The 72,089-nt window shown below is 39.0% G+C and overlaps 1 protein-coding gene across 2 annotated transcripts; it reads left to right on the top strand.

Moving 5' to 3' along the window:
* Window positions 1–53,328: 53,328 nt before the first annotated feature.
* Window positions 53,329–69,508, top strand: MBIP (MAP3K12 binding inhibitory protein 1). Of its 2 annotated transcripts, none has more exons than XM_082485429.1 (9): window positions 53,329–53,496; window positions 57,805–57,924; window positions 59,637–59,858; window positions 59,956–60,052; window positions 61,542–61,607; window positions 63,352–63,504; window positions 65,870–65,967; window positions 67,325–67,363; window positions 68,531–69,508. In XM_082485429.1, the coding sequence occupies exons 1-9, from the start codon at window positions 53,377–53,379 to the stop codon at window positions 68,636–68,638; spliced, it is 1,023 nt and encodes a 340-aa protein (XP_082341555.1). In that variant the 5' UTR covers window positions 53,329–53,376; the 3' UTR covers window positions 68,639–69,508. The 2 variants fall into 2 exon arrangements, with proteins under 2 accessions (XP_082341555.1, XP_082341554.1); XM_082485428.1 differs by having other exon boundaries at window positions 68,528–69,508.
* Window positions 69,509–72,089: the final 2,581 nt, after the last annotated feature.

The following is a 72,089-nucleotide window of genomic DNA, read 5'->3' as shown; positions in this document are numbered from 1 at the left end:
GATTAAGGGAGGAAATGTAATCTGTGTTTTGTCTTCTCGTAATTAAGCATTTTACAAAGATGTGGCTGTGGCTAATCTGAAGAATGACTATGCATATACATATGTATGCCATGATGAGGCATCTCTCTACGCAAGAAAGAACCAGTCCTAATAGAGCTGCACATGTTTCAGTCAATGCATACCTAGCAGTTATATTGATAATGTATGAGTCAAAAGGGGATGGGATTCATCCTCTCATAGTGGCACTGGTTCAATAGTGAAAAAAAACTTTAGTGTCTCAATGAACATATGTAAAGAAGAATCCAGAGGGACAGAATAAAGAGCATTCAGAAAGAGACTCTCTTTAACACTTTCCATATAATTCCACTCTTCATAAAAGGCTGTTTCCAGGCTATTGAAAGGGCTTCTTCCAGGCTATTGACGGGGTGATGACAATCACCCAAATTGTCCTGTTGAACTAATTCCCTACACTGAAACTATTTATTATTTCCTAGTATGCAATTGTGGCTTGAATAGCAAAAAGTTCATATTTTTTCCAGGCTTTTAGGGTGTTATTCCTCTTATCTATGTTGGAATCTGTATTATAGCCAGTATCACAGTGAGGCCGCTCTCTGTCATCTTTGAAAGGTCATGGAGATCAGGGGGAGGTCCACGATGACTAGAGAAGGGCAAATGCTGCACCCATCTTCAAAACAGGCCAAAGGGGCAATCTGGGAAAGTACAGTCCTTATTTCAGTTTCCAGGACAATCACAGAATGAGTCCTCCTTGAATGCATTTACGGGCATATGAAGAAGGTGGTGATTGCAAAGTCAGCAGATAAAATCATGCTTTTCCCGATTGCTTTCTATGATGAAATGACTAGATCTGTGGATGAGGGGAGTGCAGTGGATGTCATTTACCTTGCCTTTAGCAAGGCTTTGGACAGTCTCCAAAATATTCTTGTATCCATGGTGGGATGTCATGGTCTAGATTGTTGGACAAAAGGCTGAGTAAATAACTGGTTGGATGATCAGGCTCCAAAGGTAGTGATTAATGAGTCATGCTCTACCTGGAGGCTGGTAACAAATGGAGCACTACAGGGATGTACCATGGGACCTGTCCTGTTAACCACCTCTATCGATGATCTGAGGCAGATGGCAGAGTGCACTCTCATCAGGTGTGAGGTGACACCAAACTGGTGGGACCAGTTGATGCACTTGAAGGCAGGGCTGCCACTGGAAGGGACCCAAGATGGGCTGGAGGAACAGGCAAACGGGAACCTTGCGAACAAGGACAAATGTGAAGTCCAGCCCCGGGGAAGGAAGAGCTCCTTGCAGCAGTACAGGCTGGGGGCTGCCAGGCTGGGTAGTAGCTCTGCTCCCCAGGGTAGCTGGTGGTCTTGGTGGGCAGTGAGCTGAACATGAGCCTGCAGTGTGCCCCTGCACAAGAACATCCAGGGCAAGAGTCATAGGACCACAGTCAGTAGACCAAGGAGAATGATTATCCCCTTCTACTCAACCCCAGGAGACCACATCTAGATACTTTGTCTAGATTTGGGTGCATTAGTACAGGAAAGGTAATGATCAGCCAGAGGGACTTCAGCAAAATACCACTAAGATGGTCAGGGGTTGGAGCACTTGCCCTGTAAAGAGAGACTGTGGGCCTGGGTCTTGTTCAACCTGGAAAAGAGGCAGCTTTGGAGGGTTCTAACAGCAGGGCCCGGTACCTGCAGGGTGGGCATTGCTTCTCTGGACTGACCTACCAGCCTTACCTCAACAGCCTCTGGTTTCAGCTTCAGAAAGGACAGCTGTCAGTCATGACAGTGGCACTGGGGAATCATTCAGCTCTGTGTAGAGGAGGTGGAATTTTGATAGTGCTGCCACACAACCAAAATAATATCCTGTAGCAAAATCAATCAATTAAACATTAGAGTAAATCAGCATTTTAGAATAAAAAAAATGTATTTTGAATTAACAAGCAACGGAGAAAATTGTGAACAGGGAGAGAGATACTTCCAGAAACATCCAGGTAAATTAACCCATAACAAATCTGGAGTAGTCACCAATTTAGGACATTGCAAACCCTCACTTGGAAAGGCTTCAAATGTGTTTTGAAGTCTCCAGTTTTATTCATTTTTCGTTTTCCCCTGTTTACTGCAATCAATAGAAATTAAGGGTACTTAGTAATCCACAGACGCTCCCCAACAATTTGAAGGATTGGCACAACTGCAAAGTCTCTCAGACACTTTGGGCACCTGGGTACAGATTCTTATTTGAACATCTCCCAAAGGTATGGTCTCTTGCCTAGGGCAGGAATAAATTGAAAGCTCTGGAAATTTATAATCCATATTCCAAACATATTCCAATATGACCGTACACAATAATAAAGTACTACACCATAAAAAAAAGAGAAATTGCTGAGATAAAAGCAAGATCATATTTTGTTCTGTTTGTGATGTTTGCATAATATGTGGGCCCTAAATTCCTACTTGGCATCTTCATTGTTATTGCAATAAAAATTATAACAATATAAGGCAATTAACTCCAGATACTTGAATAAGGAGTGAACAATACTTTCAAACTAATTAATACAATTCAAACTAATACAGATCACGTCTGAGAATGACAGATAAAAATACTTGGCAAGAATCTACTCACATAAATAGAAATCAGTTTAGAACATTCATTAAATTTTATATGCTTATTAGTAAATAATTTTACCATTCTCACAAAAATGTGTGTGTCTACACATAGGTGTATGAATAAATGCTGTGTACTAATGAGGGACGTCAATGCAGCTGAAAAGATTTCAACAACTTTCCATTCCTAGATTGTGCAATTGCATTTCCAAAATCTATGCATGTTTGTTCTTAAAAAAATATTCAATTTTTTACAAAATTCATTTTTATATATATGTTCAAGCTTTTGAATGCACCTAACATTTTTGAAAAATGGTTCATAGAGAAACTCAGGCAAGCAACTTCTCTGCCACTATTTTTAAAAATGCTGTTCTATCATTGGTTGTTGATAAGCAAGTTTATTAAAAATGTTTTAACTTGGTTTTGTGAATTTTCCTCTACCAGTAATATTACATGAAAAATCTAAAATCACTGTGAAAAATTCAGGGTGATTTAAGACAGCTGTCTTGTAGCATACCCTGACTTTTGAGGATTACTCTATGCATTAAAAGGAAGGAAAAGTTCAGCTTGACCATTATAGTGAAAATTAAGAAGTAGGGGGGCTGTACCATTTTGATGAAGATGAAAGCAATGAAGTTTTATGTATATGAATCATTATTTATTTCTCTCTTAAGGGAATTATTCAAATTGTCCACTAGCTTTCCCACAAAAATAAATAAAATTAGCCATAACGCTATTATAATAGCAAACTTAAAGAGATCCTCTCTCATTATAATTCCTCGCATATTGCTAAGACCAGTCAGTCAATATTTATGACTGACAGCATTTATGGCACCTATCAAAATGCTTTAAATGGCTCTTTCTAGTAAGACGCTTGCCAAAAATTATTAAGGCTATTTTCTATATGTGATATATTTCCCTTTCCTAGAGCACATGCTTCAGAGACCTGATTACTGGTAAAGCACAGATAAAAGCTATAACAGAATGGTGGTCAAACAAGTGGAGCCTATAAAGTATGCACTCCTCTTTTGTTTGCAGCTACACAAAAAGTGAATAGACGAGCCCTTTTGCAAACTTGCAGAGGACCAACTTTTTCCCTACCCCCCACTCCTGGGAATAAGCCATTTTAATTATTGAAGTTTTTTTGTTTAATCTTCCACCAACAAGTAATATGAATATTTTATACAACACTGATGAATGCTTAACTAATACGGTTCTTCATACAAATGCAAACTTCCTTTTTACTGGCCTCTGGTGACTATGCATCTAGTGCCAGAGTGGCATCATTCAGCTCCAGTTGCTATAGCATTTTCAAGAACCTCTCTGTTCTTGTCATAAATTATCTTTAAGTGAAAAAAGCTCCAAGGAGGTCTGCAGCAAACTGTATCAAATAATGAATTTCTAAGCTGTGGTAGAAAACACTCATCTTACTTATATTCTTCTACCATCGATTGTTTAGTGACCCTTCTTTGGGATACAGATGAGCATAACCCTGAAAAATGTTTGTGTTGTCTTTCTCTTGCTGGCAGCCTGCAGCCTGCATGATCTAATAAATATTGGCAGGACCAAATGAAATAATATAGAAGAGCTTCTCTTCTTTAAAGTCCATAGACCAAGAGACTCTTGTCACTTGTTAATATCTCCATCAAACAGTGAAGTGTTAACATATGTGATACGACCACGCAATCAAGTAAGGACCGATTTGTTGACTAATTAAACCAACACAACAAGCTCTTTAGCACCTACAAGTGACAAGTTTAGAGCAGGCAAGTGGAAACTCTCAATTGAGTCCCCTTTTATGAGACTATCATGCCAAATTCAATTCTGACTGAGTAGTATTTGAATGTACTTGACTTCCACTATGTGCTGACATGCTTACAATAATTCATCATGTGTGACAATAGCCCAATATTAGAGATTTATGATATATACAAAACAGTTACAAATGAAATGTAGCCCTAACATGTGTCTGCTTTACTTATCCACAGCCTATTGATATTATAATTAATGGTCAATTACTTAGGGATAGAGAATAGAAAATAGTCATTACCAGTTTCAGTCATCATCTGTTTTTGGCAAATTCTGGAAGTAAATGAAACCATTTTCATAGTGTTTGGCGGTTGCTGGAAAGTACACTGTTGCTCACTGCAAGAAGAATGGGTTTGCTATCTGTTCTGCAGTCGAAGAGTTATTTTAGGAACATAACATTTATTTTATTATTATCATAATGTAGGTAAGTTTTAAAAAGTATATCTGGGAAGAAGAAAATTTAGTGAACGTTCCATATGAGTATTTTACAAAGATTGCAAGCACTGGCCAATTTTACACACAGACACACAAAACCAACACCCAAGGCAATTTAAAAAATGTAAATTCAAATTCCTTTAATAGGAAAAAAAAGCATGAAAGTGAGTAGTTTCTGTTAATCTTTCACACTTTTAGATCCCATCTTAATATTGACAAGATGACTTGTGAGTCTAATAGTCCAGTTTAAGGAGGCGTTCAAACTACCGGGAAAAAGACATGTGAAGCACTTTTAGGTCAGTGAATGTGCAAACGATTATGAATACTTTGCTTTTAAATTTGAATAGTTCCACTGAAATCAATGGGGCTATTCATACACTGAAAATTATGAATATATATATATGTGTGTGTTGCAGTATTTGGACCCTTGTCTTTAACAAGCAGCAACACAAACTCCAGTCCCTTCAAGGTTCTTGGAGAGCTCATTCCAAGGTTCAACCGGCTCGTTGCTAAAATTTCAGCCCTGGGGGGACATAAGATTTTCCATGGTCAGGAGAGAATCAGATACTGAGGAAAGTATTTACAGGGATCAACCAGCCGATGGGCACCTTCCTAAGCTCCCAAGGAGGAGAATGTGAAGAAGAGGCACTTTCCTGGCTCACCTGTTGAATCCTGTTGGTGGGCCAGAGAGAACACCTTGTTTAGCTCAGGATCCTCAACTATAAGCTTTCTCTGGAGTTAGGTCACAAAGATGAGGTGCACTTAGGGATCTGGTCTAGAGGAAACCACATCTTCTCCGACACAAATGTTTTGATAATCGCTCAAGCATAGAAATAAGGTCAGGAAGGAAAAAAAGGACCTCAGAACGAGCAGAAGTAACCTGATGAGTGTCTCCATTTTAAAGATGTTTTTAACCACTGACTTGGCATGGAGGGCACCTTTGAAACAGATGCTAGCAGTAACACAAGAATGATACAGGCAGTCTGTTGATTTGGGTGTTGGCGTGCCTTTGCTTAAAAGAAAAGGGGAAGAATGAGGAATAACCTTGGATTTATATTGAGCAAATTGCTCTAATTGTTAATTTCAGCACTAATCTTTGCACAGTGCTTTGACATCATCAGTTGGAAGAACCACAGAATAATTTTTTCTGCCTCAGAAGCCAGCAGTGACAACAAAAGGAGTTCTTTCCAACAGCAGGGGATTATAATTGTAGTGATCCCTTTTACATGTTACTGCTAAGCTTCCATTACCAACCAAACTTTTAATATGCATTTTTTAATGTCTGTAAGAGCATAATGTTTTATCCCCACATGGAAATGTACTATTTTTTTTAGTATTCCCAATTTACTTTGAAATTATATCCAATAAGTAAATATCCGTAATTTATCAAACATATCAAAATAAATTGTCAGAATTTTGCATAAGAATGATCTAGAATCTTGATAAGTACATTTTATTTCAGAAGTACAATCATTCATAGTTGGAAAAGAAAAGATTTGATTCAGTTCTCAGTGATACTGGTGCAAACAGAGAGCAATAGTATAACACTGAACTCATGCAATTTAACTCCAGGTTTAACATACAAATTCATTTAGATATTTTATTACCTAAAAGCATAAAAGCATTAAATAAAAATGCAATTATTTTAGTAACCTTAAAGGAGACAAGATCTTATAGACTTGTGTTGATATCTGCATCTCCAGAGGAATCAATGCAATTTCAACAAAAGAATTGTATCACATTGAGTTGTTTCATGTAATGCCATTGAAATGAAAGAGGTTCACAAAGGGTTGATTAAATTTAAGTGGAAGAAACACAATGAGCAAAATTCATCGCTGGTGTAATTCTGTTGTCTCCTGCAGTTCCACCATGAATGGATAGGGCCCATGACAGTCTGAGCATTTTTTTGCACTTTGGCAATTGAATTAGCTGAATTAAAATCCTTTAAATTGTAAAAAAATCCAGTCCCCATCTCCATGTTATACAAACCAAATTGAAGTAAAGAAAAATACATAAAGAATGTTAAGAATTTGATTTGCTAAGACATGAGCATATAAAGAGGAAGCTCCATCATTAACGTGCTCTTTGGTCAATATCGATCTTGTAGATCACATCACAAGTGTTTCAAATCAGTCTAAATATACCATGTGCACGATAAAGCTATGGATATTCTTGAGACAAATCTACCTTCTCTTTTGCTTTCTTTTTCTTCTATTTAGGGAAGAAGAAAGCAGGGCTCCATGATAGACATTTAACAAAATTCTTAAAACTGTCCTTAAAGACTGATTCTAAAGGGTATTGAAGTCAACAAGAACTACAGATAGTGATTATCTCACAGGGATAGACATTTAATTTCTTTTCACAATTTATCATGTGTAAGACCCATCAATTGCAGTAGCAATTGAACAGTAAAGAATATCTAACTACACTCTATAGGATTTGCGTTTATAGATGCATTTATATGTTTAATAAATGAAGCTATTTTGAAATGCAGCTAACACCAGAACTTCTTGCACCCAGCCTGTATTTATTATTAACAGGAATATATACCTTTTTCCATCCCAGATACCTAAGAATTGTTCAAAATTATATTTCTAAAGGAACTTACCCACTACTGAAATTAATATAAACTACATCTTTCTATCTCTTATGAAAGGAGTAACCTCCTCTTATTGGAATGGAGTTTGCATACTAACTCCATCAGGAGGGTTTCAGTAATCATACAAATAGCTGCATTCAGACGTTTATTCATTTAGACGCTATAACTGGGAGGCCAGAAAAGCTTCCAAAAGGAGAGGTAAGATACTAGGGAAAAATCCCTTGGGTTTATCTAAAAAAAAAAGTCAGCAGCTTTCTTCATTTGTAGATATATAATTAGATTTGAAACTAAAAGCCTCAGAGAAAGCAATAATTCTGTGAATATCAAAATTAGGAAACCTGGTTCTGTGGTCTCTCTCCTGTGCTAGACTTGGTGTCTTGTGGCTTGATGGCTGATGTCGTACCACAGTCTTACTGGCAATGAGAACACTGCAATTTTACACCTCTGCCCAGCTGCCTACTTTTATGTATTTCCTAATCAGCTTGGATCTGAAATATCTCTTTTTAAGAATTCCAAACTTTCTGTTTAATTTCATTGAATTTAGATTACATATTGAGGAATTACTAAGGGGAGTGAGGAGTAGCATGAGGATAGACAGAGCAATTACACAAACCTTTTTCACCTTTAGAAAAAAAGCTAACAGAAAGTATTATTTGGGCTTCCATGACCTCAAAAAGTCCATTTCTTTCCCTGTCAAGCAGTACAGTTGAATCAATATTGGCATATTTTAGGATTATTTTCATTCCAAGATTTGAAGAGGACTAAACTTGAGAGAAATTATTTAACCCGTTTTCAGTATGCCACAGAGAGTTGTCCGCATTCGGGACAAGGAAAGAAGTAAGAGGTAGGGTAACTCAGGATGACACAGTTCAATGGCTCCAGCAAATTCACTTTTGCCTAATACAGGTTGAATAGTGTTGATATGAACTGACTGAAATCTGTCTGTACATACATGGGCAGGTCCATCCGTACAGCATACCTGGGCCGTTCAGATCACATACTTGCTGTGCCCTTGGGTAGTCTTATGCACCATGGTGTATATCCATTAATGCTACTGACATTCCATGGGAATGCTGTAGGGAGAAGCCTTGCTTGCCTTCAAGTCAAAAGCAGAAACATGATTGACTTAATTGGTGGCCACAATCTCTCCCATAGGCTTAGCTCCAACTCATGGAGATCATAATCCATTGCCACTCATAGGAGTTTTGTTGATTTGGATGGAGATTGCGTAAGTTGTGGATCTGGTCTAGTCATGTCAGTGGTCTTACCTGCAATGCATTAAGCTAACTGTGCGCAGAAGCTTTGAAGGAGTAGCACCTGGGAGGAAATGTTCTGCAGAGAATACAATTGATCTTGATCTGCTTTAGTCCTTATTAAAACAACTGTGATTTCATTTAAATAAATAAAGTGATGACAGTAACTGCGGGTTCCAAACACCATTTCTGGGACAATCTCACCTCCTGAGATTTTATCTCCATTGCTCTGTTTGGGTTTATCACCTCCACAAGAAAGGATGAAGATAGCATTTCAGACAGTGAACTTAAGATGTAGGCATGTGATCTTTTCTGCTGCTCTCATTATTACAGCAGCAGTAACCTTTGTCAGGAAGGCATGGGAACATCTGTGTGTGGTTACACCTTAAGACAGATCAGTAAGATTTGCCAGTGACATCCTCCAGCACCTGCAGAGATGCTTCTGTCACTAAGCTTCAGCTCACTCCTGCCACTGAAAAATAAATAATGCTCATATAAATAGCAACCAGAATGCTATTTTATGGGCTGTGGTTTTGTGCTTATTTTATGTTGTGATCAATAGGACCTTGAAATTGAATAGCAGAATTCCAGTAGCCAAGTATTTTTTTTTAAGTAGAGCTAAGCTCAAGTTTAAAACCCTTCACCTCTGGAATCTTGATCTGAAATATTATTTATGTCACAAATGAAAATGAGTACAGTGATATGAACCTACTAGCATGTAGGCTGAGATTACAAAGCCTTCCCTCTCTTCAGTAGGATTGTTGGTTTCTGTTTAAATGAAGGCCAAGGACTCAAACACTAGGGATTTTTGAGCCCAGGACTCAGGTGCATTAGAATAACTGGAGAAGACTCAACAGCTTCCATCTCTAAAAAATGATATTAGAGTTCATGAGACAAAGAAACCAATGTAGGACTGCAATCTACAAAACAATTAACATTCAGGCTTCAATATTGCAAAACACTTAAATATATGCTGCTACCGAGAGAAGAAATCTAAGATATTAATGTGGACTTAATTGCTCCTACCCTTTTTAATGTACCTAGTTCTTACAGCACTATCCCCCATTGTGTAAACGGAAAGTAAGACAGAGGCTGAGGGACCCACTTCTGTACACAACAGTAAGCAACTGTGGCAGTTTAAGACATTGCTTTTCCCATCTGTTCTCCTTTCTCCTTTGCCAGAGGTTGCTGCCACCATTGCAGGAAGAGAAGAAGGTTTGGATCAAATGTGTGCTCTTTCCCCAGCTGCTGCACTTCATATTCCAGTGCAAACTTCAACAGCCCTGAAGTTAACAGGCAGAGATGTGAACTAGAATTGCTGAGGTACAGCCACATACTCTTTTTGCGGTTTCTGCTACAGGGTTAGTTACCTGCAGGAGCGGGGTGAGGCAGGGAGCTCACAGTGGTGATGTGCAAAACTGCCCCAGCAATATTCACCAACACTTAGTCTTGGAGCTTGAAGATCTAGCTCTACAAAGGGACACCTATGACTCCCTCAAAGCCCACGATTAAAATCCTCAAAATCCTTGGTTGTCCATGAAAGTGCCAAAAATCCACCTAATTTTCTGTTTTTCTGGGTTTATAAGTGCTGGGATGCCCAGTATATCCATCTTGATAGAGGTAAACTACTTCGTGATAACTAAGATCTGCAAAGTGTTTCCCTGTCTGTCACGCCTGGTTCTTGTTCATACAGATCTCATAGAGCACACTTATTAGAGTAAGGTCTGCACAGACCCGGGCAGGAAAGAATACAGTGCCTTTCATAACACAGAGGAGTAGGTAGAGGATTTTGATACACTATAGGAGATTTTTATTCATGTTCTTTCCCAGCTAAAGTCCATCTCAAAGTACCAGAATACCATAGCTTGTTCTGGGCTTGGAGATCTCTCTCCATCCTGCAGAGCTGTGATGGATGGCCACTGGATGAAAGCAGCACATAAAAAGACAGGATGCAATTCTTCAGCTTAGTTGACAGGGCAACACGAATTGGGGAGAGAGGCAAGGAATTGGGGTTTAATATCTCCTCCTCTGTTGGTTGTTTATGTATTTTATACTAGGAAATTAGTGAACAAAACAAGTGCATTTTGTGAATTGAGTTCCAGTGAATTTCCCAAAGTCACAAGGGAAAACTATGGTGGATCTCAACAGGAAGCGTCCCAGCTCAGCGAATGCCCCAACCCCTGGGTTGTGTTTTCTTTCTCAGCAAGTTTTTTTGCATATAGACTATTCAGTAACTTCAGTACTTCCCCAAAGCATGGCCAGCATCTTCCAAGATAATAATCCCTAAAGTGTAGCTAGAGAAGAAGAAAAAACCCAGCAGGTTGTTTGTCTTTATCGAATCAGTGTCAGGGCTGGCAGAAGACACAAACTGTTGTCTCAGTCCTGCAAAGTTATTTGTCCATCTGCAGGATTAGTGATTAAATTCTCAGTCGTTGAGAATCAGTCTGTCGTAAGTGAAGATAAAGAAAAGTAGGATTTCTTACTTTTAGGCAGAAAATTATAGAGCAAACCGAAATGAAGGGGTGCAATTCTGAGTGAGGCACGGGGAATAAACCAACACAGTTTGTTTCATTCTAGAAAGTAATACCAAGACTATTTTTGGTATTTTGAGACCCTGCCTAAACTCATGTGGGAAGACTGCTGTATGCCTATGCATATGCATATTCCATTTGGCAATACACTCACTACGGCACGCAGCCACCTACTAAATAATAGAACTTAAAAATGGAAAATCAAATGACAGAAAAAGCTATTTCCAGGTATTTAATCAAAGGGAGGATCAGAGTACAAAGCTCAAGACAGGCCCAGCACACAACTCTGGCTGAACTGTCACTCTACAGCGGGTTTCAAACATCTGCATTACTTTGACTGAAACACCATGAATAATTTATAATAGAATAAAGAATTTAAGAAAAATAGATTAAAAAAAATATATTAATATCCCACAGTAATCACCTGGCTTCATGTTTATTAGTGAGGTGCCCTGGGGTAGAAAACATCATTGATTTTATGAACCTTTGGGGAGGTTTCTTTTTAAAAATTAACATTTCAGCTTGATATTATTTTAGTATTTACCACTCGGTATTGTCTTAGATGTCATCTTGGCAAAGGGCTCCTAAACAACTGCCACTTTTAGCACTGCTGCCAAAAGGCCCCCTTTCACAATAAAGCATGCTGTGCTTTGGCAGGAAATCAATAAAGTGAAAATCTGTTCTCATCATCCATACATTTACCATCACAATCAACAATCAAAGGCAAGACCTGGGTTCTTTATCCACAGGCTCCAGCCTCCCAATTTTCTGCTATGAAAGGCAGCATAAATTAGAACCCTTGGTTCCTGTTAGCTGGGCTTAATGGGTATGATTTATGAACCATTAAATGAGGTTATGTAAATTGATCCTTAGCAGAATGCTAGCACACAGGTGACAGGTGCAGTACATTTGAATGATGAGTCCACAAGGGTTCTGTACAAATCAGATTTCAGTGACATTCAGTTTTAGGAAGGAGAAATATGTTGTCAACAAGGAAGTGATTTAAATAGTGCCCTGGGTTTGTCAGCAATTATGCTTTTCTTCTTAATTGCTGCAAACTATATAAATTCTAATAGGAAATAAATTACTGATTTACCAGTTAATGACAAGGGGGTATAGACAAGAATGGTTTAAACATTAAAAAAAAATATTTCCCTTTTGAGGCCATATTCAGTGATGATTTCTTTTAAGCTGTTAAAGTTAACAGATGCTTTAAAGTCACACGATAAACTTTGACATGAGATAAGTAAAATTGTTTTTATTGCTAAGCTAAAGGAAACTGGTTTTGTGTGACAGCAATGGATGTTCTTAAAAGGATGAAATAATGTATTTACATAGAAATATGGACAAATTTTGCTTGTTATTTTTTGCTTGTTTGTTGTCTTAAGAACCTTTTCATAAGTCAGATCAAATTACATTAACTAGATTTAAAGTATTCTAGCTTACCCTGGCAGGATTTTTATACTACTAGTGAAAATGATCACACCTAGTGATCTGATGTTTGACTCATTTCCTTCTCACTGTTACCCAACGTGACCATAAGGATTGACTGACTGCCTTATAATAAGGTTTTGATGGGAATAAATGGGCTTGCTGTTGTAATACATTTAAAGCAGTGCCATCAGTGTTCAGGCTGCTTTGGTCTGGGTAGGAGGGCTCCTGGAGAACTAGATGCGTTTGTGTCATATTTAAGTTCTGCTTTTCCCTAGTCTGGCAAATAGCACATTCCAACTAGTGGCCTGGCACACCTCTGCTTAATGAATCTTTGCATCTTTCTTTGGAATGAAATGAAATAGCGATAGGAATGAAATAGCATGGATAAGTCTGTGTGTAACTCAAGGCTTCGAGGGCAGCATTACTGGAGGAAAGATTGTACAGGAGGGTACTTGAAAGACATAGGATGGTAGGATGGTGTGAAAATACTTTCAGAGGCTTAGCCATGTTAGATCATTTTCATCTGTGGGAGAAAATATAGAAGATGAGAGGGAACCAGAAAAAAACCCCACCAGTAAGATGGGAAACCTACTAAGATCTAAGGCAAACTGAACAAACTCAAGATATTAACATGTGTCTGTCTATTTTTGCCAACACGTTCATTGGCTGTGTATTTCCGCTTTTTTTTTTTTTTCAAAATTCAGTGAAGTTTGTTCAAGCAACAAGCATCAGTTGCTAATTGAATTAGCCTCTCCTATTGTGTTTTACTTCAATGGAGATTCCCTTCAAGGTTCAGCTGCTTACTCATTGCATTGTTCTGCTCAATGCTCATATGTCGTTCGCTGCAATACTTCCCCTTTCACAGATGCTGTCACTTTTATTTCTATGAAGAGGATCAACAGGAGTGAGTCCAGAGTGTGTAGTGCTTTTGGGGGTGTGGAATGCCAATTAAAAGGATCGCAAGGTTGCAATGTGGGTAATGCAGAAAAAGCATGATGCAGTTTCATCCGTGAGGAGATGAGGTACTGGTTTTTACTCCAGGTATTAAGAAAGAGTTCCATAGCCTTCCAGTCAATATTATAGGACAAAGCTGCATCAAAAGAATGCAAAAGACAAGCCCTGAAAAGCTAAGGAAAACTTCACTGTGCTTGTCTATGCAAACCTAATTCAGTATCTTCTGTGAGTGCATTACAAAACAGTCTTCATCATAAAGGATCCGCTAGTGCCTTGGAAGGTCCTTCTTCTGTTTCACGCCTACAGAAGAGACTGTGTACCCAAAGACAAGTCAGTTGTTTTTAAAGGTATTAACTTGATCTAATCAAAGCTATCCTGTCCCACCACACAGCTTGCCTTAGGTTGCTATCTTTAAATCACCATTGCAACCACAACCCTATAACTCCAGTCACAAATAAAACTCTCAGATTTTCTCTCATGTGGCTGTGCCTCATTCATTGTATGAGATGGTTGATCTTCATGGAATGGGTTACTGCTGAATGTTTCCTTGTGTCCACTCTGCCTGCTGCATATCCCGTCTTAGTCCCTTGCTCTCTGACAATGCCAAAAAGCAGATGCTGCAGAAAGAGTACCAGAAGAGGGAAAAAGATGTATAGTACTTCTGAGCCCTCTTTCAGCCTCCAGTCATTGTCCACTTAGAGAATTCCTAAGTTGGATGTGATTTCTCTCTGTTTACTAACTTCCACTGGGTTTCTCTTCCATACAATTGTCCCATCTTCTCTTGAACCCACATAAACTTTGGCAAGACATTCCATATGTCAGCTCCTCTCCTTTTGTTAGCTTTGAACCTGAACCTGTGTGCAGAAAAGCAAGTCTTAGGAAGGAGCATGACTAATGGTTAAGCACTGGACTAGAATGAGGATTTTAGTTTCTGGCACCTCATATTTTCATATTTTACATTTTAATACAAAATAGTTTCCCTATAAGGTACAGAGACAGTCCCAACTATATGCTGGATATATCTATCAAGACATGAGGGACTGACTGAAATCATGAACATGTGCCTCTATAAAATGCCCTATGGGCATTCCATTTATATTCACTCTGGTCTTCACTGACTGAAGGAGCATAGCTATAATTGGCTATTGTAAGAAAGGTGGCAGCATCTCCTCCTCTCTCTGCTGAAAACAGAAAGAAAATGGTGCCCACAACTGCATTTTGTAGAGATCTCTAGGGAGCTGTGCTCTGGGAATGTCTATTGGTATCCCATGGAAACTGAGGCTGGGACTTGGGGTGAATCTGCTCAGGTCTGTCAGAACTGGGCAGTTCTGGCCACGTAGAAGTGCCTGTGCTTGCAGCTGGGAATGCTCCAGTTAGAGAGGAAAGTGCTTATGGATATTAGTTGTCTCCAGGGTTTGGTCACCTCCAGGAGTTGTCACAATTTTAACTTTGGGCAGAATGGAGCTCGTGACATTTACTGGAGGTGCCTAAAGGCATGTCTTATACTGCAGTGGATCTCAGTGCCAAGATCCCTGAGCTGACCTAGCCAGTATTGGCCTGACCTAGTACATCCACACAATGCGGAGCAGCTTTATGTAGACTCAGCAGCTCAGGTTTGAAAGTAGTCTGGTTGTGCCACTGCAATGCAGCGATGCAGGGAAGCCAGAACCCGTGAATTAACGCTAGTGTAGCCACAGAAGCCAAATCCTGCAGACTTTGCCCAGTGGTCTGTGCATTATGATGGTGGGAGAAGCCTCTGATTTAAGTCCCTTTTAGACCTAGTTCTGAGTTCTTCAGAAATACTAACACCTGTGCTGGTCCTTCCCGGAGGGGTGACAGGTCCTTCCCCTTTCTGTGTTCCAGGTGGGCAAGCAAAAGACAGGGAAAACGCATCCCATGGATACAGCCTGATTGTCCAGGTAAGGGAATGTGGTGATGACTCTGATTACTGAAGTTCTCTTTTAGACCAGATTTATGGATTTATTTTGAATAAAACAAGGCTAGGAAAAGGTATTGATGTACAGCTCTTCCTCATCCCCCTCTGCAAAGAGTTGTCCAGTATAAAAGCACTTTGAAATTCCATAATGCAGATATAGGTTCTGACATTAAACCCCAAATTGACAGTGACAAGTAAATGTGGGTGGCTGGTTTGAAGGACCAAGGCACTTCATTTTCACAGTAGGGCTTCCAAGAACCCTAAGACGCAGAGGTCACAGCTTCGTATGACAGTGAAACAAACACGACGTTTGAAAAGTGGCAAAATAAAAATTGTGGTCTTTTGTGAAAATGGTGGCTTGTGACTTCTCAGCATCACACAGGAACTCCATGGCAGAGTTTGGGATAAGAAGCAGTTTGTCAGGACAGCGTTTCATTGCCTTAGTCGTCAGGGCAGTCTGTGTCCCTTCCTGCAATTCCCTTTCTTACCAAGTACATGTTTTCTCGGGTTTCAGCAATTAGTGAGATAGATTTACTGAGGTGGTAACATCCTGAAGCACATGTATGTGGATTCTTAAATTTATTTATTTATGATTATTTCCCAGATTATAAAATCTCAGACTCTGGAAAAACAAACTTTTCATCATGTGTCATTGCATGACCTCACAGAGAATAGGTTCTTTAGTAGGACTGAAATATTTAGGGCCACAGAACCTTTTGGAGCTGATTGAAAGGTGGATGAGAAGGCCATCTGAAGTTCTAGTCTCCTGGGGTCCCATCTCACACAGACAGCTTCTGTACCTATTGCTCTTTCTCATGCCCCTAGAGTATTCCCCTTTTGCCATCCTTACTGTCTCATCCTCACTGTTTGACAATCACCACTACTCCCATCCTCCCATCTCCAGTTTCTGCCCTGCTTCTAACTTCTTCCTGTTCTCCAGTTCCTCTCCCTTTATCCATCCTGCTTCATTCTTCATGTTGCCATGTCATACCTGCTCTGCAACACCCTGGAAATCCCTGGGGTTTCCTGCCCTGAGCTGAAGTGCCAACCATTGCAACAGACACCACTCAGCCTCCACCAGCTCTGCCCCGGGTTTACTGCAGAGAACATCTAGATCAGTACAGCTTAGAGAGGTCCCCAAAGTCACAGAGTGCTTTCACTATGAGACAGAAGGTACAGAAGTCCTAAGGCCCCATCTTCAACTCAATCTTTCAAAGTATAGAGGATTATTGTCATAGAGTTGGTATCCTAGATCCTGGGCATTTCTGCTGGAGTCAGGACTCCTAGATCTCCTCACCAGGCAAGCACCGTTTCATTGGTTAGATACACTGCAGAAGGGTTCCTTCTCCAGCAGAGAGCCAGGAAGACTGACACAGTCTGTCAAAATTGCTGTATGAATACAACAAAGAAAAAAATCTCAACAAATTTAATTGCCTAAAATGCCTTCAGCTTTGTCTTCTGAATTATTTAATTTCCATTTACTCTGCCCTGGACACAACATTGTCTCCCATGGTGAGGCCCACAGATTATGTCTCCACAAAGGATGAAGGATGGGCTGAGGCAGAAACCGGTCTGCAATGAAACTGTTACAGTGGGAGAATTTCAGTTTGGCTATGGGAGAGCAGGAGATCAGGCCCATTGTCTCAAGTATCATTAACTGGCTTTTCTCGAGGACTGATTGTAGTCTGGAGTGAGTATCCATTTAGCTTCTCTCTGACTTTTGTCTCCCTGTATCGGTTTCTCTTCTTATTCCAAATGATTCATGGAAGAATCTATTTGGAGAGAAGAGGTTCAGGTAGGAAGGGAAAAAACCCTTCAAAAATCACTTTCTAAACTGCTTGCCCCCATCTTGGCTTTTTCAATAGATTTTTCTCTCTTCTGCTCTATGAAGTAGTAGAGGAAGAGGAAGTATATTCATATTGGTTATTAGCATGTATTTAACCACTGATAGCATTCATTGGAAGGATTTCAGGCCCCATGATTCTGTGACTTGTACAATTACATTATCTAGACACATTACTGTTACAAATTTTATTTACCATCCTGGTTCATACAGGATAAATCCTTATATGAGAAAATGGTGGTAGACCTTAGAGTGATTTGCTGAACTTTCATTTTTCATCCTGCTAAAAATCATTATAAGGTCATAAGAATTTCCTTTAGGTATATGTTTTTTTTTATTTATACTATCAAGTTTTTTTAGTTTCCTGATTTCTTTATCTAATGCTTAACTATTACATAAAGCAACATGATGACGTTGCTACTTTTCCTTATAAATAGAAGGGCTAAAAAGGAAAAGTTGTTTTTTTCTCATTTGCTAAGTGTTCCTGGTAATTAATTCTTTGCTGTGAGCTTACTAAATTTAGGAGAACAAACAACACCACAACAAAATTTTACCATGAAGAGTCATGATTTTCAGGTATCTTAGGGAGTCTATCGGCACTAATCACGTGGTATTCCCAGCAGTGTGCATTATATCCAAGGTATGAATTCTATATTTGCATGCTTAACAATCAGTTGTTTCCCTGCTTTTTTTGAGACCACATAAAGTGAGTGATGTGCTCTGCTTTGGTTCTTTGCACTCCTCATCACATGCCTCGGCAAAAAATATTTCGGAGTTGCTCCAATTTTTCTTTTGGCATGAAACACAAGTTGTGCCAGTTAGTAGTGCTGTGCATCCCACCCTCCTCTTCAGTAAAGGCTACACTGGGAGAAGAAAGCGATAGTTGCAATGGAGACTGCAAGCACGACCTTCTGCTCTTCGTGTCCTCTTCGGCACAGGACCAAATAACAATCCTTCATCACCAGTGAAATTAGGACTACTACAAAGCAAATGACAAATCCAGGAAAGATCAGTTTCCATCTTCTGCAGGGTGAGGAAGTCTCTGTTCCTTAGAAGAGGTTCAGTAACTGATTCGAAGTCACAATGCTTTCAACTTCTCTGAAATACAGTCGAAGAGTTCAAGCTGAAATGCAAATTTAACTGCTATTTGGGTTTTGTACTGACAAGTTCAGAAAAGACTGGAAAGTCGAACTTAGAATAATTTATCAGAAAGCCTTTGTTGTAAAATTAATTTTATAAAATAAAAATAGTGATCTCAAAAAGCTAGAAGCATTTTTGATGAAAGAGCTTTTTCCTTCTGCAGTTTTAACCAGACTTTTTTTTTTTTAATTTCTGCTCAGATTTAATACTTTATTGTGCTTAATTTCTTTCTCCATCTGTCATTAGTTTTACAGCCTTTTTTTTTTTTTCACCTGTATTTGGTTTGATCCTTTCTACTTTGGCAATTTTTTTACCAATTTAATTGCACTAATATTAGTAGACTAACTCCTGCCTGGCACTTGCCCTGGTAAAGACAGGTTCTGGCTTTATATTCCAGGACTTTTGTAAATGACAACTTTTTGTGCTAAGTGTTTGCGTGAAACTCTAGCATGGATAATATTGATGGAAGACGACTCCTTTACGGCCTTATATGAGAAAGCAATGGCCTCTGTGAGCGGAATAAAGTTGCTCAGTAGGAAAATAACTTCCACCTAGTGGCTTTCCAGAAAACTGCCATAATAGTGAATTTCTTGTGAAACTCAAATTTCTGTTTTTACATAATTTGAGGGTAATCCTGCCACCACAACCCATATTCAGTTTTCAGTGAACTCAAATGCACTACCTACACATCTATAGTATTTAGCATGTGGTTCACGGTAATTTCAGGATCACCATGCTTGTCAATTCATCATAACATCAACATCATTCTAAAAAACTGTAGACTAAAACTTGTTATGATTTCTAATGGCAAACTGATTTTATTCCAGCTTTTCTATTTCACATTGAAAACATATTTAAACACCAACTATACTAATATCCCCATACCCACTTCAGGGAAAGCTTTCTGTATTATCTCTGTACTTAAACTACCAGCTCATCAAAATTGTATACATAACCATTTGGGTAGTGGAATATAAATGGCTCATAAATCTGGTAGGATATGAATCCACCGTTTAATTTAAAAAGGAATTATTCAATAGTTTAGTATTATACATCTGACAGAGCTGAATAAAGAAAAACTCCTGGAAATGAAAACTCAATAAATTATTTCTCATGCCATTGAAACAATAACTATTCTGGATCAGTGGTTTTAATATCAATTTACACGAGCTTAGAATCTGGCCACTAGGCTACTCTAAATATTTTCTTTTTTTCTGGAACATAAGTATTAAGAAATTATTTTTAAATTCAGGCAGACAGAGATGAGTTTCTGTACTATGCAATTAGTGTTACATAGCATTCATGTTGAGTATCAAGGATAAGGTATTGGTTGAAAAAGGACTCTGATGAATGGCATTGCCTGATAAATAATTTTGATGGGACTCATTAAATTGCTAGCTATGGGCTAAATTCTGAAACATAATCCAAACTTCTGCTTTTGTAGCAGCAAATTTTTCCAAACAAAATAATCAGTAGAAATATTTAATATAGCAAAGGTATTTGTTAGAATCTAAGAAGTAAATAGAGAAGCTCATAATAAGCTGCAGTGAAATACATTTTATAGTTTTTAAATGTCTAAGCTAAGATAAATGCAGAAAGTAAACAAGCAGGAAAAATTGCAATTACAGTGAATTTCAGATTTTTTTCCCTTTCCAATCATCTAAAGTATTTAGCAATATAAACAAGGGAATTAACCCTTTTCCTGCTGCTGTTTTGTCCTTTACATAGCCACATATCTTTTATATAGCTACATATCTTTTTGCAAAATTATTAGAAGGTGAAGGTGGGAAATTCTTTGCATACATATGGAAAATTATGCAAGATGCAGAACAAGAAGATTGTGCTTTTTAAGTTAAGAACAAATCTCTAAATTATTAACACACAAATTTAATTTACTATACTTCTCCCGTCAAGTAAATGCAGAAATGTTAATCTCCTAATGTTGTCCATATATGTGCAATGTATTTTTAACATTATCTTAAGCTAGCTGGTCACCCTGTACATATCTACTGTAAACTCTGATTACATACACTGTACCTGGGGTTTTGCCAAAAGGAAAAAGAAGGAGCAGAGTCAGAGTAGTCAAATTCAGTTAAAATGTTTCAACTGCCATTTTAAATGGTCCTATTATATTCTGTAGTCACAATGCTTATCCTAGATAGAAAAGTTACATTTATATTTAGTTTTGTGTGAAATGGGTAAAAACTGAGCTCAGAATCAACTGGCTGTGTGCAAACTTTGATTAACAAATTCAGTGTGGTGTTTTGGAGTTAGGGGCATGGAAATATTTCTTGCATGTGTGTGAGTGGTTAAACTAATAAATTAAGCTGAATTAACGTTATGTTGAATTAGGTGATTACTATGTGGCAATTTTCATTAGTATGGGTATTATCAATGGAGTTCTTAGTATTTTTTCGTTACATCATCCCTTGTGATACATAGTATTTAAGCCATTATCTGTCAAGCTGTGCACTATGTGGACTAAGTCAATTCCATTACATGAAGTATAACAGTATGATGTGACAAGAATGAGGCTTTAAGTGTATGACGGGAGACTCACAAAGGCAGGCAGCCTTCCTGAACCCTGACCGTGGCCTCTTTGAAGCTCAATGACCTCTAAATGTGGTAGGAATTCTCTTTAGAGTACTTTAAAAGGTGGTGAGATCCTATTCCTCTCTTTCAAACTAGCAAGAAACAGGAGGTTGGCCCAGTGGATCCAGGAGTGATGGGAGAGGAGACACAGGCTTCTAAATCAGCGCCTGCCTGTCATTTCCTTCTTGCCCTCCAAGGCTGTAAACCCATGAAATAATCTTTTCAAAATCTTCCATATTTATTCTGATGAGGTGTAGTGAGGTGTCAGGAACAATTTGAGAATTACAGTGCACCCATTTCTATCTGTCTTAAGTTTTCATTACGGCTAAGAAGCAGAATGTCAGTACTTGCATATTTACTATAATGGGTATATATTTATTCAGGCTAGTGAATTGCAATTAATCTTGTTTATGGAAGGCAAAATTAAACAATTAAGCAATCAAACATACTGTACAAATTCGTCAGAAAACATTACAAGAAAAAAAAAATCAAAAGGCGTATGACTCCTTGACTTTGTTCCCAAGATTTTAAATTCTATTTTGGAATAAAGGAAATCCAAACAACCAGAACACATAAAAGTTTCTAGACAAATAATTTTATAATTGTGGGAGATTTTTAACATCATAAGATGGAATTAAACCTCTTTTATTACAAGCAATTCTCAGTACAGTGAACTGATATATTTCATATCACAATTCTGGAGGACTTCAGAGAAAATAAAACCCACATCTTCCCACATCCTCCAAATCAGGCAAATAAAACACTCCATAATCCACAAATGCTCTATTAAAGCTGTCAGAAAATGCATCTGGAAACATCTGGCTATAAAGCCGGAAAATGAAGGAAGCTGAATACAAACAATATCAGCAGTGAGAGAAATACAGAACTGTGAGAAAGCCTGACGCCCAGATCAGTCCTGCTGCCAAGCCCCAATACTTATGCAAGTCCAGCATCTTGTCCAGGAAGACAGGCAATATCTAAAGAGCTAAGGGAAGAATATTTTAAAATATTTCTGTGATGGTTGTTTGCACAAGAGATGTGGAAGGAAGATGATTTTTGTTCCCATGGGAAAAATGCTGGAACTTAAAAGGTATTTGTTGCTCTAAAAATGAGTAAGTTTTTGCATTTTATCAAAATCCAGACACATCCATCACTTTTCTGTCCTCTCTTTTTTTTTTTTTTTTTTGACAACAAAGTACTATCACTTTTTGAGTCTGGATAAGAAGAAATCATTCTGTTACTAACCGCGAAATCAAATGTTAAGTTTTTTATTTCTTCAAAAGAATCACTGCTAGTGATGTTTTTCAAAAAGGCTACATTTTGACAACAAACTGCAAAGTCATTTCAATTGAAACAACGTTGAGATAAGGTTTTAATATGCTTATTTATTACTTTTCATATGATGTAAATAAATACCAACATCTCTGCCCACCCAAAGCCTGGACATTGCTGCTCCAGTTTCTGAATGTTCACTGGTGGAAGGAGGGTGAAAAGAAGGCGACCACCTCAATGGAGGGTGTGTGTGTGTGTGTGTGTGCGCGTGTGCACGTGCCTGGGGGGAGCTGATCCATGCATATAGAGGTGAATATAAATGTTTTATGGTATATTTTACCAAGGGGAGACACAGATGTTTTATAATTTATTACCAAAAATATCTAACGACCACTACAGCACTCCATTATGTTGCACCACCAGACAAGACTGTAGGATGGATTTAGAAATCCACTGCAGAAAGTACATGGGTAGAGAGAGATGGCCTTCAGGACCATACAACAGGAAAGCCAGCCGTAATGCTGCCTCTTTTCTTCAAAACTCCGTTCCTCCTGTTGTCACCAGTCAGGTAGAAGCACTTTGTATTTACAGCTTAAAACTCTAAAATGGATTAGTTTATCATGGCATAATATCATGACACTAGGATATGAAGGTTAGAAGATTTATGCGCTTTGATGCAAGTAAGGAAAGCTTTTATTTTTAAATTTCTACCACTCAGTGCAGTGCGTCAAACAATCAGTTTTAATATCTTTAGGGTTAAGTGCACTCTTGTAATTTAGAATTAAATGATTTTTATTAAGCACTTTTACTGAATATCTACAAGCTTTACAACTCCACTGATTAAGGATCTGATAGTGACTGGTAAAGCAGCCACCTCCATGAATCAGAGAAGCATTAGTAAATGCATTCTGTCTACGGTCTTTAGTGCTCGGGGAGTATTTCAAAATAAGTGCAATTTCTGTAAAAAGTAGCCATAAAACTGCAAGTGAAACAATGTATGTGAAACCTGGTGCTTGCATTGCACAGTGGCATCTTTTAACAGGTTAAAGGCATTTTTCTAGAGCAAGGACAGATCAGATAAAATCCCCCCGGGGTGAAACTCCAAGTGCAGAGTTTCTGCAATATTGCCCCGTCACACTGAAACACTGAAATGAAAAGCTCGCTGGGAATATCCAAGGTGTAAAGGCCAGCTTGCTGCTGACAACCCAGATCTGAGGGAGGCCTGGCCAAACAGCCTGAGCACGGGTCTGGGACCAGGGAATGCCCACCGCATGCTGACAGTAACCTCCTCTGCAAGCTTGCACAAGCTCCTTTATTTTCAGAGATGGTGCTCCCTCTGCACTCTCGTTAACTTCAATGGGAGCCAAGAATGCACAGCACCTTTGAAAATCAAGCGGCTAAGCTCACAGCTTCAGTTTCCCCATCTATAAAATGAGGCTAAACCTTTCTTATCAGCCTCATAGAGCTGTTGTGAAGATTAATTAGATAATGACTGCAAAGCCCTTTGAACACGAAAAGTGCTAAGAATTGTTGTTACCAAATGACGGCAAAGATTGGGCTATTCTTCATTGCTGTCAAATAATAATAAAGAGATGTGCTAGTCTAAGGAAAGGAGAGGTGGGAAATAAAGGGCAATAATGGCTGCTGTTGTTTGCGCATATGGTACTGAATAATCTTTGCAAGAAGAAGCCAATCTTGTGAAAAGCTATCTACTGTAATGGTGCTAGGGTTATTGACAGGTCTGGCTATAAGTGCAGGTTCCATTAGATACATCAGCCGCAATGTATTCGCGGCAAATCTCACTGATGATTGCCCTCCTGCAGAGGGAGAGATAAGACAAACTATGATTGAAGTAAAAATGTAAACAGTTAAAAAAAGAAATAGAAGTCAACCACTGCTCTCCCACAGGGGCAAGGACCAAGGATTGTTGCACCTGTGAAGCAGTAATAACATCAAATGTTAATGTGATATGTGATTGTAGCACAGATACTGCTTCAAGCTCTTGCTGAAGAATTTATGTTGTTTAGTATTTTTATATGTATATTAAGTGAAGTGCACTTTCCTAGTCTGGGGCAGTGCAGGGCACAATACTGGGAAACTGAAGGGGTTTCACATGAGTCAAGTTAACAAGAGCATTCTTTGGCAGTACAAGTTATAGCCTGTGCTTTTTATAGGTCTCCAGCAAAAGCCTCTGAACTAATACTGATCCTCTTAATCTCAGGGTTTTTTTATGAAGGAGACGTAATACAGTTTTCTCTTTTGATTTGAAGTTTATATCAGACCCATTGTTGTAAAAACATTTTAATTCATATCAAAGCACGATACAAATACTTCTCTTTGGCAACTGGAAAGAAACTGACTGATATCTCAGTGATAAAAAAGTGCCTCCTATTTTCACAGTGACAGGGAATGTTAACAGTAAACACTGACATTAAATCATTTTCAGATCTGAAGGATGGCATAATATGCACCCCAGAGTTTTAAAGCAATTGGCCAAGGAAGCATTCTAAGGTTGATCTGTGTGCATGGCTTATCAAATAATGCCGTTCGTGTGGCTGCTCCATCAGCTGGCCATTAGTTCTCATTTCCTTGCCCACCTTTTTCCCCCACCCCAAATAATTTTCACCCTTTGGGTTAGTTGCAGTCACATTTAGCAGAGGCATAGAGGTAGCAAACAGAATTCATTTCCCCCACGTTTAATTAGAAAAAAAAAATAAATTGCTGTCTGGGTAGAAGAGAAAGACTATTCATGCCACAGAGGAGAATTCATTGGCCGTTGCACTTGGCAGCAGCCAGCTTATTCAGTGATCACACATGTACTAGCCAGTACGTCTGTGCCAGATGTGCTGGCTCTTCCCCAGCTGGCAGGACAAAACACAGAGGTAGCGAATACAGAAAGAAGAATATATAGAGCATGGAGAACATGGAGCTTTTGTTGTACTGGACATACAGGAGGTGGAAGGGAGCTGGAGACAGGGACAATTGTATCAGAGATCAAAGACATTGGAAGGAGTGCACAGTAGTGGTGTGGGGAGTTAGGTGATGTGATGGAGACACAGGGAGAAGGACGTGGCAGAACTGTGTTGGGAAAGATTTAGAAGACATGGAGAGATCTGGGATTACCATGGAGCAACCTCTTAAAAATACTGTAATGCTGTCAAAGTTTCAGTGGTCTGGAAAACATCTACTAACGCATTGGCATTTTTTTTAAATGCCTGAACAACATTACCAAAGTAAGTAAAAATCTAGTAACCTTATATTTATTCCAGACAAAATACTGGGATATAGAATAGAATGGGATCTAATCAGTAAGTTTATAAAGACAGTAGCATATCCATTTCAGTGAATGAGTTTTCATGGAAAATTTGTGATAGAACTGATTACATCTTTTGATGAAATGAAAAGGTTCTGTTGCTAAAGGAAGTTGCTTAATATAACTGAGCTGAGATATTTTACCTTGTACTCTGACCTTCTGGTTAAAAGTGACACAACATAAAATCTGTGTAGCACATTTTAACTGGCGTGAAAAGGCTGATACAGCTAAAAAGTAATTGCACAGAGGGCATCATTATATAACGGGGTTCCACATAGATCTATTCTTAGTTCAGTGCTATTCAATATCTTTATCAATGAGATGGAAGAAAATAGAAACTTGTTGTTGGTAAAGGCTGCAGATGCCATATTCATATATAAGAAGTTAGTACGTGACCTGATTTTTAGAGGCTCTAAGCATATTTAGGCAATGAAAAAGGAGGATTTTGGCTTAGAAGCTAAAACCACAGATATGTAGTTATTGCAGTGCCAAGCTTTTAAGAACCTTTTGGGCTCAACTCATCTCAGAATGGGCTTCATAACAGATGGTAAGAGAGAGATGCCCAAACTAGCCAGTACAGAATGACCCTCTTCTTCAATGCTTAGGCACCTGTTTCTGATCTGTCAGATCAGAAGGAAACTTCTTGATCTCAATACCCTCATGCTGAATTAAGCAATTAATTGCTGCTTCACACAACCAAGGGGTCTAGCAGTGAGAGTGCTCACTGGGCCACGTGGGATACTAGGGCTGAACATCCCGCTTTGGTGTAAGCAAGTTAACAAGAGCACCTCTCCTGTTCTAGAAAGGTGTCTTCACCTACAAGTTAGTTTGGATGGAGGCACTTTCCTTTCCTCTTGTTTAAGGTGGGGCAGTATATAGGAGTGCTAGAAAAACACATATGCTCAGACAAGCATTAGATGATGAATAGCTACTGCCTCTTCTGCCTTCACCAGCTGATGGTAAGAAACAGATGACCACAGTCTTAAAATAAAATTATTCCATGCCATCACACTTGTTTTTGAGGCAAAATCTAGGACAAGAGAAAAAATGTGAGTAGATAAGCAGATGCTGGTAGGTTCTCTCTTTCTATGCATGCAAGTATATGTATAAAAACCCCCAAAAGCATCAGGATCCTGCTCCTTTGTGGTCTATGTAGGAACCTGACCAGACTATGCTACCAGCACTGTTGCTCTTCACATTAAACTTCGTTTTCCATGGGAACCAACATAGAGCAGGAGGACGGACAAAGATGGCATGTCTCCACCTGAGAAGTATGCTTCTACTTACATCCCACACCTGGGTCAGAGGATGGAGAAGTATTCCCACAACTTGCAGTTTAAACATAGCCTCAGAGAACAGAAGTTCCTCTTCAGTCTTCTCTGCCTCTCACTATCTTACATATTTTAATCTGTCCCCTTTTATTAATTTCCTCTCTCAGATAATGAATCCCAGATTTTTCTTTCTCTCTTCACATAACTTTCGCTAGGCTTAGGAGTAAAGCGAAGGCCTGGCATGATCATTGCTCCAGGCAGCAGATATAACTGTACTGGTGAGAGAGAGTGAAAAAAAATCCTAAAGCATTTTCATTAATTCTGATAATTAAGTTGAAGACAATAGAAAAGGACACCAGCCCCTTAATTTGTCCAAACTACAGGTACCTAGGGACAGAGGCTGTGCAGACCTTCCCGAACCACAGATTTATTTTAGTGACCCTGGGCAGCTTCCTCTCCAGAGGTACTCCTTTCTTTGTCTCCCTGCTGGAAGTACTAACAAGAGTGCCACATGCAGGTGTATTTGCTATAGAGTAGACCATTACCAGCAAAAAGTAAAGCGAAACTATCAATTCACTTAATGTTGAGTACCCATGAGCATTCAGATGCTGCCACTTCTGGGCACTGATGGCTACATTTGAATATCCGTAGATGCCCGTGACCTGCATTGCAGGTTGTGACTACCTGGCCAAAAAAGCTGGCTGAGGTCTTCCGTGGGGGGTTCTGCTGTGCAGGTCACAGCCCCTCTGTGCTCTCAGAGCGAGCCAGCAAGATCTGCAGCTTGTCATGTCTCAAGGTGGCTTGTGTAGAAGATTTGGAGTATCTGAAGTGATTTCAGTTGTTGTTTTCAGGGCCATTTTACAGCCCTGTTGTATTGCAAGAACAAAAAGACCCTGTCCACATTCAGACTATGTTCCTTTCTTTATACTTGTCCTTACTTTTTCTGACTTCTAAACCAAACGGTCTTAACATCCTTCTGCAACAACAAAATCCCACAGTAACCATTTAGTTAAAGCGTGCTGATTTTGCGTAGGGACTGCTCTGTGCCGTGTCTGGGCTGCAGCGCAGGGAGAGATATCTGAACTGGCCTTAAACGACTTAGATGCAGTCTAGCCATTCCAGCACAGCTGTCAGCTTGGATCAATTTTCCCTTCCAAAAAAATGCTGCCATCAGTAGGAACGCTTTGTGGCTGAGCTATCTTGATCCCCCGCTACAGTTGCAGCAGGGATCCAACCTATTTATATTCTTCAGCAAAAAGCAAGGAAAGAGTGCTCCTGAACTGGGAATTGGTCTGCACCCCGTTCCTGGTGTACCTCTAATGTCAGAGGGAGTTGGGTTGTTCTCTGAAAAAGTTCCTTGTCTGGATGACCGGCATGCAAGGATGCACTGTGGCAAACAACTACACTCCAGTGACCTGTACAGCTCCAACAAAAGCCAGGCCTTTTATTAGAAATTGTGGAGTTTATTTCAATTTTACCTAACATGATTTTCTGCCACTTTATGTATTTAAATACTTCTTCAACACAGAATGGAGTCCTTCCCAGCAAAGGTAATTAGTAGCTATCAGTGTGCAGTACGGAAATGTTTTTCTCATTTTGCTCCTACAAAGAGAGCACACTATGTATCGCATTAACACTGTCTGATAGCAACAGATGACAGCTATAAAAAATCCCACAAGAAAATTAACAATAATGCTTCAAAAATCATCACTAAGGACCTGATCGTGCTAATTGATGTTTAGGATGAGTCATCCAATTAGTTCTTTGAGATAGGACTGGCTGCTGTTCTTACATTATTGAGATTGCTATGTTGTAGACCTTTGACAGTATCAAGCAGTCAATGAATGCAAATTAATGACCATTGACCCACAGATGCAGAAACAATTACATCTATGTTATCTTGCATCAGCATCCCAGGGGGTGTCCTCACGCACTGCCTACAACTGCCCAGCCACTAACTGTCCCTCAGGGTCCACTTTGAGCTCTTCAACTGATAGCAAGTGGGGAACCTCAGAGCACCCAACCTGCAGAGTATTATGGATATCTGGGTGGTCTACAGAAGCCCAGGTTCCCCCTGTCCTACAAGACCAAGAGCTTGGCCCAAACTTCACTTTGCACTCTATCTCAGATGTCCTGTGCCACTGTGCAAAACAGCACAGCACAAATGTTTAAACTTTATGGTGTCAAACGGCTGAGATAAAGACAACACAACTTCTCATGCCAGTAGGAGGCTCCTAGGCTTTCCAAATGGAAATTGGATGGAAGAGACGACACATTTGAAAGCAGCTACATCTATGCAGAGCTCATTGCCTGTTCTGGCAAGCTAGTGTGCAGGTGAGCCAGGGAAAATGCTGAGAGATGCTTCAAGCAAGGCTAAAGGTGGACAGTTTGTACTTATGTACAAGAAGAAGATACCCTGTCACCCACTGAAGAAAGAGGAAAGTACCAAGGACTGTGAACACAGACACACTCTTAGAAGGGCTGTAAATGGAATATTCAACATATTAATCCACTGCAGACCTCATTACAAGTGGACCCTGAGGAACCTCCCACTGTCAAGGGTCACCATGCAGCTACAATGAGACATCTCATCGCAGGGACAGAGTGTAAGTCAGTGGCCAGCAAGGGCCAACTGTCCAGCCCTGCACTTCTGCGTTCGCTGCCACATGCCAGGAGCCTCTCTGTGCCTGAAAAAGGATGGACGAAGAACGGTGAGTGGAGCAATGATACCAGGCTCAGGGGAGCAAGATGGGAGCAGACAAGAAACTAAGTAGAAAATGTCTTCGAGAGAGATGTGGGAAGCTGGTAGGTGGGGGGCAGGCAGTTGCATTCTTCCTTGTACATTTTCTTTGTGCTTATGTGAAGTGAATGACTGTTGCTTTAAATCCTATATGCCGTCTGTCTTCAAAAAAAGAATTGAGAAGAAATGCATATAATTATACACAGAATATTAATCTCCTTCCTGGTGATCTACAACTCTAGCATATTCATCACACTGGAACTGTGCTCAAAAGTATTTTCATCTGATTAAAACCGCTGATTCATCGATGCATGTAATCCTTTGCTAATAGTATGTATATAAATGGCTCTTAATTTGCACATCAGTTATTCTTCGTTTTTCATTGTTATTTGTTTTTTCTTGAACACTGAGTGCAACACTGAACTTTTATGTTTTGATATAGCTCTTTGGAGAGGTAAGGTACAGTGATCTGGGCTGCAGATGGAGGAAGCTAGAAATCCTAACATCTGATTTTAGGTCTGGCCCCAACTTCCAGTCACTCTGGTCATGTGTACACTGGGGTCAATTTTACAGTCACCTTCAATCCTGGACCCATCAATTTTTAGGAACTGTGAATACTTAAACGTGATCACCAGCTGGCTACCTCAGTACTGGAAACTGCCACACTTCAGGGCGTGAAGCTTACTCTGATGTTACACACTATGCCACGTCTTTCTACGCTTTCTCAGAAATTCACGTCGGAAGATACTTGTATACTCTCACCAGGAATGCAGCAATGTGCTGTTCTTTGCTTCTGACTCTGAAGCTCGCCTAGAAGAAGAGACAAGGCTGCCAAATCACAGAATCCCAGAATCCCAGAATTTTCAGAGTTGGAAGGGACCTCTAGAGATCATCTAGTCGAACTCCCCTGCTAAAGCAGGATTGCCTCGAGCACATTACTCAGGACTGCATCCAGGCGGGTCTTGAAAATCTCCAGGGAAGGGGACTCCACAATCTCCCTGGGCAGCCTGTGCCAGTGCTCTGTCACCCGCACCGTAAAGAAGTTTTTCCGTGTATTTGAACGGAACTTCCTGTGTTCTAAATGATTCAAAACAGTGTCCCACAAGGAAACTTGGGATAAATCCTACCTGTATGCTTGTGAAATAGAAATGCAACGCAAACAGCTTCAGTTTACACACAACAGCCCGTAGATATATGATGCAAACAGGAAATATTGGCTTATGGGGCTCAAAATCTTTGAGAATAACTTCAAGGCAAACCCTTGAGTGTCTGTCATTTTAGACATAACCTCGGGGCATATATTTATAACAGTCTCAACACCACTCCCGTCAAAATCTTCAAAGCTGCAACTTAGTCCCATAGGCCAGAGATACTACCAGTCAAAATTCTTACTACTTAAACATCTCTTTCCATGTATGTTCACAAACGCTCAGCAGCAGAACACCCACCTCATACCCGCTTTCCCTTGTTCATATCGCGAAACTGGGCGCATCCCACTTATGCCTTTGAGAAGCTTGAAAGCATAGCTGCGCTCCGAGCACGTGAAGTGTGTATCTAGGAGATTGATTTTGTGTGAAACTGAGTGTTAGCCATTTATTTTATTAAACAGAAAGGCATGTAGTGACCTGCTTTTTGTACCATACTCTGGTGATCAGAGCACTTCTCCTAGTTCAGTTCTCTCCTCAGGCTGAGAGAAAAAGCAAGGTCAAATACACAGCTCCCAACAGCTTCACTGTTTGGCTGAAATCTCTTCCTGGGACACACACACATTTTTCATTGGTTGTTGGAGCTGTTAAATAGCAGTCCTAAAATTTCCCCAGTCTTGTGAGTGCTCGAGGCAATAGATTTTATGATCATACAGTCCCCAGTTCTCTCAATCTCTTTTTTCTCTAAAAATGACTTCAGCAGTTCATGCCGGGAAAGGATGCAGAGTTCTTCAGTCCATGTGGAGGGAAGTTTGTAAAGGGTTATTTATACAGCTGGAATCTGGAAATCAGTCTTTCCTTTGTATTAGCTTAGGCAGCTTCAGGCTCACCTGCTGTAAACTTTATTCTGAGCTAATAAACTCCTCCCATGCCTCGATCCCGGGTAGTTAAAAACTTGTAATGCTCAGTATTATGGTATTCAAGATTCTTTATGAATTTAACTGCTAGGACAGAAGTTTCCATTCTGAATATGCAAATGTCTTCTTCAGTGCCTCTGAAAATTAGATCGTGTATCTATCTAGTCAGTGCCTAATTTTACAGTTGATATTCAGAAATGTTTGCCCAACCTCTGTATTTTCTGGGTTTTGTTTGTAAAAATGGAACATTAATACTTAATTGCTTCTCAAAACTTTGTGGGAATTAATGCTTCTAAAGCATTTCAAGAATGAAAAGGACCACACAAACTGACAACTACTGTAATTAAGTATGAATTATTTAAAATGAAAAATTTGTATTGCAAATGAAGTGCTGGAGCAATATATTGAACAAACCACCAAAAACCTCGCAAAAATTACTAACCAAAACACACGGCTTAGACATCTTGCAGTACCACCTCTTAGCAAAGTACTGAGCGTCAACTGAGCTGTAGTAATTGACCATACGTGCACGTGGCCTTATTTTCATGGAAAGCAGTTTCACGTAATGTATTTTGCCTTGCATTTGGTGCAGACAGGAGTATGCATATGGTCAGTCAGTTAACACTGACTTAATGAGGAGCCCTCAACAGTAGTTTCATAGTGACTGCTAGTGACTGACACCTGACTGTTACCCTGTAGCCTCTTTTCACAGTGTCCAGATTTTTTTCTCTTCCAGCATTTCAAATGCAAGTTCTGTGGGGCAGTAACCACAGTTTTATTACGTGGACGTAGAACAGTTAGGCTTAAACTGCGGTACTGGCATATGATCCGTCACAGAGAAAAAACAGTGATAGTACTACTACTACTAAATGACATATTTAGAAAGGAATATGACACTTCAGGGTCTGCGTTAGCAAGCTATTGGCCTGAAGCTGGAGTGCACAGGCCATGACACCTACAAGTGTACTAGAAGCATTCCTAATACCCATCTTTTTATCCAATAGTGTTGTATGTGTCCTCCATCTACTTTTTCCCAGTTATTTTTTATTTTAAAGCACTTCAAATGACATTATACATTAAATGCCAAGGATATCTCTCTCACTTTCTTCTAGTTTCCTTTTTAAATCTGTTCTGTAAAGACTGTATTTCAGTTTATGAGACAATATATTAAACAAAGCGATTTAGCTCTTTTTCTATTTGTAAAACAACACATTATTTTAAGGACATTTACTATAAACTATACGCAAGCAGGTAAAGAATTCAAATATGCCTTTATAGTAAATGCCTCAAGTGAGCATATTCTAGATGAAATATAGACAGTGGATTTGGTTTTGGGAAAGAGAAACCAGTAATTAATCTATAATATGGTATAATAATATATTGACATTTAATAACAGCATTCCATTAATCAATAGTTACCAAAATTCAATATTTCTTTTAAAAAGTAGGGGTGTTGTTATTATAAGTTTTGCAGGCATTTTACGAAGTCATTCTATTCAGAAAAAGACCCGAAGGCTGGAAAATGGCCAACATAACGTCATTATTGAAGACAGACTCTGGGAACACTTCAGGAAATTATAGGCCACTTAGTTTGGATGCCTTTTGGGAGGAGGGAATCTTAAAAAGCATTTTTGGACATTAAATGGGTACCATTTAGAAAAGCACAGCCTGATGAAGGATAGCCAATATTGCCTCAGGAATGAAAGGTCATGCTTCACTACCTTCTGAATTTCTTTCTGCTTATACATAATCAGGGGAACAAATAGATAGCATGAATTTAGTTTTAATTTTCAGAGAGTATTCAGGAAAATTTTAAATCAAGGACTAATATAGTGTACTGTGATGTTGGTAAAGGAATTAAGTAAATAATTTTTCTTAGAGGAAAACTTTATTATTCTGAAATAAATAGGAGTAGAGCAATACGGGTATTAATGATAGGGCTTTGTACTTTCAGTTTATATATATTTAGTGACAATAGTAATAACGAGATCAGGCTATCCAAAACCACATCATTTAAGTCCCAACAGAGTACTTAAGCATGTATATAACTCTAAGCAGATGCTGAAACAGTATTGTTAAAGTAAGTGGAATTACTCAGGTGCTTAAATGATTTATAGAGGCATGCTCAGCCCCTTCTAATATAAGATCACAGAATCCAGATTAAAAAAAAATAAAAATCATTCATATGAAAAAAAGAAGCATTTTCTGCAACATGGTCACCAGGAAGTTAATCTGATAATTACAGGACACAGTTTTTTAACTTCTCCCCTCTCAACACTTCAAAAATACTGAGATTTCATTTATGAGTTTCTGATCCATCCACCTTCATGATCCTGTCCCCTGCAATTTGTTGTGCCTTGGGTCAGAAAATTTCGTGTTCTTTAAAATATGAAAATGTGGTATGATCAAGCTTTTTCAAAAACAACTGAAAATTTTGAGTGTCTCAAAATTCTTGAAATTCTTAAATAAGATAAACTGTAATTAAAGTATCTAAGATTAATTGTGCAGCACACTCAATAGGAATATATTTTTATGATGTGGAATTATCAAATTTAGAGATAAATAGATATTAATAAAATTTAGATATTAATAAAATTTAGAGTACTATAAAATCTGTTCAGTAAAGTCAATTATTGTATCGATTTACATTAAACATATCACTACCACAAGACCCAAGTACGTAATTACATAATACATAATATAACCAGGACAGATTTAGCTAAAAAATTCTCTATTTTTTCCTCCAATCCTTTTCTGTTTCTTCTCCAATATCAGTAGCAGTTTGAGATTTCAACTTGAACATCAAGCTTCATGCTGAAAATTACTATTACAGAAAAAATCCTTCAAACTAATTTATAGCTGACTGCAATTCTAGAAATATTATGACAAAACAGTGAATTAGTTTGCACAGCAGCATTTTTGCTTTTCATTTCTTTCAAGACCTATGCAGACATCTGTTTGAGACACGAATGTTATAGTTAATATATTATAAATGTGTTAACATCACATTACCCTTCAACCTCTTACTTTTTTTGAGTGTCTGATAAGAGAAATCCTAACCAGGAAAAACGTGGGGGGGATTGACAGCATTAAAAGAATGACAACATGTAGGAAGATTTTTAACAATTACCCTTGATATAGCCTTAATCTGGGAATTCAAACATTCTCCAAATCATTCGCTAAAGACAGTGCTCCAAAAGAGAAGCACAAGAAGAATACAAGATAGAACTCTCTCTCAAAGAAGAGATCTCGGACATCCAAAATTTTTCACTCAGGTTCTGAATAAAGAAGTCAAGACAAAACTCATCAATTAATTAAAACAAACAACATCATCTGATTGCAATTTAGCATACACACAGTTCATACGAAGAAGGAATATCTTCTATAAGACAAGCCACTGGAGGTGGGAAAGGGGGACAAGCTTTCAGGCAGTCCCTGTTCACAGCTCTGCAGGGCGAACAGTTTGGTGAGGAGACCGCTCCCCAAAGCTCTCCTCTCTTTTGCAACTACCCCAGCTGATCTGATCTACCTATTTCTCCATGCCCTGTATCTCTGCCTATTCTTAGGTCACCACTGCTACAACAGCACTGCTACTTCCAGCTGAAGGCAGGGAAGACTGACAGACGATGTTTAAATAGAGGAAAGTGAAGCTAAAAGCTATGTGCAGGATAAATCGTATAACTACTTATTTTTCTAAGCCCTGCTTATTTATAACCACATTTTAAATATATCCTGAGATTATGAAGTTAATGGAAATGTATTCTGTGAGTACTAGTACAACACAGCGCTCACAAGATGGTAATTACCTTGATGCAATACTACATTTTATCACAGAGTACTGCAAGCCTACTCTAAGACTGCAGAAAATATACAACAGGAAGTGATTTATTAGATAACTGATTCAAGATGGATGGAGTACCAGTTTATCTTGTGGGTGGATGAAGGCTGCACAGTTTGAGCGGCTTCTGGTGTAGAGGAGGAACCAGTCTTTTAGCAGATGGACCAACTACAGGAGTTGGAGGTGGTGTTGCACTTACAGGACAGAGTGGAAGAGGAAACAAATGAGCACTTACACAGTACAAAAAATCGAGATGTTGAGAACAGACTTAATCAAGACATCAAAGAGCACAACGAGAAGAAATTATGGAATTGCTAAGGAACCACTCCTAGAAGCCCAGCTGAAAAGAAAAGGGGCAGGGGTGGGAATTGGAATAGGTCAATTGTGAGCTTAAAATCAATCTACCTCATTGGTATTACTCAAAGAGTTGTGGTCAACAGCTCAAATGTCCAAGTGGAGACTAGTGATGGGTGGTGTTCCTCAGGGTCAGTATTGGGACCAGTATCAAGACTGAAGGTGGAGAGGTGGTAGTCTGGCATAAGGCCGGGACTGGACGAACTCTGCTCCCCCTCAGAGGGCTCCAGTACAAGAGCTCTCATGTTTCTCTTGTTTCCAATATAAAAACATCAGTGGATTTCCTAGAAAACCTAGGTGATGATGTCTGAATAAAGACTGTTACCTCTACCACGTAGGTTTCCATCTTGGACCTCACAGTGAAGAGGTAAAGGGGAATTATTTGCAGAAATAAGCTGGTTGCCTGGGTGCAAGGGATCATGAGGAAATTTGATGGCCAAACAGAATAAAATCCAGTCTGGAAACAAATCAATCAAATCAAATGTGAGAAGAACACGAATGAAAATATGTGACCACTAATTGTGAGCTGCTTAAGAACATTTTAATAGATATCTCCGAAAACATTAGCATAACAAGGAAAGAAGGGCAGACTAATTATGAAACAAATCTAGCCTACAGCCAAGTGAAAGCAGCTGTAAAAATAATTGATAAGCGAATGCACAATTCATATAAAACAAATGGAGGACCAGAAAAGTTAAGGGTAATGGATACAGATCAGAGAAGAGAAATTAGAGCAAACTAACAAGAATTAAAACTACAAAGAGTTGAATTAAAACTACACAGAGTTAAATTAAAAAATACATTTATAAAATTTGGGAACAAAAGAAATCCAAAGAGAGATATTGAGACTTTATTAAATTGAAATGGCAGAACTAGTTATAATTATATAGAAGCACTGTATCAACTTAGATTCTATATTTGGAAGAGCAAGATAATACATTCATATAGTCATTTGATGGTGATATTAATTGCAACAGTAATCAAGAAAATTTTGCCTTAGGCCTCCTTACTCAAAGGTCCTGCCTCCCAAACAAGCGGCATAAACTACAAGGGCTCAATACAACCAGATCTCATCACAACGCCTTGGCTTTTCTGACTGGGAGACCTTTTCCATCTATTTTTAAACCAGGGAGGAATAGAAGAGTCATAGGCTCAGGTAGAGACAAAGCATGACTGAGTCTGACTTCAGCTAATGTGATTAGAGGACGCAGATGGGAGGATGAGCTTGGGTTTCTTTATCCTGCTCCCCATTACGTGCATGCTCATTTATACCCATACTCCTTGCACACCAGTATGCACACTGGCCCTGCTTCTACAGATGGGGAGGACAATTCTGCTCAGAACTACCCTACAACTGCAAGTATAGTTTTGAAGCTGGGTCATCCTAAAGGGGTCAGGCAGAAATGCCTGAGGAGAAACCAGATACCAAGTCATCTGCAGTTTGGTAATGGGGTTCAAGCAAACAGTACATGGTTTCTTATGGCCTGGTTTTGTCATAGGAGCAAGGAGGCTGACAGGAATTCTCTCAGTGGGAGGCCCTGAATCTGAAACCTGTGATGTTGCTAATAACTTAGAGGGTATGGCAGAAATTCAGCTGAGATTTCTCTCTGCAACACTGTGGTCAGGCTCAACCTGTAGCACTAACAGCTCTTTGGCCTCTGACTTTCAGGTCTTTTCGAAGAAGGATGGCTTCAGTTTGGATGAGGCAGTTACATCAAGCTACTGACATAATTGATATTTGTAGCTAAATGCTTCAAAATCGCAGTCATGTGTTTTCTACCTTAAGAACGCCTTTCTTAGGAACTGCATATCTCGCTCAGCAGGGACTCAATGGCACACCATCCACATCTGGTCCATTTCAGTGTTGCTTTGGGTAGAGTTCTGAAGTACCACGATGATGCTGATAACACCACCTCCCTAAATCCATATTTGAAAAAACTGATTTGATGGATCTTTCTAGAGGCCTACTTCTTTGTGCAGGGTCCTCATCACCTTGGTCTGCTCTTTAGCAGCAGAATACTGGGTTTCAATGTGGGACTGTGAGCTGTGCTCATCATCTTGCAATTCCGTGCAGTCACATGCCTGTCAGTGGTTCTACCATCCAAATCCATATCCAGGCTACTAACACTGTGTAACATGTCCCATGAGACAAAGCAATAGCAATATTCCCTTGACGTTCTGCTGTACCTATATCTCTTTAACCCTTTTCCAGCCTCTAATCGTGATTGCCTTGAAGGTGAGGCTTCCATTGATGCCTCGCTATTAATAATTAACTCCTTGTTGGGGAAGATTTTGGCATCAACTGTTTTCCTTCCCTGACAACTATTTTATCCCCCCTAATTCATTTAAAGCCAATAGCTGAGCTTTTGGAACAGTCATAACTACAGCTATAGCCTATGTGCAATGCAGACTATAACTCAAATGATATAGTTCTGCTCCCTGACCAGACCAAATGGAAGTATAAACATACTGAATACTTCTGAGAATATAAGGTCTAGCCTGGCCTGATGCATATATGTCAATGATAACTGTGGCCTCATGTGATCTGCATGCACAATACAAGAGTATTGAGTAAAGGGAGAGGGTGTACATCACTTTTTTTCCTTGGTGCTGGTTCAACATTTTTTAGAGGCTGTTTGTTTCATTTCAAAGTGAAATAAAAAAATCTTATGTATATTACATTAAAATTGTCTTTAAGGTAAGGTAATTTGTGTCTTAGCTACTTAGCATTCATCAGATGGGTGTGCCTGGCAAACTAGAGCTGACTAGCTCAAGCACTGTGAATTCATATGGTTTCTGCACTGTTCTCTCTGAACAGAAGCCCAGTAAGACAGATAAAGAATGATTTGTCCAAGTTCTATAAGGTTTTTACTAAAGAAAGATGAAGTTTGATCAATGTCTTCAATCTGGGCAAATCAATGTGTAGCAAGACTCAGTGGCTGAAATTAAAGGCTACATAAATTTAAAGTTCCCATATTTTTCATTGTTATGATAATCATTGAAACATTGTACTCAGAGTTTTGGTAGATTTTTTTGTCTCTGGAAATGTTATAATCAAGAACAGCATGTTTTCTCAAACATAGACTCAAATTCCTGAAGGAATTAATTCCAGGAAATTCTTAGATCTATGTTATGTGGGAGGTCCAGCTAGAGCATTGCAGTGGTTTCTACTGGCTTTATACTATACAAACAACCTAAGAACCTGTGACTGAATAGTTGTTGCTACACCACTCCTGTTTGGGGAACAAGCATTATGGTCACAATGCTCTTTCAGTGGCAAAGCTCATTTTAACTACAGGCTAAAGTATCAGACCCTAGAAAGAGACTTCTAATTTGGCAGTATCACCTATTCTGGTTCTTTGCATGTCTTTAGTAATTTCACGTTTCTTTCTAGTTTTACTAAATCACGGTCACTGTATAAAATCACAAAGGATTATCAGGAATTAATTTAACGTCATGTATAAATCGACCATTAAAGTCTAGTAATTCAGTGATTAATGTGTGAATCACGTGTATATGTCCAGGTTATGTAACTGTAATATAAGCATTCAATAATATATCTTCTTGCCCAGTATTATAGTTTTAAATAATACTGATAGAAGCCCATACATGTGAAGAAGATTGGCTACCACCTAAGACAAACTGAAGTGTCTTAGGTGTCTTTTGATCACAAAGAAATGATATTTAAAGCAAAGTTTCAGAAGTTAAAAACTGGAAAATAAGGCTATTACAGCATTTTCTGATTATAGTATAAGAAAGAGTGCTCAAGCACATCACTGTATGTAGTTTAAATATCTGGCTCCTTCCACTTTTTATACCAAGACTGGTACAATTTCACCTTGGAGACAGCTTTAGGATAGGGTTTATGCATGAAATCAGCTTTTCTACTTTTCAAAAGCAAAAACGTGTCAGGATCTGTCACCCTTTTATCTTTGTGAAGAATGCTAGGCTAACTGAATCTGATTCTTGGGCAAATGTAAAAACTGATGAGGATGCAAGGGATCCCAACCTTTGTAAACACTGGCATAATCTGCAGAGGGACAAAGAGAGAGAGAAAGAGAATGTGAGACATTGGTGAAAGAATTCACAGTGCTTAGGAGCCCCAATTATGGGCCAAGATCCCGTTTGCATTGTTTAATAACAAAAGATGGTTCTTGCCCAAAGCACTTACAATAAATGTGGATTTGAAATCCATTTTCAAGGAATGCTAGGGTGCTTGTGTGGGCACTGTGCTTAATATATAGGCAACACACTTTTGGAAATGGCATGAATTAGTGAAACAAAGCCAGCCTGATTTTACGTTATTGTTAAACTCTGTTCACAAGATAAAATTATTGTGTGATATTGGGCAAAGACATAATTTCTTCATTAACGAATTCAAATTTTTAAATGCCTTTCTACATTAGCTATAGAATTTATGCACCTGACAGTATCTGAATGAGAAAAATAAAAGATATTGCATTCTGTCACTGAATGACCTTGATAACCATAATAGAAATTAGAAAATATGTTCTATATTTGTTATGGCAAATGTATTCTCCAAAGTATTACAGTAATTATTTTTAAGATCATAGTAATTTTACAGTCCCTCTCTTCTTCAGGTACTCTGGCCTTGGATGATTGCTTGAACCTTCACATACATATTACCTGGAAAATCTTTGTATATATTTTTAATACTCCAAACTCTTTACTGTCATTGAAATATGGTTAAAGATAGTGTGATTTAATGAATGGCCAGATGAAGATATTTCATGGTCTTTCATGACACGGCTGAAGTAAAATGAAACTATGTCCACAGACATATTATCAAGTGTTTATTTTACTCTTCATTTTTACAAAAATCAACTTATCTTTAACAAAAAAAAAAGTGAGCTTTCAAAGAAGATACATCTTTCACATGGAGCAGCAAGCATCGTTTCATTCTCAGAGGCTTGGATCTAGGAATGAAATTGTCCACCACTAGACTCCATAGCTCAGTTGTTCGAAGCGCTGGTAATGGATGAACTCGTCCCTGTATCTCACTACAAAATCATGACAAAGAGTGTACAGCACTGATGGCACCCTTGGGACCTTGCCACTCTTATGCACATGCCACCTTCCTGACAGCTCTGATGGTTGGTGGAACTCTGGAAATTTTCAGTTCTTTCCCATGTGTTTTTTTTTCTCCCGCTCCCCACCACCTACCCCCTTCTGTAACCTGATCTTGTGAAGCTACTCAAGGGAACAACATTTCTCCCCAGTCTGTTTGGATCTACAGCATTGTAATCACTTGTAATGTTTAGTGCAGACAATAAAATAATGTTGCCTATAAAACTACTGGAGAATCACAAAGCCTTCTCAGACATCAGGCTTTGGCTCCATTTCTGGTCCCTTAGTGTGTCAGTCACAGCAGGCACCATACCCAGAACTCCCTCTTGCATTTCCTACCTTCCTTTGTTCCCTAAGCTAGTTGACGTTCTTGGACCTATAAGGTGCAAACCTCCTTTTCTTTCCCAAACTGCTTCTTAGGTAAGCCATCACTGGCTTCTTTCTTCCTCAGATTTCTTTCCCCCCTTCAGTCAAGTTTCCCAATCTCCCACCTCTTGCATATTTTTGCGCATGGGGACCAGCAGCATTAGGCTGGAAGAGCTTCTACCTGCACTGTCTACTGGCATATAACTGCAATGTCACACTGTGGTACCGTCACAGGACAGTGCATATATTTTATCATGCCGCTTCTTTCCCCATGACACCTCATTTGTGAACCTCAACTATCAGAAAGGAGCTGTTGGATGTATTGGAAGGCAATTCTACAGAGCTGAGAATGACATCTTGCTGCCCTCCCAAACCATAAGAACCAGTTCTTCTCTCCTAGCTATCACAGGACTACACGGTTTCCTCCTTGGCGCTTAAGATTCATCTTCCTCTCTCTACTGGAGCCTGTCGGCAAACCTGAGCAGATCTCCCACCAACTTTCTTTGAGTATAGGTGATCATTTATATACTGTTTATATTTATAGGTGATATATTTATATAGGGCCTACACTTTCCCAGTGTTTTACAACATTAAGTCCATCCTTTGCATCCACAGTGGCAAACGGAGGAAGCGTTTCTGTCTCCTGAGCATTCTCAATGAATTCAGAGCAAGACTTCCTCAGACTTCTGCCTGCCAAAGTACTGCGTGCTTGAGCATAGTCTAAAATTTGCCGGAGGTACTTCCAAAGGCTATGCAAGGCCATGATTCAGAGAAACGGCACTGAACATCTATGTCAGAAAGTGAGCTGTGCTCAGCTGCGTACACTGACTCAGCTGTTACGCAGACACCTGGCAGATACAGACCTTCAGCTGCCATCTGTGCTGCCTGTATTGTGCAATCACATCCCTGTAATCTTAGAGTAAAAATGGAGGGGAAGAAGGAGCAATAACTGTGGAGAAAGGAGAGTGCAGTAAGTTTCATATAACCTCTAATATCAAGAAGTGTAGGTCACGGAGTAGTTGATTTTGCTTGCCACCAAAGCAATTTTCACAGTAGGTGATATACAAAATTATCCTAGACTCATTCAGTTTTTTAGAATAATCGAGGAGAATTACACACACAAAAACCTCATGTTATACATAGGGCAGTAACAGTCATTACCATAGGAACTGTCTGTCAGATGCCTGCTTCCAAAGAATCCTTCAGAGACATCACAAGGAGAAGCCATTAGGGTTTTGTCATCTGCAGAGGGTAATAAATTCTAAGTGACACTATCAGTAGTTACTTTTTACAACAGCGTCTCTACTTGCTGATAACTACCCCTTACCTTCTCCCCCTGGAATGAAGAAAAAATTAGGATGTCTACCAGCAGGAAGAGATTTTATTCTTTAATACCCAGCTCTGTATCACATGCACAGGAGCACATCCCAACACCAGAAATTTAAGACAGGGGAAAGCAATAGTGCAAAAGCAATGTATTACAGTGGTGGTCTCCTCATGCCTTTTGAGCTAAAAGGGAGACAACCAAAGGACAACTAGGTTGACAGTTCCTGCAGTTAACTCTACCTTTTGTTTACCTTCCCAACTTTTCACAGAACTCCTGAGAGCTTTCCAAGTTAAGCTGGGCTGCTCTCAATACTAAAAGGTTTCAGCAAGTGGCTATGTGGAATAAATGGGGTAAACTAGTAAATTCATTTGTACAATGGCAATCGTGCCTTCAGCTTTTATAATTGGGCTTTTGTTCTCAGGCCTTTTCATATGTCTTTTCGTTAGAGGTAACCTCATGTGTGAGAGCTAAAGCAGTTCTCTCCGAGGCAGACCTCTGCTCTCCAGATGCCAGGCACAGAGTAGCCAAGGAATTATGTCTCCCTTCATTTTCTTCTCTGTACCTCTCTGCTTGGTTTTTGTACCTGGTTTTGGCCAGGTTTAGAAGCTGTATGGATTATACATGTTCATTTTTGTATTTAGAAACTTTTTTGAACAATCTATGTATGTTAGTCCAGAAGTACACGTATTCTTAATATGAAGATATTTCTCTAATTTGCTTTCAATTGTTTTTTACAAATTACTTATTGCATCTAGTCTTCAGGCCAAAACCAGGCTCTTCCTACATGTTAGTATATTCAGTATGTAATGCAGTAAGATTATAATTTAAACTATTCTGCATTTCTACAAAATATTAAACGATATTTCATAACCTGTGATTGTTTCTTCATACAGAGTTGCTAAGGTAACACGCTGGAACTGGTGGTTCAGTTTTGTTCCGTTGACTGTTTATTACATTTTAAAAATAAAAGCTTTGTTATATTAAGTTGTATTTATTATTTCTACAACCTCTGCAATTCTCCATGGGCTTCTGTGCCAGAGACAAAGGCAGCCTGGTGTTTGGGAGTGCTTTTTCTCAGGGGAGACGATGTGGGGGAAGAGGTATATAGCACTAGATAGTAGATCATTGAGTGGCTTGTTGCTCTTGAGGAAGACTCAAATGTCGGGGCATTTTCATGATTTGTCAAATTTCCTTTGTTTTGCTAGTACACGGTAAATGCTTGTTCCTCCTGCCTGATTAGCCTCACATTTGACATTATCCTTTGTTGAATTCCTTTTCCTCGTCCATGCTTGGACCAGGCACGTCCTATCCCCTTCAGGAGAAGCAGCAAGCCCCCCGTGACCCAACCCTGCTGTTCTGGATTGAGGCTTCTCCTATCTTACTGCTTCTCCGGGTACCTGGCAAGCTTGGGAAGCGCCTCTGTTGCATGTTAGGCCAAGCACAATCAGCTGGGCAGGCTTTGCTGCCTGTGCTTTTCACCCTGCCCGTTGTGCCGGCAGTTCCACTTCAATGTCATCACAATTCCTTGTATTCAGGGGGTCTGTGCAAGCTATCCACTTCAGTATTTATTTTGCTGATTCATGAATATTTTAAAACACATTCCTCTTGGAATCATAGAATCTCATCTCTTAATTAAAAAGTCAGGTGACCATCAAATGCCTGTAGATCATAGTTTCATCACATGCAGGCTGTTCGGAAGACGCGATCTTTAGGCAATCTCAGTTTCAAGGCCTTTCTCACCCATCACTTCAGTAACTCAAACTTGCTGCTTCCGTTGAATTGGGAAAATGGTATGAAAGCATGACGTGCTTACTAAGTTTAATGTTTTCGTTCACCTAGTTTACTGCCTTCCTATCTGCCCTTTACTTGCAGAGGACTTAAAACAAGATAGAAGCTGAAGGAAATGCCCTTACCCCGCTGTTGTCTATTTAGCTTTCATTTAGTAAGTTGGTGCACGGCTCACGCTCATTCTCAAAACCAGCCCATCATCTAAAAGTATTTACATAAGACTCTTTGCATTATATACCAACCTCTGCAACACTAGTATTAACGAGTGACATCTGCCAAGGCTGACTAGCAAGTGCTTTACAGTATCAATTCATCCTAAGCAAAAAGCATGTTTGAGTGCTGCAGTGCTCTTGTTAACGCCAATAAGAAGTATCAGCGCTCATATGACACCTAGCAGAAATTAGTACCCACATTCAAAGAAAAGCTTTTGTTATTTTCCAGAGTATTATGTGGACTTTATTGAGATGACTGCATCTGACACCTGCTGTAATATAAAATGCAGCTATAATTAGCCAACTGATGCTCTACGCAGTTTAGGTCGAATCCCTTCTGTGGGAATTATGCTTTAAAATATTCAGAACTCCAAGTGGCTCTCATTACATTTAATTTTTACTTAGAATTAGGTGGTCTAGAAAAAAAATTTAGGATTGTAATAGCCCCCCGCTGAATGCCACACAGCAACGTGAAAACCCATAGATTTTTTTCCAAATAAAAAAATGAGAACAGCAGACTACACTACAGCCTTCAATTGAAGTCTGGCTTTGCTTAATTGTACTTTTTGCACTCATCAGTCTCTCCTCTTCAGAGCAAGCTACAAAAATTGCCTGAATAGCCAAAGAAAAGTTTCCCACAGTCACTGGCCACAGAAAAACACCATTGTCCTTCCTCACAGTTTGATGGACAACATTTCTATAAATGGGTAGCCAGTCTGTCAATGGTACCCTTGCTGAAAAGGCAAAAGAAGAGAACAGATTCTGCCAATATCTGACAAAGCATGTTAACACATAATCAGGCATTCACTAGTCAGGCAGCTGCCCCTGGGACCTTCATAACACAGGTGCCTTTAAGCCATTTCCTATTCACAGATAAAGGAAACAAGCAGGAGATACCTGGGAAAGGAGCAGTCTATTGTGGCCTGTCAAATGTCCATCTTCTAGGCTGCCTGCATAAAAACAGAAAGAACATAAAGGAAACTTTAGCCTGAAGTGCTAAATTATAAAACAGCAAAATACTCTCCAACTCCATAACTTTAATCTTCGTTTAAATAATAATTAAAAGGTTAGTAAAGGAGCACCATGCCTTAGAAGAGGTACCTTCTTCATTCTCTTTCCTGCATCAAACCGAGCAAAAGATCTGTCATGTCCCCAAGGCCAACAACTAGAACAAAGCCAGCAGTGGTGGTCCCAGGACTATCACCTTCACTCACTGCAGCTTTAGTATGTTTTTTTCCATGCCTAATCTGCTCACTTCTTCACCCAGCTAAGATTATTAAATTCATCCTTTAAGTGGGGAAATTGGAATTTTCTGACGGACCAGTCTAGTGTGATTAAAAGTTGATTAAGCTGCAGGACAAAGACTCTTTTCCTCTTTTTTACCAACTTTATCTTAGTGAGCCTAACAAGCAAGTGACATTTCATAGTCAATGTCACCCAAAGGCCACTAAGTACAGCAATCATTTTAGCAGTGAATAGATCATGGTAAGACAACAGTTAGTTTTATGCAAAAGAAAATATTTCTCTTTTGTGATTGTACATAAACATGCCTATTTCATACACAGCATATTAAATGACAAAGTCTATAGTCCCAAGCAGGAACTTAGTTTACATTTAAGTAAACTCATTCATTTTTCATGGTGATTTTAGTAGCACTGCCTGTGTGTTTAATGAACATGAAAAACACATGAAAAAAAACTTTATCAAATTCTATGGAAGTTCCTGGTGGAAGCAACTCATGGAAGCAATGTCAAGAAAAAGGTTTCAGGACATGTATCACAACCACTGGAATTGCCCTGATGTTGTTGGGAGGCTCCTGAAGGCGATGTGCTGTCTCTGAGAACATAAACTGCTGCAGAGCAGCACAAAGCACTTGCAGCAGAACCCAAAATATGGCATGGTACGAACAAGTAAGTACGGAAAGCTCTTCTGTGCCCTTCTTTATGAAACAGGGCTGATGCCTTGCCTTCTCCTCAATCAAAAATGTTCCAAAGAGCACAGTTATGATTTCTCACAATTACCATGAAAGATTTACTCTTTCATACAGGCTGTATGTGTGTATATATATATATATATATTTTATGAATTTAAACCAGGAAAGTTTCTGAGCTCCTGCAATAGAGTTATTCAAATGGAATTCATAGCCATAATGAAATTAAGCCGAAGCCAAGAATTAAAAAGACACAGGTAAAATGCAATATTATAAAATGTAAATGAAAAAATATCTGATACCTCTTGTAATTTTTTTTTTTTTTGGTCAGTTCCATGTAATACAAGGTTTCTTAGCACTGCCCATACCTGTGCAGCTGAGCTGGAGTTATACTTCTCAACATTCAAAAAGGACTGCTTGTTCTCTGTTGAATCAGCCTCAGGTCATTATCAAACTTACAACCTAGGCCCAGTCTTGCAAAGGCTTTTACACACAGGCTTAGCTTTATACACATGAATAGTCCTTTAGAATTCATTAGAATGATTTGTGCACAAAGTAAGCAGGTGCATGACTAGCTTCACTGAAGGATTGGGACCCAAAATGTCAAAGACTCCATATTCCCTATTAACAAATACCTCTTCTGCATTAGAAAAATACTGACAGTGTAAAGATGAGTGTGATCTTTTGTTTTGTCTGTTTACTCTAATACAATGGAGATCATTCAAATAACTTTAAAGTTACTTTATATCCAAAAAGGGCATTATGTATTTACTCGTACAGATGTAGAAGTTGAAGAATACTGCAGGTGGTATGAACACAGAGTGATATATCCAGAGGAGCTTAAAGGATTTAGGTGCCTATCTTACATTGTAATATGGATATATTAACCTCTTAAGACTATTTTGAGAGGCTCAACTCAACTACATAATATAGGTCCCTAATTTCAACTATCAGCCCATGATTCTCATATCTAAAGCAGATCTGGATCTGGTTCCTGAAGTCAATGGAGGAGTGTGCAAGGATACTGAATGACTGAGCGGACCAACCATGACAGATGTGGTCTATTAGATGATACCTGTCCAGCTACAGGGGCATAGAAATTTATAAGTTAAACTGTTGCAGAAGGAGGTAGATTTAAATTTGAGCAAATTAACAGTTCCACAAGTAGGGCTATGAAGATTGTATGTTTAGAAAAGGACTTGGCTCCCAGCTAAGCTGTGTAAAAAGCTTGTACATAGCACAGCTGAAGAACCATATTTTAAATATTCCTAAGCATCCATCGCTATTATTTCTTTTAAAATAATAGTCAAATTATACTAATAAAGATGCAAGCTACAGCTTTTAAAATCAAGCACTCAGCAATCAAGGAATCCCAAAAGTTAAAGTTTCTCTGAAGTAAATGTGCTACATTCCTGTTTCCCTGTTAAATATAGATTTTCAAGTATCCCATTAAACCTGAGTTAAATATATAATATGTGCAGCATGTACATATTAATGCAGTGGAAAATTATTAATTTTTAGACTATCTTCAGGTATGAGTGCTTAATTTCACAATGCTTGTGTCAATTTACTGACAGTTTACAGACAAGGGAAACACTGTGAGCATAGACACCTACTCCGCAAGACACCTTCTACATTTTCATGTGATAGTCTCAAAAGGAAATTGTAGAAAGGAGGTTTATAATCAAACCTTTCTGAGTAGCTATGGAAGTCTAAAATTTGTGAACACAGAATAATTATAATAATAGTTCACTGACTTCTAAGAAGAGCTGTTGAGCTGGGCCTTGCAGAGATCAGTTCTTGATCCCAAATTATATAACTGAACTAAAGAATTTTCTGCAGAGGATGCTGATCTTACTTGCAGATGGCAGCAAGAAAGAGGGGGCAGGCAGGTAGGTAAAACTTAAATATGGTGTAAAATTAGTGAACAAAGATATGAAAAATAATGACCAAAGTAAGGCAAAGCATGGAGCAGTATTAGAAAATCTCAAGGGTAAAAAAATTCAGAAAGGAAGGACCACAGGTCTATGTACATGTCAGGATAAGGACAATAAACAAAAAGCAGGTAACGACCTTAGAAGATTTTGTGTTTTGTTAGGAATTATGAAATTACTGCAAGTCATAAATATAAGATACTTAGAGGGTTTTTTTTCTTTAAATGCCAATATACCACCGCTGTATTTCCCACAGGACATTTCATAAAAATCCCATTCCAATGCTGTCTGAACAGGGCTTTCTAAATTTTGATAGAGTGAGAAAAACACCAAAAGGTCAGCAAAAACGTTTGCCTTGAAGGAATGCAGCTCCTACTGGAGAATGAGTTTTGCGATTCAGAGCCTTTATTTGATGAATTTAATAAGCACATGTCAACATTTTAGGGAAGCAGGCTTAGTTGTTTCAGCTGGGGTAGTGCTTAAAATTAGGCACCAGCTTAAGCATCTTGTTGAACCAAGATTCATAACCTTGGTTGGAGAGATGTCTTTTCCTGGGTACCCAGGTAGCAACAGAAGTAAAATGTTCTTCTTCTGAAATAAATGCTTGGAAAAAGAAATAAAAACTTCTATTCTGGAGGGGACTTCTTATGTCCTATTCTGTTTTAATCCAACGGGTAGGATACTATCAATTTTCTATTTATAAAATAAGATAATTTAGAGCGGCACTGATAATCTGAATATTAGCGAAAACTACATTTACAGCAGTCAGTGCCAAGCTGCACCACTTGCCTGGGGCTCTGCGCAGAATTCAGTTTTTATCTTTGAAGCTCCAAATGATTTCAGTTTAGTTTTTTCCTGAATGTTGTCTCTTTTGCCTTTCTATGTGCTACAGCTGACATAAACAGAAGTACGCAGCATGAGCTTTTCAATGCAGGAGAGAAATCTGCTTATACATTACGCAGGCTCCTTAGCTCAGCACTTCACTCTTTAATCCAACAAACCTCAAGCACTGGTACATTCTGCAAAGCACCCACCTTTCTCTGGGTGTTAGGGACAAAATTAAAGTGCGACTTCAGAAATTATGTTAATGTAATATTCAGCAGAAGAAATAATGCTAGTAATTATGACAGCGGTGACCAGCAAACAGAACTTGTGTCAATTTATTAAAGTTTAATGTGATTTTAAAGTGTTCAAAGGCACCTAGAGTTGGAAAGAGGTGTATATCTTTATCACTTCATGGACCAAATAAAAAGGAACAATAGCCCAAAAGCAAAAGAAAATTCTGTTGCATTTCAAAATCATTTTCCCTCAAACAACGGTATTTGCTATTGAAGAATTTAGTGGGTTTGTGTTTATAATTTTCAAGGTGGTTTTGGTGGGAGAGGCTTTTATACACCTCAGAGATCCATTTCAGGAATCAAAGCTGCAGAAGATTTAATATGACTATGATAGCTCTATCCCGGAATGTTGAAAGCAATTCCAGATTATTCCCTCCATTGGTAGTCACATTATTAAAATATCTGAAAGTGGACATAACTGCCAAGTTGCAGATATTTAAATCTTCTGATCCCTCTTTCTAAACTAGTCTCTCTATCTCCGGCAATCCACTTCTTGCCAGTTTTCTACAAATTCCCTCCAAATTACCAGTATCTTTCCAGCAATGAGAGCTTCCAATATTTTATTGTTTCACCAGCTTTAGTGTGCATGCCATGTAATTTCCTCTGTCTTTATGGGAGGCCTGGATTTACTGTGGCCAGCTTTACTGCCAGAGGCGATTGCAAGCGTATTCATTTTTACTGTGCGCTACATGCAGTGAGCACATAATCATATTTTGGAGCCATTCTGCTCTGGTCTGTCTATTCCATTAGATATGAATGTTTAACATACTTTGTCCTAGCTGTATTTGCACATGTTTTTTCCGTATTCTCATTTCTTCACATGCTCTCATTTTTCTAATCTCTTAAATCACTTTGGATTATTTATGTTCTGTTCATGCTTGCATAATGCATTAAATAATTTAATCTGTGAAATTTCAGATGATACCACATTTATTCAGCTAGCAGCTGCAACACAGATCAAGGCCTTCTGAGACAGTGAAAGGAGGAAGAAAATCTGTGCCCTGTTTACCTATAGGTATCATTACTGTTTCTCTAAAAGAAGGCATTTGCCATCAACAGGAAGAAAGCCAAGATCCAGTTTCTGCTTAGTAAATAATAGGAGGACATCAACAACACTGCAGACTACTTCATGGTCTTTTGCATACCTTTTTTCTTTAATGATCACTGAATAAATAACGGTACATCATCTCCACCATCTTTTGATATCCTCCACGTTCATTCATCCTCCCTTATATTTCCATGTATATGGCAATGCAACCTCCAGTATCTTTCTGACATTTATGTGCTTCTCCCTTCATTTTTTCATTGGAAATATTTTGTACCCCAAAGCAACCTCTTGCTAGAGGTAAAGATAACATGCTCAAAAGCAAGGGAAAGATCCCAGGTCTCTCAACTAATAAAGCTACATCTAGCCACTGCTAAAGTAGGCATGCGTCTGCTTCATTGCTCCAGGAAAGCTCCATTTTTCGGAAGTGGAATTTCTCAGGTAGCTGAGCATTCGTCACTTGAAGTTAAAACTTGGTTCAAATGTCTGGACTTGATCTATCTTTGAAGGTCATTGGAGATTCAGTCATGGAAAATTGCCTCCTCTGACACTGAGAAGCAACTATCAGTGCCAGGGTGTTACATCTGTGCTCTATATTCTGTTCTGGCCAGCAAATTACTTAGATTTTTATTCAGCGTTATAGTGCTGGTGGGGGAAGGGGAGAGGAGACTGCATTGTCCTTCATTCTTGAAAGCTTCATGGTTTCATCCAAATGAGGTGATTACCTTTTGCAGGGTTGCTTCAGCTGCTTGTCTAGAGATAAACCTGCAAGAGGTAGGGCAGGCTGAAGCAGCCAGTCCTTGCCCATGAGCTGGAATTAGCATTGTTGGACAGAACGGCAAAATAAAATTCCACAATCTTTCTTAACTGGCTACCATGTTCTGTGTTCAAGATATTGTCATTTGACATAACCAGTATATTTGCAGGAATTAAGTAAATTTCTCTACATTTCAGACCTTCCAAATGAGGAACGCGTTCTGCAGTAAGCTTTTCTGAATCCAGAGTGGTTCTCATAATATGAATCCAGCCAAATGCCATCTAGCCCACCTTAGATAAGATATTCTTGCAAAACGCAGCTCTCCACGAAATTTATTTGTAATCATTAGCATTGAAGTTCTCTTTGGAACTAATTTTCCTCTGGAACTGAGCAGGACTTTCTCTGCTTGAGTCTTCCCAAATACTTGAGTTGGTTGCTGAATGGAGATACAGAATACTATGTCTTAATTTAATGAAAAGAAATCCCACTGAACTGAAGGTAAGTTTTATCTGGATACTTTAGAGAGAAATGCCTTTAAAATATCCTCAAAAATATCAGTCAAATAAATTAATCTGCCTTTCAAATATTTTTATTTCAGAAACCTTCAACATTTGTATATACAACAGCACTCACCATTTCCCAATGGAATAAAAAATATTGGGGGGAAGGGAACAGGAAGATGTATGAAGGTTAAAGGATCAAAATTAGGGTATCCAAAGAAACATCAGGTAGAAAATCTTTGTCAGTATTCATACTGTCCTAGGAAAGAAATCAAGTAGACTGTCTTAGAGAGAATACAGTCTTGCAAGTCCCATAATCAGAGAACTCTGACAAACCTGCTCATTGTGGTCAGATGAAAAAATAACCTTGCTGTAACCAGAAGAATCAAGGCTCTGAAGAGAAGCACATATGAATGTAAAAAAGTGAAGGTATAATCAGAAAAGCATAGCTGAAACAAGTGCAGCAATCTGATACACCTAAATAAACACACGTCGTCCTTCCTTCCATGAACGAACACTCAGTGGAGGCCCTCCTATAAGCATGCCTGCCATGTGCCCATGCTGACAGCTCCTCGAAGGCTGCTGAAGGACACGAAGGAGCAAGGAGGCGAAGATGAGGTGAGGGAATAAGATGACCTCACAGGGAGAGGATGCCCCACAGGAGATGCTGCAGCCTGGGGTTCAAAGCCTGCTGGTACCAAAGGTGCCAAAGCAGCACACAAGAGGGAGACCTACACCCCCTGGGCCAGCACACTGTGACTCCGCGACCACCGAGGTGGTCTTTTACCTGATGGCTGCAATGGACCTCAGCTGAGAAAAGCTTCAGGGTCCCTGAGAGGTCTAAGGCAGGAGCAAAAGCTAAGATGCTTCCTCAGGCTTGGGAAACATGACTGCTCGCCACCCTGGAGAGAGAGGTACTGCAAAAGAGGGTCCTCCACACACCACAGCATGGAAACCCAGAGGACGGGCAGAGCCCGGTCAGGACAGCCAGGCCGGAGGCTGCCGCCCCAGCCTGGGCCCTGCTGCCACAGCCGAGAAGCTGCCCCGAGCCGCCGCTCCTAGGCCTTGGGGCAGAGCAGCCCCGAGTCGGGCCGGGCAGCCAGCCTCAGGAGCCCGGAAAGAAACCCCCCCCACCCACCAGTGCCGGTCGCCGAGACGCTCCCCCCGCCCAGCGCCCGCCTCGGGAGCGCAGCCCGCGATTGGCTGGCGCGCCTGTCCATCAGCCCCTGGGGGGCGGGGCCAGCGGGCACGGCCACTCGAGGCGTTCGTCATCGCGGAGCGACGGCGGGGACGTTGTGCCGGCGGCGGCCCGGTGTCATGGCGGCGACGCCCAGCCTGCTCCAACCCGGCGGTCACGCTCCGGAGATGGGTGCCGACCCTGCGGCCTCGGAGGTGGCGAGCAGCGCCCTGCGCTCCCTGGCCGGGCTGGCAGGGCAGGTAAGTGCGGGGCGGGCGGACGGGGAGGCCTGGGGCAGGGCTGGCCCGGGTGCCGCCGGCCCCGCACCGCGCCCGGCTCGCCCCTCCCTGGGGGCCCGAGCAGGGCCTGTTCCTGCTTCTCCCCGGCCTGCGGGGCCCTTCTGGGCTCCAGGGGTGGAGTAGAGCGCCGGAGAGAAAAGCATCCCGCCACGAACGGGGGAGCGGCCTCGCTTGCGGAGGTTGTTCCGGCCTGGCTCCTGTCAGGGCTGGGGGCTGGCGGTGCCGCCCGCGTCCCTCCCGGCGGGGCCGCCCCAGGGTGCGTGGCCTGCTGCTGCGTGTCACAGTCGTGGCCGTGCCTTTGCCTTTTTGTGACGGGCCGTCTCGTGTTTCTTTGTAGTGTGACGGATGATCTCTCCCATGAGAAACTGCAGTCTGCCTAATTGCTGTATCTTAACTATTAATGATTCTGAAATGAAAACCTACTAAAAGCTTACTGTGCATTAAATCAAAATAAATGATCAGAGGCTTGAAGTTAGCCTTGCCTTGGTAATAACATACTATGAAACACACAGTGCATCTCAGTGGGTCAGAATTTTTAGAGCAGCTTTGCTCTGTGGTACTTAAGTTGAAACACCTACTTTAGGTTTAGTAATGGCTATGAATTATTTAACAGATGTTATGGTAGTGGTAGGAGGCCCTTATCAGGAGAAGGTTTTAGTAACAACTTAATTATTACCATAAATAATTTACAGATTAAGTCGTTTTCCACTGTGGAAGCATATATGTAGTTCTGTGAAGGCAGTAGAAGCACACTTTTGCTTCTGAAGTTAGACAGCAGTTTGAATGTTTGGGTCCAGATGATGAGCAATATTTATGGGAGATAATATAACTTAATGTATGTTTATGTTACAAAAATGCTCAGAAACTGTTTAGTAGTAGTAGCTGCTGACTGATCTGAAATTATTTTTTAGAGCATTTCACCTCTCGTCTGAATAAAATTGTGTATTTTCTTCTCACCTCAAAGTCTGCTAGTAATTGTCTGTTTTCAAACAAAAGTAATCAAAAACTAAGGGTGTGAAAGTTCCTATCTGTAAAGTGATTAAAATCTACCTTAGCTTTTGAATGGGAGGGCAGTGCTGAACAACTTTATCATCATACACTGATGGTTGATAGGATTACTGAGATGGGAAAACTACCTGTGTATTGAGGACTAAATATCCCATAATTCTTCCTGGTGAAAATTCTAAATGTTATCAGTGAAGAACTAGTGAGTATCACTTTATGCGGATGCGACACTGTCATTCATACTCTTGTTCTTACAATGTTAATGTGAGTGAAAAGTTGAACTCTGGTATTTATGAAAAACACAAAGAATAATAAAGGAAAAGTTACCAGAGCTCTTAACTGGGATACCAATCACAAGTTTAATTAATTGTTTTCAAAACTACATTAAACGCTCTAGTTTCTCTCTCTTCTGCAGTGGCTTGCTTGTTCTCCAAAGTTTGCTCTATGTCTAGCAATGTCATTGGAGAGAGCTTAGTGATTTTTAACAATCTTTGGGTTTGCACAGACAATTGCAAGAGATCAGTCTAGAGTTGCTACATCCCTTCAGTAGGGTTACAGTAGTTATGGTGCACAGTAAAATTGTCTTCATTGGTGTTTGGAGTGTATTCTTTCCATGACAACAAACCCATTTTACTGTGCACTGCACTGAACTCTTAAGTAGGGGTCTGGTTGCTCCGTCTTAGCTGAGAAGGCCCTTTTAATTGCTCAGTCGTGATTGTTTCCAGTTATTGGGTTATACTCTTGTCTGCCAGCACTTAAGTTCTGGTAGATTTAACTGTGGTGTTTTACCAACTTACTGGCTCTAGCAATCCATCTTCTGTTTTTGACTGAAACTACTGACTCTCTGTTTCCCTTTTATAGAGATGAGTGAATGTGTGCCAGATTGTTAGCTGTCACAGTTTGTGATCCATCGTAGTGGTTTGAGCTGGATTTATGCTAGCAGGTTGGACTGCAAACAGGAATATTTCTGGCACAGGAATTTTTTTACTAGAGTAGTCACTTGCAGCATGGTGACTGGGACATCTGGGGATAACAGCTCTTAAAACCAATATGACTGATCGTGAAAAACTCTTTAAACCCAAGTGACAGTCAATGTCCTTCATAAAAAAAATTCAAAGGGCTGAAATGGCTTATGATCCTGTAAATTGCTACAGAATGGGCTGTAGACTTGTAAATATACAAAGGCTTTGAAGTTACCAAATCACAGAATTTATAAACCTGCTTGTCACAGTTCTTGTAGGTAGAAGGATGTGAAACACTGAGAAAACTAATTCTATAGTACTGGAAACATGTTTGGATGCAGGTGGGGTTTATTCTTTGCCTATACTTAAAAACAGTCTATGAATTTAAAATATCACTGGTCTCTATATTATTCGAAGACAGAAGCTCTACTGGTTTTGTACATTGAACCACCTGGACAGGAGTTACATGCTATGATATGAAGGCACACATCAGCTGATTCTTTTTGAAAAAGGGGGCTTAGGAAATTGCAGCAGGACTCCTGTTGCATTACAATGACTCTCTTACCCTGTCAGTGGTCTGGAATGTAGCGTATAACAGATGTTACTCTAGCAACTTTGGGAAGACATAGGTGCTTCAGATGATCACATATGCACAATGGCTTAATTCTTAAAATTTTATTCTTACTAAATTCTAAATACATTCTTGATTTTGTAAGGTGTATGAAACTAGTATTTCCTAAAACATTACTTTTTCTACATACTGTGTAGTTTAAGTATGAAACAGGAATAACCATTTATGTGAAAATCATCTAAAATACATTATATATTTAGTCTGACTTTCTCCTTTGCTACATAATTTGGAGTCTTACCCTGGATTTAACAAGGCTGTTCTTTGACTAAAGAAGGAAGGCTCATGCTTATAGTTCTTTACATACAAAATTGTGATAATGCTGGGGTTTAAAACTAACGTAGAACAACTTAGTATCCACTGCTTTGCCTTCAGAGCGAGGGAGGCATTCTTGTGTTTAGTTCACATTGTTTCCTCATACAGTGTATGGTGGATTCAGGAAACGTGTGTATGCATTCTGTGTTCTTGTCCATAACATTTGATGCTGGTAGAAGTTAGATATCTTTAGACCATATTTTTAAAGGTCGCTTTTGTAATCTGCCTGAGGTCTCTTTTTTTTTTTTTTTTTTTTTTACCCTTAAAAAAAAAAAATTGATGGAGTGACATGTAGATGTGCAAATATACATATGACTTGGAAATTCTGTGTCTCAAACCTGTACCTGTAGGTCCTCTTGATTTTAAACAAGAGTTTTATCTGTATTGAGAATTTGGGGGTCACTGTTTGGTTGGAGAACAACCTGCTTGGCTTTGGGAAATGAAAGTGTTCGTTTTTTCCAGATCTTGAGAAGAGCTTTAGTGTAACAAAAATGGCAAAGGTGGGTGTGAAAGTATGTAGTTCATAAGTGATTATTAACAGTCAGCTTTGTATTAGAAAGTGAAAGTTTATTTTTAGCTTATAGAAGATACATAGATCCTTTAAATAAAACTTCAGATTCACTGTGTGTTTCTCTTTATTGCTTTGAGAGTTAAATATTGCAGTTCATTGGCAAAGAAAATAGACTATGGAAATTGTTATTTCGTTCTGTATGCATATAAAGGGAAATAGTGTGCTTTGGAAGTGGGTTCGATAGTGGTGCTGTGCAGTCTAGAGTTTGTTCAACCTTGAGATTTTTAAAAAGCCTTATTTTTTTAAAAAGACTTATTTTTCATGTAAAGCCTCCTTTGGATTAGCAACAAGTAAAAATTTCAAGGATGTGGCATGGTGCAGTATCAGGATCTTGGTCATACAGGCTTAGATAGCCTTGCAAATCTCAGCATAAAATAGATGAACGTACAGGAGGCTGCCATCCCGGGTGCATGTTTCTTCCTACTTGTGGTTCTATCATCTGCTAAAAGAAAAGATTTGAGCAATTAACATGAACAGTACGTTTTCATATGATAGTTAATGAACTGAGAATTCACTGAAGTTAAAGATCAAATTAATACAATGAAAGTGTCATGAAGTAGTAAGGAATCTTGAATTTTTGAGTATACTCTACAAATACTAGCTTACTTTGAAAATGACAGCTGCTTGAATTATAGTTAATGTCAAACCTCTCCAATGTCCCCATATAAAAATGGGGTCTGTGTGAGATTAAGCATAGTTGTTGTCCTGTAGAAGTCTTGTACACTTTTGTGACATTAATACAACATAAGGACATAATTTTTTGTTGTGTTTCTTTTGCCTTCTTGAAGCTTAACCTTGGAGATGATATCGTGAAAGTTGTAATCGATTGGAGCAAGCTTCAAAGCACATCAGCACTTCAGCCAACATTGCTCTTTAGTGCACTTCAGCAGCATATTTTATGTTTGCAGGTAAATATTTCATTGGACACATTCGACTTGACAAAAGTGATCAACACCTAAACTGTAAAATTTCAGTTGTTTTGATCTTTTATTGCTATGTCCAACAAAAAAGCCCGCAAAAGTATTATACGCTTGGGATTCCACTATATTTCATAGGTACTCACACTTATGGATTTTTCAGATTTGTGGTGGGAATAGCCACTGTAGGTGAGCAGACTGAATAAATGCAGCCTCATTGATTTCTAGACTTGCATTGTAAATGTGATACATTTCCATCTATGGTGGGTTATAATTAAGCAATAAGACACGGCAGGTGTGTGTCATGCTATGATAATGATTCCATGCGTTGGGTGAGTTTTGAGGCTCATGGAGTGCTTTCAGTGGTTCAAGAAGTGGCATTATCCCAGCATGACACATCCTGGAGTGTCTTACTGCAATTAAATATATTTTCAGCGTAGTTTTTTTTTTTTTTAAAAGAGTAATTTCTTTGACATTAATGTCTCATCTTGCCAAGTAGCCAGTCACCATTACTGTCATTTCTTTTAACTATTTGAAACTTTCTGACTCTGTCAAAAGTACGTGCAATTTAGTTGCGTGGCAGGGAGGGTGAGCAGTTTGTCAGCTGGTAACTGAACAGTGTTTTGACATTGATAGTTCATCTGTAAAAGGTGAGGATTTGAATACCAGTTTTTTGCTTCAGCTAGTCAATGAATTATTTCAAATGTGTAGTACTGAGTGGGCAAAGAAGGAAGTTCCTGTATTTGCTTGTCTGTAGGTAAAAGAAAGACCCTTTATGTTTTCCAGACATCCACCAAATCTTTGGTGTGATAAACAAAAAGAGAAAATATGCAAGAGAAAAGCAAGTAAAATTTACATCCAACTGTAAGAACACTGCAAGTAGGAATTTGATTCCATTTCAGGAAATGTGACTGGTAAAAATCATATTGTCTTTAAAAAAATAAAAATAATTTATAGAGGGAAAATAACCAGTGAAATTCAGACTAGATGAAACTGGTAAAAATTAAGAAAGGGGGTGTGACATATATATGTACTGAGGTTTTGTTATTACATCTTGTGTAAGAGTTATTGCAGTAGAATAATAAGCATTTATTTTTGCTGCTACAAATGTCAGTGCATTCTGTCATTTAATTTCATGACCTAAGTAGATAATCAACCGTGTCAAGAAAAGCATGTGCTAAGGATAACGCCTATATATTTCATGTCTGTGTTCTCTCATTCACTTGAGCAACTGCAGTTTCAAGTGGAGAAGTGATAAAGTAAAGACTTTACAGTGTGAAAGCATTGGCTTTCACGTTAAGGAGGAAAAATACTAAGCCTTAGTGTTCTGAGTAGGCATTTGAATGACATGTTAATTAAGTGGCATTGGTGCCAACGATTGAAGCTTTGATTTAGCTACTAACAGAAGAGTAGCAGTCAGATTTTTTCAGAAATTTGGGAGTTTTCCTATACAAACCTCTCAAAGGCATAGGTCAGAAAGGCCAGAATCATGGTGTGCGCAGTATTTGGAACTATAGCTTTTTTTCTTTCTTTAATTTTATTACTATATCCCATCAGATGTTGTAATTCCTAAAATTATTTCAGTTGGTCTGTTTCAGAGATGGTAATAGTACTTGGATTTTTGCTGTGTGTTTTTGCGTGTGTGTTTTTTTGTTTTTTTTTTGTTTTTTTTTTAATTCTAACATACTGTTTTCTTTGTTCAGCCTCTTTTAGAAAAACTCCAGTCATTGATTAAAGAGGAAAATATAGGCCATGTTGAACTTGCAGGTAAAACAGAAGGCCAAACTTGTGAAACAAGTTTAGATGTTTATGAGGGTAACTGTCAGACTGAAGAAAAGTATGCAAGTTATAACTTGGGAGATCTGAAGGATGCTCATATTAATTTTGATCCAGAGGTGGTCCAAATAAAAGCTGGAAAAGCAGAAGTAAGTGATTTACCTAAATTTAAAAAGAAAAAGACCTTTATAAATTTTAAATTTAAAGAATGAAATAGATACATGCCATCATGTTTATTACCTGCAGATTGACAGACGGATATCAGCCTTCATCGAGAGGAAACAAGCTGAGATCAATGAAAATAATGTCAGGGAATTTTGCAATGTTATTGATTGTAATCAAGGTAACTGGCTAGCCAGACTTTAATCTTCATAGTGATTTAAGTTTGGGTTTTTTTTTTTTGGTTGTGTGTGGTTTGGTTTTGGTTTGTTTTTTTTTTTTTTTTCCCCAAAAGCACTATTCTATATTTAAAACAGAACTTTATTTTAAGAGTAACTTTGTTTTAAAGTTAAGAACTTGCATGTGCACTGGAGATGATGTCAGATAGACAAAAAAAGAAAGTAATTGCTGGATGACAATGTTTAATGCATCCCATACAGAAAGATTATAGCTATTACTGTGTTCATTTTAAGAACTGTTATCTTAAATCAGGTGATTTTGTAGCTATTGTTCCCAATGTTTTAGCTAGACGTTCCTTCCAAAGTCAACAGAACTGCAATTCAGAAATGTCTTGTGAATTGCATATTCAAATTGAAGTTAATTTAATGGTAGTTCAATTACAAAGAAGTATTTTTTGCTATCAATTTGAATTACTAGCTACTTAAAGTAACTTTTTTCTTTCAACATTACTCACGCTGTTGGTGTTTTTAATGCACCAACTGGCACTAAGTAACCAAACAATCTTAAATCCATCCGGTAGGATGGATGCCATTAGCATGATCAGTAACTGTGTAACCAAATGCATCTTAAAAGTGAAGACACTTTTTATATAAATAAGTAGTATGGAGACATTTGCTAAGTACCTGTGGACCCAGATGTACATTGTCTCTGTGATGTACTTATGCTTTTAGAGATCAAAGCTTATTGTTCCATAATCTTTATAAGAATAGAGTTTAACTCCTTGAATATTAGTTGGAATGAAAATGACATCTGAAGTCTAGTGGAATATGCTAGATAGTAAAATACTGATTTCTAAAATTGTTAGTTACGTACAGAAGAAATGGTGATAAGACCTTCCTTTGTATGTTCAGGCATAATAAAATATGTATAAATCTTTGGTGTATATGAACAGAGATCAAAATATAAACATTAGAACAAACTAAGATGGTCTGTACTGTAGGTTTTTATGGTTAAACAAATTAAAGAAGTTATAGGCATCAGAATAATTGCAGGAAGGTGAGAAGAATGCTGATGAGTAAACTAGAGCAGTCTAAAAATAGAACAGTTTCAAAAAAGGACATAAAAACAGAATAACAGTGGTAAGCAGGGAAAAGACTTCTGTACAGGAATGAAGAGAAATGTGGTGAAAAGTAAGAACCAAACGAAATGTAAACTGGCAGAAATTTGATCCTGATCCAATAAGCTTTTGTATACCTGTGTGCATACATTTATGTAAGTGACTTATCAAATTAAAACCAGTAGGTCCATGCAAGTGTGTGAAGCTATTAATAAGCAAGTGTTTATAAAATGAATGAAATATTTCTGATGTTTTTATTGTATGAAAAATTTTGATTAGATTTGTTAAAAGCCTCAAAGCTGATGATGGTTAGAATATTTTAAATTATAAATACATAATTAGGACCTCACTTTTAATAATATTGTTATTTATTTAGAAAATAGCTGTGCCAGAACAGATGCAATTTTCACACCCTATCCTGGATTCAAAAGCCATATAAAGGGTAAGCAACTATTTTAATGCGCGTTTATTAAGAGTGTCCAGATAGAACAGCACTGATGAATTTTTGACTTAAAAACTTCTTACGGAATGCTCAAAAAATGCAAACTTAATGTATCGATTTTTTTACTCTAGTGAATACTTTTACATCTTCACTTACTTCTCAAAGGGTTTCAATCCCATAACTGCTTCATTAAGCTGATGGCTATGCACTAAAGACCAACAAAAAAAAGTGGCCTATTTTCATTGTCTGAAAGGAAAGATGCAAAAGATAAAGCAGGACAGAGAAGCTGAACAATTCTTAGCTTTTCTTCCAAGGTGAAACCAGCAGTCCAGTTAAGGAATTGAGATTAAATAAAATTACCTTCTATTTTTTGTTAGTTGGTGTAAGTATATTGAATTAGAAAATAGTTTCAGGACACAGCGGATGTTCTGAGACATAGGTTTAGGGGAAGTGACAAGCTGGGGAACAAGCTTACCACTGCATAACCTTTTGGAAAGGAGTAAATAATGCAGAAATGATTGTCCAAGAGAAGTTATGTATAAAAAATTGCTTGGCCATCTGCTGCTTTCTAGGTGTACGCAAGTTATTCTGTGTTCAAAAACAAACAAAATCTCCAAAGCGAGAAAGAAAGCAACCCTCTCTTCCATTTTTGAGAAAGCAACCCTCTCTTCCATTCTTGAGAATCACAGTATTCAGTTATCCACTTGATTGATATTGGTTCTAGAAACCAATTCATTATACTGAATTCCAGAATTCAGAATAATACTGTGAAGCGCAATGATAAGTATAAGCATTAAAAGGTCTGAGGAGCTAAGAGGGAGATGGGGAAGTGAATTTGAGTTTAGAAACTGTCACTAAGAACCCCTTTCGGTGGTTGCTTTTTTAAACTGAGTGCTAGTTTGTAACTTGGATGATAGCGTATTACAGGAAAAAAGGAAAGTTTGCACTTCAAGTAACTAAAACCCAAACAGTTCATAACTGAAATGTGAATAACAGTTAGAAAGGAATTGGAAGTAAAACCAGCATAAACTGAAGCAAGAATGTATCGTGTGGCCTTCATGAAGTACTCAGTATAAAGTGTGTGCTTCAGTGTCTGGAATTGCCAACATAGTCTGTAAGTCCGCAGTACCCTGCAGTAGTCCTGTCAGGAAGGACTTGAGAAATGACCTTGATTTAAAGAGAAGTGACCAAAATCTGATGAAGGCATGGTTCAGCAGGGGGAAAAGATAGACCCAGAAGCAGCTGAAGAATCATTAAAGCTGTTACCCGAATAACAAAAATAAAAGAGAAGTTCCTTGCTGAGATTCAGAGTGGTTCTTCTGGTTGAATACTTCCCCTCATCTTCGCGTATTTATGAAGCTTCCTGTAGTATTAGGTCTGGCCTCTTCTTTGCATTTACAACAGCTCACATGTGCAACTGCTGACATAGATATTGGGTTTTCTGCCATTTATCAGCAGCTGATGAAAAATTCTTGATACTGGCGTTCTACATGAATGTATGAGTAATTCTTTTACTTTGCATATGTAAAGTCCTAGATTTTTGTTTAGTTTGCTTATTCATGCAAAAATAGGAGAATACTTTTACTCGAACCTTTGATCTCATGTGCACGCGACCCTTCACGTGAGAGACTGGTGTGAAATTGATTTATCGCAGGTTTTCATACTTTAATATTTTGATTGTTTTAGTTAGATGTACTTTGCATTTCATGTGCATATATATTAAATTTGTGTTCTCTTTACCTAGTTTCTAGGGTTGTAAATACATATGGACCTCAGACTAGATCTGAAGGAGCACATGGGTCCAGTCACAAAGCCAATGTACCCATTCATGATTGTGGAAACCAAGCTGTTGAGGAGAGACTGCAAAACATTGAGGCACACTTGCGGTTACAAACAGGTTTGTATCATGTTTTAATTTTGACATCGGTGTGCCACTTTGTACTATAGTTATCATTACTGTAGTAAAACTGGGCAAGTCTATAAAAACTGACTGTAAAAACAGTGGATAGATCTACTGAAGGGTTTAATGACCCCAAGTACTACAATCTAGTGTTTAGGTTCTTATGCCCAAAATGGAACCCAGATTTATGCCCAAATTAAGGTGCTGAGTTAATCAATCTACACTTGATGTGTTGGCAAACGAGAGAGAGGCACTTCAGAGTGGAATTTAAAACAATCTGGAATATTTGGAGGTAAGGGTTCTCTGTAGTCAGTGGATTCATTCTGCCTTGACCCACTGAACAGGAAAAGCTGAGGTTAGGACTGGGCTGGGGATAGGATGAACCCAAAAGACAACCTGAAGCCTTTTCCTGAAGGTGGATGATTCTTGAAATACAGTTAGGCGAGAAGCTTATTTCCCAGAATGTGGGAAGCTTGTTGTCAATACTTTAGCCATGTAAACATGAGTCCACACCTTTCACTGAAATAAATGCCATAGCCACCAGGCTACTGACTTTTTTTAAGTAGTTGCTTTCCTCACCCGAGCTTTCTAGAATGTAAATCAATGAGGCACTTACCAAGGAGGAGTCTGTATTTTTCCTGAAAAATGTTTTCAAAACAGAACAGAAGCCCAGATTTTCACGTAATGAAGTGAATGTTCTACACATCACACTGCAGATGCACACTAACTTTTTTTTGTCTTCTGAATACTGAATAGATGCCAATCCATTCTCTAAGAATATCGTGAACCTTGACTAGGTTACTAGGTTCCTGTGAATGCATACTGGATCAAAGTCCTCTGGTGTCAAGGAGAGTAGAATACTCCTAGATACTGTTGGGGCAGCAGTCAGAGCTTAATGCTTAGCTGTATAACTGTCTCAAAAAAAAAAAAAAAAGTGGGTTTTGTGCATGGAAACAGAATTTGCAAGTGGCTGGCCAGCATTAAGGTTACAATGTGTAGTAGCTTTGGAGTGTATACATATCAGGGATAATGATGGGGGGTAGCTAAGGAGGAGCCCTTGCTTCCAGTTTGTGCCTGTAACATGTGACAATTTTGTTTGAAGGGGAACAGGTCAGCTAAAGTACAGTATAGGGGAAGACGATGAAAGTGTGCAATTCCAGCTCAACTCCTATCCAGATCAGCATTCCTAGGGAAGGTCTCAAGATCATTTGTTACTTGCCCCAGTAGCTGTGCAAAAAGTATTCATCTGAGCTGGTAACCTGCCTCAGCTAGCTGCTCGCCGGTTTTTGTTTCTGATGACTGAAGGAGTTGTTCCTGACTCACCTGCTGTTTTTCAGAACAGCTTCTTCTAGTGCTAGTACTGCTCTTTTCCCTTTACATTAAGAGACAGTAATATTAAGAGAGAGAGGTTAGCTAGTTTAATTAGTAGCTGCTGAGTGATGAGTAGAGAGCAGAACCGAAGGAGGAAAGCTACCTGCAAAATTGTCTGTCTGAAGTGAGGAAATAGATGAATGGCAAAAAAAAAAAAACACCATTAGTGGTTATTTTGGTAGTTTGTGGAATAGAATTGTCTTACCTAACAGATCTATAAATAAATGGAAACGGATGGCTTGTCTTTTGATCAGTTCTGTTCTTACATGGGGAAACAAGCCCAAGCTGCTGTAGTATAGCTGCAAACAGCAAATGGGTTGAGGTGGGGTTTTTTGTTGCTATTGTTTTTGTGGTATTTGTGGGTTTTGTTGATTTTTTTTTTTGTTTGTTTGTTTATTTTGTTTTTGCAGGGGGTTGTTTTTTTTTTTTTATTTGGTTGTTTTTTTCTCCAAAGGTCTGTTACTCTATTGCACACACACATTCCCCACCCTTGCTTCTCCTATCTATGGCCAAGCAAACACTGTGCTTTGTCAAGCACAACTCAACTCATACCTGTCCTTTGACCTCTGATGCTCAGTGGAGATAGGTTTCCTTCAGAACAATCTTAGATATCCGTGCTGAATTCATGTATGGTCTGCCAACCCATCTGTTCCCTCCTGATACTGCTGTCAGTTGTGAAGTGGTAATGTTTGGTGTGTGATCAATGTATTGTAAGAGTGATCATTAGTTGTTCCAGGGACCTTGTTGGACATATTTCAATCACCTGCATAAAGTTGTCTGTTGCCTTTACTGACTGCCCTGGCTTATCAATCAGGCTTAACCCTGAATCATATTCATTACCCTTCCTTTTTATTATCCCATCCACTTGTTTTGTTTCAGTTACTGGTTGATAGCTGGACTTGAAGAATTCACCTGTAGAGCTTGTAGTAAAGTTTAAAAAGTTATTCAAGTGCTTTTCCTGATTTCTTTGTATTTGTACTGGTGTATTCAGGTGGTCCTGTACCAAGAGACATTTATCAGAGAATTAAGAAGCTTGAAGATAAAATCCTTGAGCTGGAAGGACTCTCTCCTGAATATTTTCAATCTGTAGTAAGAAATTCTTTCAACTTCTTTTAGCATACCTAAATGCATTCAGGACTTTTTTGCTTAAATCTTTGATGTACAGGCAAAAACCTAAGGAGTCCGAGGGCAGACACTTTATTGTGTCTGTATAGACAGCTCTGGCTCAGTGTAATGGTTATATTTCATGTGGGCCATCTATGTAAGTTCATATTTCTCTACCTAATTTCTCATTTGAAAGAAAATAGTATTGGGGGGGGGGGAGGAATTGCAGCCACCTGAGTTTAACTAATTTATAAGAAATGTATTATAGAGATTGGATTTGTGTCCCCCCAGCCTTAAAATCTGAAGTGCTTCTTATGACAAGAAAATCAACTAAAGTTTTGATCTCAATATAAATCATGAATGACTTAAATTAGCTGAAATCCTTTGGGCTTCTGTACGTGATCTGATTATTAAAATCAGTTATGTGAAATAACTTCCAATAGGATGAGAGAGTAAACCTTTTAAAAATTGTTTTGTGTGATTCTATGACTTTGGTTTCTTTGTTGCCAGTCTTCAGGCAGAGTTCTGTCTCTTTCTAAGTAGTAAACCTTATCCTTCATTCACCAAAGGAGATTAGGACAAAGAGAACATTAGTTGCTACTGTATCAGGCTCTGCTTGGCTGTAGAAATTTCTTGTCTGTTATCTTGCTCTTTCTTCCCCACATAACAGTAAGAATGTTTCTTTTACTGTTGATCACCTTATAATTTGTATCTTCTCCCTTGAGACCAGCCCAAGAAGAGTCAGCAATTAAAAATCAATAGCAATATTATAAATTTTTGTTTCATTTTTTTTTGTGTTGGAGACCAATAAAATCCTTTATTTGTGAGGCTATTCCTTCAAGTTGTTGGAAACTAGAAGTTAAAACATACACTTTCATAAGCTGAAATTTCCATGGAAAGTGCTTCCAAGATCTTCTCTAGAATGGGGATCTGGCAAAAATTTGTGATGGTGGCAAGAGTAGTTTTGTGCAGTAATGAGCATTTTTTTGTCCAGAGTTTTGCATCTATATTGCAAAACAAGATGCATGAAAATTTTAGGGAGAAAAATATTGATGGTTTCAGTAGCTGGGTATTGATCTTGGGTTTGTCTGAAGGAAGTTTCAGTTAGGTTGATAGTTGTTGGCTGCCAAGCGTGGAGAAGCTTCAACAGCTTCTGACTGCTCTCCAGTAGCATTTCTTGTGATCCAAAGTATACTTAATTATAAAAAAGATTTCTTTAATTCATGGAATGGCAGTCAGTGTTCTCTCTGTACTTTAAAGACTCTTGTCAATGTTGTTACAAAATTACTTGTGGTCCTTTGTCAGTGCAACGTGAAGTCTGTTTTCATTGTCTTTTCTTTAGAGCTGTTCTGGCAAGAGGAGAAAGGTTCAACCTCCCCACGTAAGTGCTATTAACTTTTATTTACCTTAAGTTTAGGATGTTCCAAGTGAAAAGTAATCAGAAGTTCTACCAAGCAAATATCTAACTTCTCAGAAATAGCTATATCAGTATTGCATAGCTTACTGGCAGAGAAAGAGAGGGAGGGAGGAAGTTGGGTAATGGGTGTCACAATGAAATGTGTCTAAGAGTCTATACTAGGGCAGGTTAGTGTTTTCACCAGTTAGAAGGATGATAGAATAAAATAAATCTATAATGATGTTTATCAAGCTGGGGATAACGAGCAATTTGTGAATTCTGATCGGCCTTCTAGTAACATCTTCTGGTCTTGTTTTATGGCTTGGTGTGTTTTGTTAGTTTGTTGGTTTTTTTCTAAATTCACTTTATCAGTTTGTGAAGAGACAATAAAAATGGAAATGGCTGGCTCAGCAAAAGCATTGCAGAAAGACCTGACATGATAGTAGATACTAACCTAAGTCAGTAAGTCCTGCCATTTTCACACCACCATCGTGGGACGCTGGGAATGCATTAACCATGTGCCTTAGGCCACAAGAGAGAATTTCTCCTCAGTGCAAGTGAGACTGTGGCTGGAACACTGCCTGCTCTTAGCCATCACACTTGGAGACAGATGGACTGGGGAAGAGTGCTTAGAATGGGATGTTAGCCATCTGAGACTTGAGGAGGTAGGCTTGTTTACACAAGAAAAAAATCCTCCATAGAGTGAAATATTTTTATAAAAAGGGTGACAACCAGTTCTTTGTGTAAGAAGAGATCAAAAAAATTGTCAGGTTAAGTGGGCACAGAGGAGGTTGATGTTGGGCAACGGGAGGAAAACCTCTCAGTTGTAAAGCCAGGTTATACAAGATCTAGATAGTCTCATCCAGTGTTTTAAAATCAAAGGATTTTTGGTTTTTTATGAACAGGTTAAACAAGCATCTAATGGAAATAGCATGGGTATATCGATCCAAGATTAGGACCATCAGTTTCTTCTAAGTTTACATTCTTTTTCTTTCACGTTTAAATAGCCATAGACTAGATTCAGATAATTCTATAAAAGTATTTCTGTCATTTAGTGCAATATGCAGTGACCTCAAGTATCAAGTGCTAGGCCATTTCCCTAGCAATTACAAGATGTAAATGATTGTGGTTTTTCTTTTGTTCTTTTAGCAGAACTATTCCTTGGCTGAACTTGATGAAAAGATCAATGCTATAAAACAGGCATTACTGAGGAAAACAAAAGAGAGCAAGTCCAAGGAGGCTGAGCGGCTTCTTCGATAAAAAAAAAAAAAAAAAAGTCTTTTCAGAATCCTTATCACGAGATACACATACCTAAACTATAGACCTGAGTAGTGTTCCTTGGGGATGACTGTAGCAATGAAAGCAAAGCATGCATATAAGCTCCTTTTGGATAATCTTGACAGCTTTCATTCAGAAGAACTCATTTAAAAACAGTCTTATTAATGAAATAGTTACTTTAAAATGAAGAATGTTTTAGGAATAGCATTCTAATAATCGATTCCCTTCTGTTATAAAGGAGGATTGCAGCATTGTTTGTATGTGGAAAGTCTTAGCTCACATACAAAAGCTACATTTCACGTGTAATTCTTGATGATTGGGTATTCAAAAGGGCTATTCTTTGAATACTTCTCATGTAAGTAGTTTGCATAGACTTGTGAAATAAATACTTCCTCATAAGTAAACTGTCTTAGGGGAAAAAAAATTACAAAAAACTTGCAGTATGCATGCTTATCTGCATTTTTTTCCATATTTGTTACTGTTTTCACAACTGTTAAAAATGCAGCAAATTGCATTTCTGTTTGAAGGATGGCTATGGAAAACCTATATGTGTAAATAGAGGCACCTGCTCTTCACTTCCTCAGTGTCCTGTAGGAATTAAAACTTCATACCCTGCTAACGAACTTAATATATTCTAAAGACCACTCTGGGGGAGGTTTTGAGGAGCATGCCGGCAGGCACCAGCATCCCTTCCTTCCATATGTATGCTTACATGACTTCTGAAGCATGGATGCTGGGTATGTAGGTTAAATTAAAGTCAGACCTTTGGCCACACACTAAAGTGTGATTTTCTTTGTTTTGTGGTTTTGTTTGTTGTTTTTTTTTTTTTTTAAATAAACCATTTTCTATTTATACCGGTTCTTTAGTTTATTTGCTGTCTCTGTCTTTATTCCAGTTAAGAAGAAAAGTAGCTGTTATGGAAAGAGTCTTTTATGTTAACTGCTGTGCTTACAGCAGTCATGCTGTCGATGGTCCTGTACCGATCTCTGTGACAGGTGTTATAAACAGTGCTGACTGGCCACAGTCTTATGCTTTGAAGAATAGTAGGCATTTTCTGTGATTCCGTGTTCTTATCTAGACTAACATTTGTTGTAGCAACTGCACCTAACGCATCTCTGAAGATGAGCCAGCAGAGGTGGGAGACAAAGCTGCTTGAGCTCTGGTCCTAGCTCTAGGAAGGAAGATGGTATGAATGTTATCTGTTTGGATGCTTAGTGTCCACCCAGAAAGAGATTAACCCAAGCAGTCACGAGTGCCTCAAATACAACATTGGATACAAAGAGGTGCTTTTGCAGTTGAAGACCGTCGTCACCTGCCTATGTGCAGGACTGTTACTCAGATTGTATGCTACATAGCAGCACAGTATCCTACAGAGACTGCTTTTGTTATGCAAAGTGTTGCCATTGGTAAAAATCGTTATGAGGGGTGTTCTGGTAAAGCAGCAGAGTGAGCTGTAACTTTTACCTCAAGTAGATAAGCTTTACTTGCTGTCTACAAAACATTTTTTTTACTGTGTCCCAAGAGCCATAGCTCAAAAGAGTACAATGTGGATACAGTTGTGCCTAGCACCACGTGCTTCACACAGTACTTGCCAGAGTGGTGGGAGGTGGCTGTTTCAACTGGGGACAGGAAGGATGACCACGGGGCTTTAGCTTTTATAAAGCAGTAGCATCTACTCACATGCATCATAATTCAACTTCTGGTGGGATGTGCTGTCTAAGTCTACTGCGTTTGTACTATGTGACTTTCTCTGGAAAATTCTGGAGTGAAGCCCTAGAAGAGATAGATTAACCTGTGGCAGATACCTAAGTCTGAAAAGTTTGTCTAATACTAAATTTGTTGTTAGTTTGCATTAAAAACAAGTGCATATATAGAAATATGTATATATAAAAAAAAAATCAATCCTCAGCTGAGGTCAGTTCTTGAAATAAATTGCAAACTCTGCTGCTTTCCTTGAGGGAGACTGGTTACAAAAAGACTGCATTAGCAGTTTCAAAGTGGCTTTTTCTGTAGTGAATTGCCTGCTACTTGAAAGATCTCTTGCCATGGGATTCTCCTTCTGCTCTTTCTCAAGATGGCAGCAACATAGCAGTTAAGGGTTGAAAGCATAATGAAGATGAATTGTAGCAAGACAATAGCTAAGGAGACAACAGCAGAAGTACTCTGGATGGTAATTTATTAGCCTTATATACTTTATCAAATAAACGCTACAGATACACTTGAAAAATGTCAAGGTATTCATCTTGCTTTGTTATTAGACCTTTGCCATTCTTCGGTTTCAAGTTGTTAATTTCTTGTGTGCTTAATGCTAATGTGCCTGTCCTATAAAAATTCATTGGAAAGACAGTCTCTGCTGTCAGTTGCACGTTAAAAGTAGTTGCAGATTTCAGAGGGCTGCCAAGCTCTTGGAAGTTTCCCTTCCTCCACTCTATGACTTATACGCACAGAGGGATGGGGTAACAGGATATTGTTCCTGTGTTCACCGCTACTGGTCTTACCTGTTTATCCTTGCTTGCCTTGTGTCTCTGGGCTTTACTTTATACAACTAGCTTCCACTGTAAAAACTACTTCTGCTGAAAGAGATGAGCTACCCAATCCACCACACACCCATAATAAAGGAGATGCAGGATAGACCTCTTACACTATCCAATTTCCAGAACTACCCATTACGCTGTTTTTCCTCTGCACCTGCAACACTACAGCGCTCGGTGATATGGGGGGCTGCAATAGCTGAAGAAGTCTGAAAGGTAACCACAAATGAAGCAAAAGCAGAGGAAGTGTTTACTGTCTTGTTGGTGTGTTTCAATACATTGACCAAGACCTCGTTACTGATGTTGGGCTGATGTACGGCTCCCTTTCCTCCAAAAGGATGCACCAAAGTGTTAAGAAGAGAACTTTGTATCTTCATTAAGCATCTTCTTTTCCTTCTCCACTTCCAGCTAGAGGTGGCAGTACAATGTGATACTGAGGATACTTTCCCTCCTACAAAGTTTTCCTCTCGGGCTGCTCTTGGCATCCAGAAGCCTGTGGAATGAGCAGCACTGCTGTGCCTGCTGCTGACTACAGCAACATTTCTCGCTTGGCAAAAGGCCAGGTTTGAGTCTGAACTGGACAAAGGAGTGGTTTAGGTGTGCAAATTCACTCCAGAGAAGAATTTGCTCAATAGATAAAACTATACAGAAGCATTTTTGTAGGTCGTTTACGCGATCCAGTTCACCATCCTCCAGCATACATAATCCCAGTAATTTTAAAGGTTTGTCTGTGAAAGGACATGAGCACTTTTGTGGAAACACCTCTCCTGCAGCTTGTCTGCAGCATGGCCAGAACAACTATAGTACGGCAACAAGCATTCTGCCTGGCTGTCAGTCCAGAGCTCTTTAATTGGCAAGCCATTAGAGAAAGTTTGCTTCTGGTTTTCTTGTAAAATGGTATC

The sequence above is a fragment of the Vanellus vanellus genome (assembly GCF_965231255.1).
Source record: "Vanellus vanellus genome assembly, chromosome: 6".
Lineage (NCBI taxonomy): Eukaryota > Metazoa > Chordata > Aves > Charadriiformes > Charadriidae > Vanellus > Vanellus vanellus.
Note: the sequence above shows the minus strand (reverse complement) of the source record. Positions and strands in the feature narration are given on the sequence as shown.

What these genes read in the sequence shown, in the direction of transcription:
- MBIP (XM_082485428.1), top strand. Translation starts at nt 53,377, where the DNA reads ATGGCGGCGACGCCCAGCCTGCTCCAACCCGGCGGTCACGCTCCGGAG. An exon ending in ATTCAAAAGCCATATAAAGG is followed by an intron (nt 61,608 to 63,351) that starts GTAAGCAACTAT and finishes CTCTTTACCTAG; the next exon opens with TTTCTAGGGTTGTAAATACA. An exon ending in GAAAGGTTCAACCTCCCCAC is followed by an intron (nt 67,364 to 68,527) that starts GTAAGTGCTATT and finishes TTGTTCTTTTAG; the next exon opens with CAGAACTATTCCTTGGCTGA.